The sequence below is a fragment of the Pinus tabuliformis genome, chromosome J (assembly GCF_031772625.1).
Source record: "Pinus tabuliformis cultivar Carrire ecotype Pingquan chromosome J, CPIR1, whole genome shotgun sequence".
NCBI lineage: Eukaryota > Viridiplantae > Streptophyta > Pinopsida > Pinales > Pinaceae > Pinus > Pinus tabuliformis.
The window spans coordinates 1,414,785,182-1,414,857,270 of record NC_142295.1 but is presented as its reverse complement, the minus strand read 5'-3'; the positions used below and the strand labels follow the sequence as shown (position 1 = coordinate 1,414,857,270).

The 72,089-nt window shown below is 42.2% G+C and overlaps 2 pseudogenes; both read left to right on the top strand.

The window, feature by feature from the left end:
• The first annotated feature begins 35,979 nt into the window (after nt 1–35,979).
• On the top strand, nt 35,980–57,372 carry LOC149232650 (putative protein phosphatase 2C 11 pseudogene; annotated as a pseudogene).
• Nucleotides 57,373–57,409: 37 nt separating this feature from the next.
• LOC149232649 (putative protein phosphatase 2C 11 pseudogene) lies at nt 57,410–62,428 on the top strand (annotated as a pseudogene).
• The last annotated feature ends 9,661 nt before the right edge of the window (nt 62,429–72,089 follow it).

Below are 72,089 nucleotides of genomic sequence, written 5' to 3'. Positions count from 1 at the left end.
ACTACTTCATCCTGGCTACCTGGCTCTCATTCGATGCTGGAGACTTCCAATGATCCGGATTTAAATAGGAACGCAACAAATTACAGAGATAACCATATACACGAAGATGCAGCGGAAATAATACTTCATTTCATTAATGGAAAATACTGAAATATGCTTACAAATAGAAATGGCAATAAACTAGCTAGGGCGATGGTAGCTTATCTCTGAGAAGAGATGTGATGGCTACATGCCTCTGAACTGTGTTACAATGAGGCTCGAAGGCCTATTTATTGTTGAGACACAATGGAAAAACCCTTAACATTCCAAAACCTAACCCTAGGAGATGAAACGCCAAACTGTGGGCCCCGTTTGGGGGTAAGTTGGTACATCAACTTCCCGGGGTCGTAACTTTGGCATATGATCTCCGTTTGACGCGTACAATAGCTCATTAGAAAGATCTATCCGAGCACTATCATTGTTGGAACGGGCAACACGAGGCCATTCCATGGACTCGTGTTGCCCCCGATTCCCCAAAAAACATCGTTTAGGGCCTCAAAACGGCTCCGGAAGTTCAGGACCCGAAAAACTGCTAAAAATAGTAAGTTGTGCTACAATTAAGGAAACTGAAAATGCTGAGAAAGACAATGGTGGGGGTCCAGGTGGACTTGGCAGGTGGCCACCAATATCCACCTGGATCATTCCTCCCCCCTTAGGAAGCAATGGTCCCCATTGCGTTGAGCTCCTCCATGAGATGAGGAAACTTCTGCTGAACTGTTCCCTGGTGAGCCACTTGCCCTGTTGAAGGAGTTGGCCCTCTTTGACAACTCGATACAGTTGGATATTCTGTTGGCGAGTGTTCTTGATCTGTGTGTCCATGATCCGATCAGTTGCAGCTTGTTCCATGCAATCTGGATTTAATTCTGTGGGTTTGAGCTGTTCTGCAATGTCGGATGTGTCTAGCAATGGTGGAAAGTATGGCCGAAGGCGGTCCACATTAAATACTGGGTGCAGGCCAAGGAATGGGGGAATGCTGAGCTCAAATGCATTGTCTCCCATAGCCTTAGTAATGGTGTAAGGACCATATCGGAGTGGTCTCAATTTCCGATAGGCTCCAGTAAGGCGTTCCTTTTGCAAATGCAACCAGACTTTGTCGCCCACCTGAAACTTGTGTGGCACCCGATGTTGATCATGTCGCTGCTTGTACTTGGCATTTGATTTCTCAAGAATGTCATGGACCTGCTGGCGAATATGTTGGATGCGCTCAATGAAGCTGGTGGCCTTATCTGTTTCGGACTGGACATGAGCTGAATTCATGTGAGTAGCTGCAAGTGGCATGGCCACATCAATGGGGCATAGTGGCTGGAATCCCAAACCCACCTGAAAAGGGCTATGGCCAGTGGAGCTGTGAAGAGCTCGGTTGTAGCTGTGCTGAATGTAGGGGAGGCTCTCGTCCCATGTGCGTGGATGCTTTGAGTTATACATGCGCAGAATGTGCACAATCATCCTATTGACAACCTCTGTCTGGCCATCAGTTTGAGGATGGAAGGCTGTGGACTTCGTGAGTTTGGTGTCCAGCATTGACCAGAGACTGGACCAAAAGGTGCTGAGAAACCGACTGTCCCGATCTGAGATGATAGACTGTGGGATCCCAAAGTGCACCCACACTCGTTCAAAGAAGAGTTTAGCAGTGGCTTCTGCTGTGATATTCTTCTTGCAGGCCATCATAATGGCCATCTTCGAGAACCTGTCGACGACCACAAAAACACAGTCATTTCCATGCTTAGTGGAAGGAAGGCCTGACATGTAATCCATGGAGATGGATTCCCAAGGTCGACTAGGGGTAGGCAACGGGGTATAGAGGCCTTGCTTCTTAATGGTCGGTTTGGCAATGGCACAGGCAGTACATGATCGGATGTACTTCCCAACATCCTGTCGAAGATTCGGCCAATAGAAATAGTTTTGCAGTACTGCCACTGTTTTCTCGACCCCGAAATGCCCAGCAGCCCGACTGTAGTGTGCTTCCCAAATCATCTTGGCACGCTCGCTTGAAGGAACACAGAGGTGACTGAGGTGGCATAATAGGGCATCCTGGAGGTGAAAATCTGCAACCTGCCGACCCTCCAAGAGTGTCTGGTATGTGTGGCCGAATTCTGGGTCGCTTTTGTAGAGAAGTGGCCAATCAGAAGTCTCGTGCCCGCAAGAGTTGAGCACGGTGGTTAGCGCCATGATCGGTGGTCGACTGAGGCAATCTGCAACATTATTGGTGCTGCCCTTTTTATACTTGATATTCAAGTGAAACTGTTGCAGGTATGTAGACCACTTCTGATGGCGATCATTCTGCAATTTCCCTTGGGTCTGTATGAACTGCAGAGGTCGGTGGTCTGTGTGGATGACCGTTTCCTTCCCCAAAATGTAATGCTTCCATTGTCGGCAGGCCTGTACAATGGAATACATCTCTTTATCATAAGTGGGGTACTTCCGGACTGTGTCTGAAAGTGTTTCACTGTGATATGCCACTGGATGTCCATGTTGAGTAAGGACTGCCCCAATAGCATAGTCAGAGGCATCTGTCTCGACCTCAAATGGTTGTTGTAAATCTGGTAACGCGAGCACTGGTGCCGTGCAGAGGCGATCCTTCAACTCCCTGAATGCCTTCTGTTGAGATTCAGACCAAAAGAATTTTGCTTTCGCCCCGCCCTTGGTGACTTGACTCAAGGGCCAAGAAATATGAGAAAATCCCAACACAAACCTGCGGTAGAAGTTGGCAAGACCTAGAAAGCTGCGGAGCTCTGTTAGAGTGGTTGGAGAGGGCCAATCCCGAATGACTTGGACCTTGGCTGGATCGACATGCACCCCCTGTTCATCAATGATGTATCCCAGATACTGAACCTCGGTCATGCCAAAAGTGCATTTCTCCAAATTGGCACATAGCTTGTGTTGCCGCAGTGTTTGGAGAACCTGTCGGATGTGGTGGAGGTGCTCTTCCCAACTCTGGCTGAAGATCAGAATGTCATCCAAGTATACTACTACAAAGGAGTTGGTGAATGGCCGCAAGATGTCATCCATTAGCCTCATAAAGGTTGCAGGAGCATTCGTCAATCCGAAAGGCATGACCAACCATTCGAAGAGGCCCTCCTTGGATTTGAAGGCAGTCTTCCACACATCTGAGGGTTCAATTGGTACCTGGTGATATCCTGACTTCAGATCGATCTTGCTGAAATATTTCGCCCCCTTTAGTTGGTCTAGGAGGTCATCAATCCGCGGGATCGGGTACCTATTACGGACAGTGATCTTGTTCAGCGCCCGATAGTCAATACAGAGTCTCCACGTCCCATCCTTCTTCTGTACCAACACTATCGGGCTCCCACAGGGCGAAGAACTCGGACGGATGTGACCTTTCTGCAGGAGCTCCTGAATCTGCCTCTTGATTTCATTGTTCTCCAGAACGGAGCGCCGATAAATTGGTCCATTGGGTAGCGGCGCACCTGGGGTCAGATCGATGGAGTGCTTGACTTGACAGTGCAGAGGAACCCCTGCCGGGGAGGTGAAGATGTCTTCGTACTCCTCCACAATCTTGTCCATCTGTAGCTGCCGTGCAGAGGGACCCCGTTTGGAGGCCGCGGCCACTGTCTTCTTCTTCCCTTGAGGGCGTATCATCAGGAAAACAAATTTCCTGGTTTTGGAAATGATCTTACTGCATTGTTTTGCAGTAATCAAAGAGATGGCGGCAGGTGGTGCTACCTCTGGTATCCTGAACAACTTATTTCCCAATGTAATAATAACAGCACGGGGCCTTGATTCATACACAGCATGTCGCTTCCACAAGTATGGTTGTCCTAGTAATACATCACAAACTTCAAGGGGAGCAATGTCACACAATACCTCATCCGTGAAGGGCTTGATGTTGTATGGAAGGCGACACTGCTGGCTCACGCGAAGATCTCGCCCTTGGTGAAGCCACCCAATGGTGTATGGTTGTGGATGTGCTGTGGTCGGTAAGCCCAACCGCTTCACGACCTCTGCCGAAATGAGGTTCTTTTGACTCCCGCTATCAACAATGAACTGTATCGGGGACCCTTTACCCACATCTGGGAGTGGAAGAGACGCTCCTCCTCCTCTGGATCTTCGGGTTCATTTTTCTGGATCTTTGCAGTAGCAACAGTGGCGCTGGGATCCGCATCAATGATCTGCTTCCCTTTTTCATACCCCTTATCGGGTTCTGACTCAGAGTCGGAACATGCATCTGATTCTGAAACCTTTAGCTCAGCCACCAGTGACTGCTTGGCCCGACACTCACTTGTGTTGTGAGTGGAGCTCTTATGGAACTCGCACCATTTTCCAGTGTCCTTTCTCGGCTTCGCGGCGTTGCTCTTTGCTTGCAGCTTCGGCTGGTTGTCTTGGGCTGTCCCGCCTTGGCTTTGTCCTTTGTTCTGTGGTTTAGGGGCACCTTTCCCCTGCTTTGGATTCGCAGATCCAAAGTCTCGCTTCTTTTGTTTAAACTTCTGCTCGACCTTGACGGCATACCGGTATGCTGCGCCAAGCGAGGGGATGTTTAGGAACTGTATTTCTTCCTGGATGTACTTGTGCAGGCAGCCACGGTATTTGAGTATCAAATGTTGCTCCGAATCCTTGATACCCAACTTTTTGCGAAGGGTATGGAAAAGATTGGTGAACTCCGGCACGTCTTGGTCCCTTCCCTGCCGCAGCGTGGTCCACTTTATGTATTCATCCTCATAGCTTCCGACAGGGTAGTACTGCTCCTTGATGGCATCCCGGAACGAATCCCAGGTGGGTGCGGCTGAAAATAGTGAGCCAGTACTTTCATCCTTCTGCTCGCAGTAGGTTTCCCACCAGTCCTTGACGTGGGGGGCTGCTTTGAGAAGAGCAAAAACAATCTTTTCCCGACTCGAAAATTCATGAACAGAAAAATAACCCTCTAGCAAATTTAACCATTTATCTACGGCATCGGCGTCTATCTGACCCTCGAATATGGGGATTTCAAAATTAACTTGTACCTTAAAGGGTGTGGCATTTCCAGAGGAGCTGCTGGAAGCCGATGCGCCGCTTCTGGGTAGCCGCTGAAGGATCTGCGCAAAGTTGTCCATCATCGCGTTCCGTTGTTGCTCGAGCGCTTCTTCGAGCAAGATTTTGATGGGATCTCCTGCCCCCTCGTCTTTCTTCTCGTCCGCCATGGGAGGCCGTCGGGATTTGCGAGGCTGGTCTTGCAAAGGTTCAACCAGTTCAAGCCCTAACTCCTTATATCCCGACCTTGTTGGGGACATGCAAAGAAAAACAGAGAAAAAGAAAACCGCTCTGATACCACTGATCCGGATTTAAATAGGAACGCAACAAATTACAGAGATAACCATATACACGAAGATGCAGCGGAAATAATACTTCATTTCATTAATGGAAAATACTGAAATATGCTTACAAACAGAAATGGCAATAAACTAGCTAGGGCGATGGTAGCTTATCTCTGAGAAGAGATGTGATGGCTACATGCCTCTGAACTGTGTTACAATGAGGCTCGAAGGCCTATTTATTGTTGAGACACAATGGAAAAACCTTTAACATTCCAAAACCTAACCCTAGGAGATGAAACGCCAAACTGTGGGCTCCGTTTGGGGGTAAGTTGGTACATCAACTTCCCGGGGTCGTAACTTTGGCATATGATCTCCGTTTGACGCGTACAATAGCTCATTAGAAAGATCTATCCGAGCACTATCATTGTTGGAATGGGCAACACGAGTCCATGGACTCGTGTTGCCCCCGGATTCCCCAAAAAACGTCGTTTAGGGCCTCAAAACGGCTCCGGAAGTTCAGGACCCGAAAAACTGCTAAAAATAGTAAGTTGTGCTACAATTAAGGAAACTGAAAATGCTGAGAAATACAATGGTGGGGGTCCAGGTGGACTTGGCAGGTGGCCACCAATATCCACCTGGATCATCCAAACCGCAAGCGCATCCACCTTCTACATTTGCACTAGTTTACAATGGTCTCCTAATGTGTACTCCACCATCGTGCGGGTGTTGCATATAATGCCCATTCCAGCACACCGTATCACTGCTATTCCAATACTGCGCTTTGAAATTTGTACAGGAATTCATCCACGACTATTACTCCATCATATGTTGGCAATTCCACTGCCTCTGTCATCACATAACATAGTGATCTAATCATCATGTTGCAATTTAGCATTGTCACTTCATGCAGCCGATTTTTCCATCGTTCTACTTCTTCGTTTGAATCTAAAGTACCGGAACTATCACACTCCCATGAGATTCTCCCATTTGCAGTCGAGTTCACCCAATCCTGGTCTTTTGCCGTTATCTGATAAATACAATCGATCTCGTCATGGTGCACTGGTTCGGTGTAGCATGCTCCTTCGACTAGATCTAGCGGAACTACTATGTGAAGGGACTGTTACACAAAAATATCGTCACCATGATTATTTGCAGTCAGTATGGGTCTATCATCACTTGTACTATCCTCCTAAGCAAGTCTCAGACCTCAGCTCTTCAAATCAAGCTTTGGAAATGAGAGAAAGACATTAAAAATCAATGTAACTCTGGTTCCGCACTTTCTCTCATGGTCACCTGTGGTCCCGCACCTTCTGTGTACAAAAACTGCGGACCTGCCCGCTCTGTCCCTAACGGTGTAGGTGCGTACCCCTGTGAAAGTCAAAAGGCGCAAGTTTTATCTTAAAAAACTCACTTTAGGTTAATTCTAGAGGTTTCTAGAAGGAATTTTGACGTGGATTGTTCGCTCTGAGGTGGTTCATGCATCCCAAAAGAGAAGGAGCTAATCCCTTGATGAGAGGAGCTATCCCTTTGAAGAAGGGCTTTATCCCTTTGAAGGAGGACCTAGTAACCTTCCTCCATTGCACTATAAATACAGGCATTGGGCTGGTTGCTAGGGAGGTTAGAAGCTGAACATTTTTGAGGGTAAATGCTGGTGAAATCAAGACTTCCTAGTTGAGCTTAAAAGGAGAGATCACACATCCTTTTGGCTTCATTGGGGAGTGAGTGAAACTTGTCAAAGTAGAGGAGACTTCTTGCTGGACCCTGGGAGGAGCTTGTATAGCGTCAAGGCAAAGGTTGTAAAGTTCTTCTTCTTTTGAATTAATACAATCAAACTCATTTTTCTCAACAAGTATCTTATGTTATTTGTTACATGGACTCCTTGAATTTCATGTTAAATATGTTTTATGCAATTGGCTTTCAGGTGCTATTTAATTTGTTTGCCTTGTTTGTGTTTGCAGATTCGCGAAAAGGAGCTCACTTGGATCAAAGGAGCGAGGGCATCCACAAGCTTGCGTTGGACCTAAGGTAGGCCCTAAAAACACTTGTTTGCTATTTGTTTATCAAAGCATATTTAGAGAAAGATAGTGTCTGGTTGGTTTGCTTGTCATTAGGTCTTCTTTAGATTCTAGGAAGGTCTATCTTGTCCTCAAGATCGACTTATTCCGTGCGACAGGGACTTTTTCTCGAATATCATCTTCCACTTCTTCAGGTTAATGACTCCATTCATATCAGTGGTCCAGTCTATTCCTAGCAACATAGGATACGGATTGTTGTCATCAACAATCTCTATTACTTCAAAGTCTATCTGTGTGCTCGCACCTTCGATATCAACTGTTACCCCTTTCAACCTCCCCATGGGAAAAATCTTCTGCTGGTTCACCATTCGTAATTAAATAGGGGACCACTGTAACACAAGCTTGCCCATGCATTCCCATGTCTTCTTTGGTAATACATTCACATCCGAACCCAAGTATAGGATTACCTGATCCATTTCATACTCGCCAATCTACGCTGTCAATCTCATTTCCTTCCCGGTGCGCAATGCATGCTTTCCTAGTTTCCGGACTACACGCGGTTCCCCTGACCCTGCGCACCTAGTTATCAACTCCTGTAGTCCTTTAACTGCCTTATTGTCACGCAACAGTTTCATGCAAGTCTCCAAAAGAGTAGTTAGCATAGAAGGATCCATCCCTATCTCTGGTTGATCCTTAATACCTGAAGTGGAGGCCTCCACAAAACTCTTCTTAGCTTCCATGAACGTCTCCTTTACACATTCCAAGTTGAAATCAGGTTCATTTGTAGGAGCCTTACAAACCCATTTATCTTCCTCGGGCTGCTCCTCCCCTATGGTCGCACCGCTTCTGAGCACCATATTCACATTTGGATCTTCTTCGCATGGTTCAGACCTCATCATTTGAATATTTTGAGTTGGAGTAGGCTGGAGTACTCCTTTTTTGCGCATCTATGCGATCAACGTAGGACAATCTACTGCTTCATGATTGAATTGAGCATAGTATGAAGAAGATATTCTTGTTGGGTTGGTACAATCACGAGTGTAGTGCCCTGGTCCTCCGCAAATGTATCAAATTAACTACTCGTGGCCCCTTCCTAGCCCCATTCCGCCTCATCCTTAACCTTGCCCTTGAAATCCACAACGCGCCATTCCCACCACTAGGTCGAGGACTTGTGTTTCTGTCTGCATTTGATAGGCTGGGGTCCGATCCATCATTAACTCGTAGCTCCGACAAGTATGCTTGTGGTGGTCCACCAACCTACAAAAATTACAAAACAATTGCTGGGGTGTCGTTGTATACTTCTGCAACAAATGAAAATTATCTATTGTGTGCTTTCCTCCTATCTGACAGATTGTGCACCATAGTGCGGGTGCTACACTCAACCCTACTTGTGCCTCCGGTCTCAACAGCAATGGCCCCCCTCCTGCCAAGTAGTTCGCAAACACGGATAGTGGTCCTTGTCGTGGCCCTAGCCTTTACATTTTATGCACCACACTTCCTCCCGTGCCTCCGGCCACAGTGCCCTATTCTGCTTCAAGCTCTACATTTCCAAGCAGAGATTTTGTAGTTGCATGTGGATTTGTTAAACTTCCATCCCTAGATCCTGTATCAGTGTTTCACGTAACCTCATTGCCATTTCCAACACTTCAGCCTATGTTGTGACAGTGCCATCCTCAGGTGTGGTGTTAGATATGCCACAAACCATATGCGATGCTACGTATCTGTGAGCGTCATGTTAGCCTTGCGGATTGTACTCTTCAGCCACTGATCCACATCCCAGGGGGTCTTGCCTGGAAGCATCGCGATATCTTTAAATTCGATGATTGACTGTGTCTCTGATTTCAGCTAGTTAAATTCTATGTTCAGTGTATTTTGGATCTTTGCTATCTCTACATTTGGGTGATCATTAGAGTGCTTGATATACCATGTCAATGCGTGATCCTATAGCACGCTTACCAATGTTGCCTTCTTAATGTCAATGAGTGATTGATTGCTTTGAAACGAAAAAGGGAAATTTTTGTGAAATAACTAGTTGTCTCGTTTTGAGTGCTTTGGAAAGGAAAAGCTATTCTTTTAATTTGTTTAATTGAGAAAGATTTGTGTTTACAAAGTATTTTCATTCTCAAACTCTCTCTTAGTTTAGAAGTTCATAGAAGAGAAAAAGATTGTTTAGATCATCTTAGGTGCATTTTTAGTGATTTTGAGTCGAGTCTTCATACCACGAGTTTCATCTCCGCACCTTTAGACTTAAACAAAAACCACTAAAACTAACGCTTAAAGTAAAATTCACCTATTAACATTTTTATTTCTAGGGCTCTGTTACACCAACTTAGCTTAGGCTAGTGTCTTGGAGTAGGAGAGTAATTAACTCTCCAAGACAGTAAAAATAGACAAGTAGCTGTATCTTGTGGTAGGGAAGAAATCCAATTGTTGCATTTATGCTCTGGGAAAGATCCTCTTAAAGGAGAAGCACGAGATCGTGTCCGAACCAGTGTGGGAATCAATCCTTCCTCATTGGGAACGATGCAAAATATTCACGTATTAAAAACGGTAAACCTCGGATTAACCATTGTCGAGGAACCTGGGGTCACTTGTTGGTAAACCTTGGATTATGTCAAGGAGCCTTCAAGGGGATTGAGCTTGCTACTCTGCCCTTGCGTGCGTATCGGATCGTAGACTATTCCCCCAGGTGTATTTGTCTTAGTTGGTAACCTTAGTGGCCATATTCTTTAGGACTCTTCCTAAGGTGACAGTGGTGGGAAGATCCCACTGTACCTGGACCAGATGTCTGCTAGACTCACTTGGATTTTCTGGGGGTTCACTTCACTCGAGACGGTTAAGTGGAGGAACTTGTGCCAGTCTATTCATTAAGCAGGTTGCCGGGGTAACTGTTCCAACTGCCATTTCTGTATTGAACTCTGCGACGTTGGATTTCATCACCAACTAGTGTTTTCAGTCCGGAAAGTTACTGTTTGTGTGTGTTTGATCTCCTAGATTCTTTAGGCGTGTGATTCAAATTTGTTTGGTTTTTTAGAGACTTTAGGTGCTTTTTATTGAGATTTTACTTTGTTTGCATGTGAAGTAGTTAAAAGTTTTCAACTGTGGCTGAATTACCAAGATAGTCCCGTAGACTTCGAGGCCAGTCTCCTGAGTTTGTAAACGTGGCTGAGTTATTGAGGAAGTCCCGTAGACTTCGGGGCCAACCTCCTGAGGAAATACCAAGCCAGCTCGAAGGCTTGAAAGTCCTCGTAACTCCTAGAGACAGTAGAGTTGGGTCACCTGAGGAAGGAGAATCTTCTTTGATAGTACATCCTGATTTTCAACCGTTAGTAGCAGATTATAATCCACAGTCAATGTCTGTCTCTGAAATCACTGGTAGCTTTTCATCTACTAGTGATATAGGTGAAGAACCCGAAATATCTGAGCCTGAAAGTGAATTTGCTGCTACTACAACATCGGGGTTTGTTTCTCCAACTTCTAGTGGTCCTGGTTCACCTAGGGTAGAAAGAGTAATCACCCAAGATCTTCCTTCTGGACTTATTTCTATTGAAGAACTTGCTCCGGAAGAAGAAGTAGGCATCCATATCCCTGAAAATCAACCTGTTATCGAACTAAGGGAGCGTGAATCAATTTTTTACAGTCCACCTAGGAGTATTTCTTGGTATCTTTCTTTGACTAATTTTCTAGAAAACTCAGGGTTAAGTTTTTCACCACCTCGTGCTCCTTATCGCCCAACACCTAGAGGTTTTTATACTCCCGTCAATATGGCAGGATAGTCATCCATGTTTACTCAATCGCCCGAATCTTTTTTGTACGGCGGTCCTTTTGTTCCCTCCGGGTATCAGTCACTTTCTGGTACTTTTTCAGGAACATCTCCTCAACCCATTGAGCAAGGGTTATTAACTAGAAACAATGGTACTAAGCCGTTGAGCGTAGAAGACGCTCTTATGATGTCAGGTTCTATTCCCAATCCTCAACCTCAAGGTGGCCAGTTACCGCCTGGGGGGCAGCCTCAATTAACGCCTGGGGGGCAACCTCAAGGTACACAATTTGCATCTGGGGGGCAACCTCAAGAACAGTACATACCTATGGGATAGTACGTTCCTCAAGGTCAACCCCAGACTCAATATGTACCCCAAGGTCAACCCAGTATCAATTTATACCTCAAGGTCAACCCTAGTATCAGTATGTGCCTCAAGGTATCAACCCCAAGGTCAATACTCGAACCAAGGTTTCCAACCACCCCAAGGTCAAACGTTTGTTCAAGGAACGGGAAATGTATCTTTCAATTATCAATCCTACCCTCAACCTGGTTATGGTCCTCAGTATTCTCAACCAGTTATGGGTCAGTACCCCGGAATGAATATAGTGTGGGATCCATCGCAAACCCAACAGGTGTTGCAGCCAAGTGTATAGTTGTCATCTCAAACTGGACAACCCTTAGTTTCTGGTACTCCCCAACAACCTGTCCAGTCTAATATTCAAACTTCTGTACCTTCGGTAGTTTCTCAGCCTGGGCCTAGTACACCTCGTACTCCGCCTCAAACGACTGCTACAACTGCCGCAACATCTGTTCAATCTACCCCACCTACTTCTGGAGTATCGACAACTCCGGTTTCTATGTTCCTGTATCTACTCATTAGACATATTTACCACCGTCTGGATCTACGATTCAAATTTCGGTTCAGATGCCTGTAGGACAACCTGGTTTAAGTATGGTTGTCACAAGTCAACCACAATTCACCTATCAACCGTACCAGGGACAGTACCAATTCGGTCCTGCTATGTAGCAGCCAGTCTATCAGTATCAACCATATCCTGGGTACACTTATCAACAACCTCAACAACCCCAGTACGGTCTGGTTAATCCTGGTTTTCCGGGAGGATACAATATCTCGAAAGCAATTCCTATTCCTAGTTATCCTGGATATCCTCCTCCTGGGGCTGGTATAATGACCCAGAGTTTTAGGGACCCTAATCGGCAGTTACCATTTATCGCAACTTTGGACTTACCTAACTTGTCGCGCCTAACGAACGATCCCATTAATTATCTTCCGTTTTGGCCGCCAATGCCGAATAAGTTGCCCAGTGACATTCCCAAGTTCAAAGGTAAATCAGGAGAGGACCCGTCGAACCATGTGATGACTTACCACCTCTGGTGTGTATCTAACTCCATTACAGATGATTCAATCCGTCTTAGACTTTTCCAGCACACTCTAATTGGTCTCGCGGCCAAGTGGTACATTGAGTTACCACGAGGCACTTTTTATAATTTTAGTCAGTTAGCTACCTCGTTTTTAACTCATTTTCAGTTGCCAGTCCGATATGACAATGGCACAGAATTGTTAACTTCGCTAAAACAATCGAAATCCACTTACATTTCAGATCATATTCATGAGTGGAGACGTCGACGTCGTTTAGTGAAGGTATTTATTCCGGATCAAATCTTGGCTGAGTGGTTTGTAAAATCTTTGTTGCCAAAGATCACTGAAGATGTTGCTAAAGCCGGAGTTGTTACTGAGGAGCAAGTCATTGCTCAAGCACAGTACCTTGACTTGGTCTACACTCAGTCGGGTACGTTACACGAAAAAATCCCCGATCTTCCCAAGAAAAATCAAATCGCTGCAGCTCCTTCGGGATCTCATGCCGCCAATGGTATGATTGGCACGGTTAACACTAAAAGTAAGAAGAAGTCTTCCAAGAATTCTTCTCCCATTATAACCTTGCCTGATTCCCCAACAGGAGATTCTTCTGCAGAGATTTCCGCCGATATTCACGTTGTAGAGTCATCTACAGCCAAATCAAAATCCGGTGGGAAGAAGAAAGGAAAGAAGAAGAATAAAACGGATAAAAGTTCAAAGGAGAAACCTGAAAAGGCGGATTCCAATGATGAAAAGCGCAAACCTTGTTATCCTTGTCTCATTTGTGACGATGAACATTTTACAAGAGACTGCCCTCATTGTGCAGAGGTTGCGAAGATTGTCAAAGGTTCCCAAACTCCTGCTGTTTTGAAGGATCCTTTTCCGGCTCAAGACAGTAGGATGATAGGTTCATCCTCGAGTGCCAACGAAGAACCCATACTGATGATGTCTCATGTTAGGATTGCGACTCGATCGCAAGATTATGGTAGTAAGAGTCATGTTGATGGTAAAGAAGTAGAATCTTCTCATTCTAATCCATCAACCTCAGCTCCTGGTTCCGATCCGCTACAGATCGAGAAACCTAATCCAGACTTGGTAATCAAACCTCCCGCCAAGGGTATACTTCGAAAGTCAGCTTTCAATCCACATGTGAGAGCGGCTCATAATTATAACATTGTTGAGGATTTAGCTGTTTCACCCTCAGCAATGTCGGCTTTGGAAGTGCTACAATCATGCCCAGCACAACGTAAATTACTTTTGTCGGCTATAGGAGCTGTTGATGTTCAGGACCCAAACCTAATAATTTTTGATCTAGAAAATAGTACACCGCGTTTGCCTCATCAAATGGCTCTCCAGATTCCAGTGATAGTAAAAAACAGGCCTATTCATCGGACTGTAATTGATGAGGGAGCCTCAACGTGTATTATGTCAATACAATGTTGGAGATCGCTTGGTTCTCCTTCGCTAAATCAATCCCCGACAATTCTAAAGGCCTTTGATGGCCGTGGGTTTCATCCTTTTGGAATTCTACAGGATTTGCCTATAGGGGTTGAAGGAAAAACCGTTAGTCTAGATGTGGAGGTGGTTGATGCCCCTCTAGACTACAACCTTCTCTTGGGTCGAGGTTGGTCTTACGCTATGACAGCGGTCGTTTCATCGGTCTTTCAAGTAATAAAGTTCCACATAATGGAAAGATCGTAACAATAGACTAGCTGGCTTACTTTTCATCTGACCCAGCCTCTTCGGAGAGTATTCAGCATGTTGGTAAAACGACTATCCCATATAAGGATGTTGGAGTAGGATTAGTTAAAGATGTCGGTTTACTGGGAAATTTTCCTTTTCCTCCAATCAACGCATCATCTTCATTTGCAACCATTCATATGATTACATCATACACCATTATTTATGATGATCCTTGGATCATCCCTTCTGAATCTGAGATAGACTCATTTGGTAATTCCATGCCTTTGAGTCCATATGAAATTGCCTATGAAGCCGTGCAGTCTTTTGCCGACCCGTGTTCAACCGAAAATGACTTAATGAATGTGGTCTGTGAAGAATCACTTTTCTCGTCAACCTTGGACTTAACTACGTTTTCTGAACTTGTTCACTCTGATGAGCAAATTCATGAAATCCTGTGTGTAGATGATTTACCATGGGAAGATCTTCATCACAGATCTTCGTTTTTACTTGACGATGATCGTTTTGAAAATGATTTCTCATCAATTTTTACAACTCAATATGTCAAGGAACCTCAGAATCCAATGAAACATCCCGATTCAGAGTTAAATTTGGGAAACATCTCTCGAACTATTCCTATTGACATTTCGGTTAAGCCCGGAATTGTTGAGAACATTCATATAGGTGCCTCGTGTACAGATGACGAAATTCAATTATATAAGGCCCTATTTCAAGAATTCCGCGACATGTTTGCCTGGTCATATGAGGAAATGCCAGGAATTGATCCCACCATTATTGTTCATGAAATCAAGACTTACCCGGATGCTAAACTCGTCCGGCAATGTTTGCGTCAGATTCATCCACGAAAAGTTGCTGCAATTAAAGCAGAAGTTGAAAAACTGTTGAAAGCAAGTTTCATTTATCCGATCCCGTTAACGGATTGGGTATCGAATATTGTTCTGGTTAACAAAAAATAGGGAACAATAAGAATATGCATCGATTATAGGGACATTAATCGAGCCTGTCCAAAGGACAATTATCCAACTCCCTATATCGATCAAATCATTGATGATTGTGCCGGCAGCGAAATATTCTCCTTTATGGACGATTTTTCCAGATACAATCAAATCAACATTCTACCTGCCGATCAACCAAAAACGGCGTTCATTTGTCCATGGGGGACATTTGCTTGTTTCTAATTACCTTTTGGGCTTAAGAATGCTAGAGAAACTTTTCAAAGGGTGATGTCTTATGCGTTTCATGACATCAAGCACATTGTGCAACCTTATCTCGATGACTTGCCTGCTCATTCATTACATCGAGCTGATCACCTTGTCCATTTACGAGCAATCTTTATGAGGTGTAGGCATTATCGTATTCGGTTGAACCCACACAAATGTGTCTTCTGTATAGAAACGGGTCAATTGCTGGGGTTTGTAGTTTCGAAAGCTGGCATTCGCATTGATCCCTCAAAGGTCGAAGCTATCATCAAATTGCCTCCTCCTTCAAGTCTTCGCCAACTCCAAAGTTTGCAGGGGAAAGCAAACTTTTTACGACGATTCATTCCTAACTACGCCGAGGTTACAAAGGGTTTTACCCGGTTGTTGAAACAGAATACTCCATTCTATTGGGATGAGATAGCTCAGAAATCTTTTTATGCACTCAAACACGCGTTGACCCATGCACCGTTTTTGCATCCTCCCAACTACAACTAGGATTACTTCTTGTATCTCGCCGCTTCTCATTCCACCATTGGAATGGTATTAGTTCAGGAAGATGAATCAGGAACTGAACATGTGATATATTACCTTAGTCGAACTTTAAATCCAACTGAGCTAAAATACTCACATGTGGAGAAATTGGCATTGGCAGCCGTTCAAGTTGTCCAATGTTTTCGTCACTACATTTTACTACGTAAAACTATGGTAATTTTGGATTGCAACCCTATGATCTACATTTTTACCAAGCAATTGCTAGGGGGCAAGTACTCTAAATGGATCGTTATCCTACAGCAGTTCGACTTGGAATTTGAGAAATCTAAGTCTAAGAAATCTTTAGTTTTTGCGGAGTTAATGTGTGACTTCCCGCGTGCTGACACGGAAACTGTGGCGGAGGAGCCCATTGCGGACGAATCCTTGTTTCTAATCAGCACTTTAGATCCGTGGTATGGGGATATCATCGTTTATCTCCAGACCCAATCCTTTCGGCCAGAAATTTCAAAGTCAGAACGTCGAAAAATTCGATTCCAGTCCCAACAATTTAGGATTATTGGAGATACTCTTTATCGCCGTGGGGTGGATTCTGTTTTTCGACGTTGCTTAACTCACGAGGAAGCTGAAAGGGTTCTAAATGACTGTCACTCTGGAGCGTGTGGCAGTCATATGTCTGGGTTTGCCACAGCCCAAAAGATATTGCATGCTGGCTACTTCTGGCCGTCTTTATTTAAAGATTTTATTATGGCGATCCGAAAATGCCACAACTGCCAGATTTTTGATCGTAAGATGCACACTCCACCTGCTCCTCTCCACCCTATAATTGTCGTTGGTCCTTTTGCCAAATGGGGTATCGATTTTATTACATGTAACCCTCACTCGGCCGGGGGGCATGCGTATATCATCCTTGCGGTAGATTATTTTACTAAGTGGGCCGAGGCGATGCCTACATTCGAGGCAGATGGTAAGACAACTACAATTTTCGTGTTCAATCATATAATTGCTAGGTTTGGTGTCCCACAAGAGATAATCACTGATCATGGGCGTCATTTTCGAAACGTTATGATGACCGAACTTATAGGCCAGCTTGGTTTACGTCATGATAGTTCAACCCCTTATTATCCACAAGCGAATGGTCTGGTTGAGTCCATCAACAAAATTTTAGTTATCATGATCCGACAAATCATTGGGATTCATCGGTCGAATTGGCACAACATGCTATTTTCAGCGCTTTGGGCGTATCGAACTTCAGTAAAAACATCAACAGGGTTCACTCCTTTCCAACTAGTCTATGGTTTGGAAGCCGTGTTACCCATTGAATGCGAAATCCCGTCACTGCAAATGGCCATCGAGTTACTTCCAGCCACTTCCGAAGAGGAAAAGCGTTTGTTATACTTGGCTCAATTAGATGAGAATCGACGTGATGCTGCATTGGCAATCGAGACTCACGCAAAACGAATGAAAGCTCAGTATGATCGAAATGTGACCCCTCGAAATTTTTCAGAAGGAGATCTAGTCTTAGTTTATGATCAAGCTAATGATAAATTAGGCGCTGGAAAATTTGTTCCTATGTGGCATGGTCCCTATGTTGTAAAGCGAAAGCTAGCCAAAGGGGCTTATGAATTGGTAGACTTTGATGGGGATTCTTTGGGTAAACCCAGAAATGGCCTTTACTTGAAGAGGTATTATGCTTAAAAGAATGGGTATGGAGATTTATTTAGGATAGTTTTCTCTTTCTAGCTGGTGTGTTTTAGTTTAAACAGTGTGTTTAGCTTAGAGAGTGTTTTTTCATCATTATTCCTGCTTATCTTGGTTTTACTCTTGATATTACAGATGTCGATGCCTCTCCAAACATACATTGGTTTCGCTGATGGTGCTTGTCGTAATACACAGAATATCTCTTCCGCAGCTTGGGTTATCTATTCGCCCTCTGACGAGTTAGTATCTATGCATGGGGTAAGCCTCGGTCAAACAATGAACAACATTGCCGAGTATAATGCAGTGATTGAGTTATTATCTAAATCTATTTCATTTGGGATTCAGAGTTTGATAGTGAGGTTAGATTCTGAACTCATTGTATTACAGCTTAATAGAGTGTATGCCATTAGAAATCCAGTGTTATTAAGACTATTTTTGAGAGTGTGTCTCTTGGAACGTGAATTTGATTATATTGAATATCAGCATATTCCAAGGTCTTTAAATACATTAGCAGATGCAATTGCTTCTCGAATGTTAAATAGACATTTGCAATAATAATACATGTAAATTTAAAACCATTCCATAACATGATTTACAAGATAAGCCGGTAATAGTGATATATATATAGGAGTGTGTCAAAAATACATCGTCCTCGATCATATGTTGAAAAAACACCTTATGATCGGCAAAAAATGATAAGTACAAAAAACAAAAATGTCATATGTGCCCACAATAGGCGATCTTCCTATCACTAGTGATGATCTCTATAAGAAACCACTGCACGGGCCACCTTGCAAAGGAACCTCCTAAAAGGTCCTGGGACTCCAATCACATAGCGCTGAAGTCGACGAGGAATGTCGTCTATAGTGGTCTCAGGAATATCTCCTGTCAAGCGCTCAAGATGACCCTCCAACTCGGCCAAAACCTCTGCTGATTCGTCTTGTGGGGCTGGCGCGGGTGCAACTGGTTGCCTCCTCTCGTAAGGCCGGAGAGCGGCTAGTCGCTGTGGACCCACATCTACATTTCAAATTTTTACTATCAGTTTTGAGACGATGAAAAAATAACAAAAAATTAAAATAGGAAAAATGTTGAAAAGGATTTTACCTGACTCGTCCCACTGCTCTCCTGGTGGAAGAACGACGTCTGGGTCACCACGAAAATCTATCCCAGCGTAAGGGAAGTCCTGAATGGAAAAGACCTGGTTTTCCAGCCATTGGAAATACTCAGGTTTGAATCGAGCAACCTCTGTCCTCTCGTCCGGGTGACGGGCCATGACTGCAACCCATTGCATCAGTTTGGGCTCTCGAGGAAGACCAACTCCAATAGTAAGGTGTTGTGGGATCAACATAGGAACCCTCTCCAGGCCAAAACTCACAACCAAAGCCCCATAACCAAAGGTCTTTAGTTGTCTGTTTTTGGCCCTGGTCAGTTGGCCTTTCAGATTGGCCAACACGGCATCGCACCAGTTGAAGATGGTGCCTCGAAAGCAATCAAATGCCATACGCATCTGGGATCCGTGGCAATATGTAATGCGGCAGCTCCGCAAAGTCTGGTGACAGTGAACGCAATCACCATGAGCTCCTGACGGGATACGGTCTTTATGTCTATCCCTTTGTCTCTAGCCTGGCTGTTGCAGTACTCTAGCCTGAGGCTATCGACAGACTGGCCACCTAGCCTATCCCCAAGCAGAGCCAAGTCTTTGCCTCTCTTAGGCAAACCAGTCAAGAAATATATGTCCGCCGGCTTGATTTCGAGCTGGTGGCCACCAATGAAGAAGCACTGGTCCTGTATGCTCCATCTGTCAACCAGCCACTGTAAGAAATCCACTTGAGCCCTCATGCCAGGAATAGCCCAGTATTTGTATAATCCGCACGCCCTCAAAGCATCAAGTGAAGGCTGATGATTCCATGCGGCGGCATCCACGTCCTCATGCTCTCGTTCACGCCAATCTAGCATGATGTACTCTCTGCATCAAGCATAAAGACAAATTAAAATGCTAGAAAATATTTTGTGTGGTCCATTTTTGAGAATTTTTGGGTTCAAAACCCTTGCAGCGGGGACTGCACTCTCCAGGTTAGACACAGTGCGTGGGACCACACTTTGTCTACACGGAAGGTGTGGACCCCGAGCTTTTTCCCAATGGAGAAAAAGTCGGGGTCCGCAGGCCCGCAATGGTAAACCTGCGGGCCCCCGCGTGTGGGTTTTGCACCTAAAAACCCTCCCAAAAATGAAATAAAGGACTAAAACAAAAAATTAAACGGTTAAAAATGAAGAGTGGGATGATGTGGATTACTTGGATTAGACGACGTTCGATTCCGACGGTTGGATTTTCCGCAATCTTCACGGGAAGTTTTCTGAGCAAAAGCACTATTTTCTCACCCAAACTCAAACGGTAAAAATGAATTGACAAAGGCCCTTTTTATAAGTTTTTTGAGTAAATAAATTGCAAATTTGTTTATGTTTCACTTTGAAAAGGTATTTTGCGACATTTTTATCTATTTCAAACATGTATGAGTAATGTTTGTGTTCTTGTGCATAATAAAGGACTATTCAGGTGAAATCTATCACTTTCGACGAAAAAAAATGTAGAGTCATCTTTAAGCTCTTTTCTGACTCCTAAAACATGAAAAGATTGCTGAGTGTTTCTTTTAAACTCGTTAAAATGGAATTAAAAGACGATCTACTTATAGCTCTTTTCCAACCATAAAAAACATGAAAATATTGCTGGATTTTTGTCGTTTCAAATTCGATATTGGTTATAAAACGATGTGTCATTGATCGCTTTTTTACTTTTTCGGATCAAGGGCACTAATTACGAAAATTAATCCTTGGTCGTAAAGATCAAGTGGTTCTCTCAAGTATTATTTTATACTTTTTCGGGCTTGGGAGACACAAATTTACGAAAAAGGTCAACCCTGGAGTCTTCTTAAGTTTTTTCAGACTCTCTAAAATTGAAAAATGTCGAGTTTCTCCTATACTGGACTCGTTAAAATTTCACAGTAAAGGACCTGTTCAATTACAAACAGGAACGAACCACTCCTTCTTAGGGTTCGAATTTAAACTAAGTTGGACTCATCCGAAGGATGAGCTTATAATCAAGCAAATGTTATCCTCCTCAAGATTGTAAAAAATAAAGAGGTACTTGCCAGAAATGGTGGGGGAAAAGAGAGAAAAATGAGCCTGTTTGTCATACTTTGTAACCACTCTTGAACACGACACTTTCATTCACCTGGGTTGGGAAATCCTTTTCCTAACAGTTGATCAAACCACATTGAAAGTCTTCAGCCAGTTTCTGGGTATTAACTTTGGGTCAATTGTCACCAAACCATCTGTTGTGTCGTTATTTGTTCAAGAGGTCACTGCCAATAAGCCATTCATCTGCAAAATATCTGTCATCCATCTTGACCATCCCTGAGTCAGTGCTTGCAACTAAATTTCTTCAACTTGATCTATGATTTCGTGTTGTGGGCTTGCCTATGACGGATCGCTTTCTATCGACATTGACTCATTATCTAGAAAGATGATCTAGGAATCGTCAGTGCCTTGAAGTCTGCATGCCTCAATGGCAGGTTTCTCGCCTTTGACGACAGTCTACATCATTAACTTTCGATCAAAGGATTCCATGAAATGTTCGACATCAAAACATTTATTCGCATCTCATGGATTGTACTAGATACTTTGAGAGCCATTGACATCACTGGTGGTTTCTCTCACACTTGTTAACAGTTTACATCATTGACTGGTAATCAAGTGGTTTCTACCATGTTCGACATCAACACATTCATTCGCATGGATAGAATCGTACTGTTTCGGGAAGTAGAAATGAAGACCCTGGATCTAGTTTCCACAATCTAGGCTGCGAGGAATTTTGTATTCATTATATAATGGACTATTCATAAACAGATGGCTGCGTCCATACTGTGTCCACATGAGTCTATACTTGTGATGTTTTGCAAAATCATTCCTGTATCAGAGCAGTAGTTAGTTTTCTAGTCAGTTTTGATCTGAGCATGGGAATGCCTACCTCAGCGATGATATTATCTCATATATATATCTTGCATTGAATGTTTTTACAGGTTCCAACCGGGTTCTCCACAAGATGATCCTCGAAATGATAAAGTACTTCACTCTTCCTAAATGATAAGAAATCCTCATCTACTACAGACTTCGCACTTTAGGGGGAAATCTGTTACACAAAAATATCGTCACCATGATTATTTGTAGTCAGTATGGGTCTATCATCACTTGTACTATCCTCCTAAGCAAGTCTTAGACCTCAGCTCTTCAAATCAAGCTTTGGAAATGAGAGAAAGACATTAAAAATCAATGTAACTCTGGTTCCGCACTTTCTCTCATGGTCACCTGCGGTCCCGCACCTTCTGTGTACAAAAACTGCGGACCTGCCCGCTCTGTCCCTAACGGTGTAGGTGCGTACCCCTATGAAAGTCAAAAGGCGCAAGTTTTATCTTAAAAAACTCACTTTGGGTTAATTCTAGAGGTTTCTAGAAGGAATTTTGACATGGATTGTTCGCTCTGAGGTGGTTCATGCATCCCAAAAGAGAAGGAGCTAATCCCTTGATGAGAGGAGCTATCCCTTTGAAGAAGGGTTTTATCCCTTTGAAGGAGGACCTAGTAACCTCCCTCCATTGCACTATAAATACAGGCATTGGGCTGGTTGCTAGGGAGGTTAGAAGATGAACATTTTTTAGGGTAAATGCTGGTGAAATCAAGACTTCCTAGTTGAGATTAAAAGGAGAGATCACACATCCTTTTGGCTTCATTGGGGAGTGAGTGAAACTTGTCAAAGTAGAGGAGACTTCTTGTTGGACCCTAGGAGGAGCTTGTACAACGTCAAGGCAAAGGTTGTAAAGTTCTTCTTCTTTTGAATTAATACAATCAAACTCATTTTTCTCAACAAGTATCTTATGTTATTTGTTACATGGACTCCTTGACTTTCATGTTAAATATGTTTTATGCAATTGGCTTTTCAGGTGCTATTTAATTTGTTTGCCTTGTTTGTGTTTGCAGATTCGCGAAAAGGAGCTCACTTGGATCAAAGGAGCGAGGGCATCCACAAGCTTGCGTTGGACCTAAGGTAGGCCCTAAAAACACTTGTTTGCTATTTGTTTATCAAAGCATATTTAGAGAAAGATAGTGTCTGGTTGGTTTGCTTGTCATTAGGTCTTCTTTAGATTCTAGGAAGGTCTATCTTGTACGCAAGATCGACTTATTCCGTGCGACAGGGACTTTTTCTCGAATATCATCTTCCACTTCTTCAGGTTAATGACTCCATTCATATCAGTGGCCCAGTCTATTCCTAGCAACGCAGGATACGGATTGCTGTCATCAACAATCTCTATTACTTCAAAGTCTGTCTGTGTGCTCGCACCTTCGATATCAACTGTTATCCCTTTCAACCTCCCCACGGGAAAAATCTTCTGTTGGTTCACCATTCGTAATTGAATAGGGGACCACTGTAACACAAGATTGCCCATGCATTCCCATGTCTTCTTTGGTAATACATTCACATCCGAACCCAAGTCTAGGATTACCTGATCCATTTCATACTCACAAATCTACGCTGTCAATCTCATTTCCTTCCCGGTGCGCAATGCATGCTTTCCTAGTTTCCGGACTACACGCGGTTCCCCTGACCCTGTCAACCTAGTTATCAACTCCTGTAGTCCTTTAACTGACTTATTGTCACGCAACAGTTTCATGCAAGTATCCAAAAGAGTAGTTAGCATAGAAGGATCCATCCCTATCTCTGGTTGATCCTTACTACCTGAAGTGGAGGCCTCCACAAAACTCTTCTTAGCTTCCATGAACGTCTCCTTTACACATTCCAAGTTGAACTCAGGTTCCTTTGTAGGAGCCTTACGAACCCATTTATCTTCCTCGGGCTGATCCTCCCTTATCGTCGCACCGCTTCTGAGCACCATATTCACATTCGGATCTTCTTCGCATGGTTCAGACCTCATCATTTGAATATTTTGAGTCAGAGTAGGCTGGAGTACTCCTTTCTTGCGCATCTGTGCAATCAACGTAGGAAAATCTACTGCTTCATGATTGAACTGAGCATAGTATGAAGAAGATATTCTTGTTGGGTTGGTACAATCATGGGTGTAGTGCCCTGGTCCTCCGCAAATGTATCAAATTAACTATTAGTGGCCCCTTCCTAGCCCCATTCTGCCTCATCTTAACCTCGCCCTTGAAATCCACAACGCGACATTCCCACCACTAGGTCGAGGGCTCTTGTTTCTGTCTGCATTTGATAGGCTAGGGTCCAATCCATCATTAACTCGTAGCTCCGACAAGTATGCTTGTGGTGGTCCACCAACCTACAGAAATTACAAAACAATTGCTGGGGTGTCGTTGTATACTTCTGCAACAAATGAAAATTATCTATCGTGTGCTTTCCTCCTATCTGACAGATTGTGCACCACAGTGTGGGTGCTACACTCAACCCTGCTTGTGCCTCCGGTCTCAACAGCAATGGCCCCCCTCCTGCCAAGTAGTTCGCAAACACTGATAGTGGTCCTTGTCGTGGCCCTAGCCTTTACATTTTATGCACCACACTTCCTCCCGTGCCTCCGGTTGCAGTGCCCTATTCTGCTTCAAGCTCTACATTTCCAGGCAGAGATTTTGTAGTTGCATGTGGATTTGTTAAACTTCCAGCCCTAGATCCTGTATCAGTGTTTCACGTAACCTCATTGCCATTTCAAACGCTTCAGCCTATGTTGTGACAGTGCCATCCTCAGGTGCGGTGTTAGATATGCCACAAACCATGGGCGATGCTACGCATCTGTGAGCGTCATGTTAGCCTTGCGGATCGTACTCTTCAGCCATTAATCCACATCCCAGGGGGTCTTGCCTAGAATCATTGTGTTACACAATAATTTGTCACTATTGGTCACTGTCCCTGTTACCCCTTTCCGCACTTTGGAGGACTCATTCCGGGACCTGTGAGCAGTGACATAACTTAAAACCACTTGCATTACGTTCCCCTAAGTATGGACTTCATGTGCCCTGAAGACATCTCCTGCAAAATATCCCTGAAAAGTGCCCTTTTTCCATTAGCGCGGGTCCACAATGTACTGCCCGCGCCAATGGGGGAAATCCTCAAAAGAGGGCGCGCCAATTGGCGCTCTGTCTTAGAGTTACACCCGCGCCAACCAAGTTTGGAAAAGATTTTTAACAAACGCGCACCCGGATGTTTTTTCCCTTCAAATCATGAAGTTTTTGAGGATAAAGCTGATCTCTTGGATGTCAAGATTCATCATCTATCCCTTACATCTATCCACAATGGCTTTTTGGGGATAATGCCAATCCATAATGGGTGTCTTGATTCATTGTATCTTCCTCCCCTTCTCCATCTATAAAAGTCTGTCCTCATGCATTTGACAAGCTAGTTTTTGAGTAGTAGTGATAACGCTTGTCTTGAGTGATAGTAAGAGTCTTGGAGCATAGGGAGGTTATGCTGCCGGAAGTCTGAGAGAGAAAGGTCTATTGCAAGACATATGTAGCTGCTCGCCCAGCCAGAGGAGAGATTCAACGTCAGAACTTTGGTTGTATTTTTCTCTGTTGATTATTCATTAATAAACGACTATCATTATGGTTCCGATCTTATTGTTCATGTTTGATCTATATCTTTTCTGACTGATATATAGTTGTATTTAGTGGATTTTATGCTTGTATTCGCTTCGTTCTTTGCATGTGCAGGTATCCATTCGCGGAGATCGTGAGGATCGTGACCTGCCGGAGCAAGGGAATGGGAGTATCAACTCTTCTACAACACTAGCGTTGGACTCCAGGTTGGTTCTGATAATCCACTTTCAATTTGCAACTAGGAACTTGCATGGTAGCGTTGATTGATTGTTGCTAGACCCATTTTGGGCTAGTGGGATCGCCTCTGTCCACAGAGGGGATTTACCTCTCCAACAATTTGGCGACTCCACTGGGGAAGCTATTTGTTGTTTGACTCGTGAACTTTGGACGGAGCCTGAAGTACGGCCAGGTAGCCTTCGAAATGCTATTGCTTTGCATTAGCGAAGTAGATCAACACCACTTCAGTCAATCTCCGGTTTGGTTTACGAATCGAACAGCTTGGAGTTTGTCTTGCACTTTGGTTTTCTCTTGTTTGCTTGCGTAAATAAGCTTTCTGGGTCAGTTTTTAAGTTATTTCTTGCTGCCTAGTCTGCCTGGATACTGTCGATCAGACCCTGAACTGCTTGTTTTTATTTTTAAGCTAGCAAATTTGATTAGCGCGACTTTTTCCCTGACAGTCGCGCCAATTGGCGCCATTTTCCAGTGTACAGCTCGCGCCAATGCTCAATTAGCGCAGTTTTCTTCCTGACAGTCGCGCCAACCCTGTGAACTTGTTCATTTTGCTTGTTTACAGCCTCCCAAGCTTGGGTTTCCTATTTTGTTCAATCATCTGAATGTATCAGAGTCTTTTTTGACTGGTTTTGAGTCTTTTTCTGGCAAATTATTAATTTGATTTCATTTGATCATTACTTGGAGGTTTGTCTCAATCTTTTCACAATTTTTCATCTTTTTTCTTTTGTTTTTGCAAAAAAAATTCCCCCTCATTCGCCAGGGGGGGCTAAATTGTGTATGAGTGTTAATCGCCTTTGAGTGTTTTTAGTTTATGATCTTTGGAACTCTCACCCGTTTTTCTTGGTTTGCACTTGATTGGTTCTTAGATTACATTAGAATCATCGTGTGTTTGAGAATTCTCTTGCATAGATCACACTTGCATAATTAGAATTCTCATTTTCAGGATAGGAATGAAAAGTGTGCATAGATTACATTTGCATACTTTGGGTGTTTGCCAGTTTCTGTTTCGGTCTTCTCTTGATCCAGTCAACTTTTTGGATACTCTTTTGCATCTGTTTGGTGGTTGTTGAAGCTTGTTTTTGGGTTATTGGAGCAATTTAGTTCTTTTTTCTTGATTTCCATATGGCTTCGTTTTCAGCCTAGATCACATGGCTCATTGAGATTTTGGAGTTTTTCTTGGTTTGAAGGATTGCCTTTCTTTTCAAAGACTTGATTGTGTCCATTGAGTGAAATTTGCTTTTTTGCTCTCTGTTATTGTTTCTCAAAATTTACTTAGTGCATTTTGCCAATAAAAGAAAAATGAACAATCTCTTTTGCGTTATATTAGTTAATGGAAATTAAAGTTTTTCGTTGTTGTTAGTGATTAATGACTTTAAAGAAAAGTTTCTTTTATTGCCATTAGCTGCATTAGAGTTATCATTGTTTGTTTTATGATCATTTTGTTCGATTGAAAGATCTCAACTCTCTCGTAGTTAGCATTCATCGAATGAAATGATATATTTTGGCATATAGTTTGCATCTAGGAAATTTTGAGATATTACATACGGTAAGGCCTGAAAATCGAAACCTAATCAAAGATCAACTGTAAAATGAACTGAATGAATCTAACAACGCATTGGAACTTAACACATACATTCTAGAGGTCTAGGCTAGAGACGTGTTCCGGCGTCGTTAAACCTAGCCACTATTGTTTCACATTACGGTTGGGTGATTCCTCCTTTTGTGACTCGGTAGTGGTCTAGCACGGATTTGTGCTCCCACGTACCGTCGAGTATATGTGGAGACCCCACTAGGTTATCATCCTTTATCCATAGGAAGCCGTGTCTGCCGCCTTACAAGCTGTAATGCACTGAACACAACATTCGGGAAGATTGACTGCCGTACGGGAAGTCCTTGGTTTTCATCTGATTGCCAAGGTGTATAAGCAGTTTTACGAATTGTTTGGTAAACCTTTTGCCTAGTTCTCCAGAGTAGTCACTTTTGACCCTTTTCGGACTCCCTAAAAGAAAAGGTTAACCTGAGCATTTGTCACTTCGGGCTCACTAAATATTCGAAGGAGACCAGAGTAATCTTTTTATCCTTTTCTCGACTCTTAAAACATGAAAAGGTCAAGTTCAGTTCCTTTGTCTTAAAAATTATTCGGCCATGATTCACATTTACCCGGTTAGATCTTGTTTGTGTTAGCTTGAGTAGGGTTCTTTCTCGTTTTCAATGGCAACCTTCCCCGAGTCTACCGGCCAAGGTGTTCCCCTGGATGGAAACCCTAGTCCATTTCCTTCTTTTGGAAATGTCGGTGCTCCGTATATGGCAACTTTGTCTTTGCCTGGGTTAACCATCGGTTTGCCCGTATGGTTGTTTTCAACCTCGGTGGTCCCGAGTGTGATGACTCCTGTTCCACCATCTCCTCCACCCAAACAACATCATGTTGATTCCAAGGTGGACCTCTCCCCTTCTTCGCCTATTTCTGCGTCCTCATCTTCTACTTCACCTGGCGAAAGTCTGGATTCAAGTAACCAGGTGGCTAAGAAGAAGAAGAAGAAGAAGACTCCTAAGCGAGAGGTTAAAAGTACAACTCAAGTCGAGCCACCTTCTGCTCCTCCGCAGAAGGTCAAATTTCCTTGTAAGTTGTGCAAGGAGGACCATCTTCTTCGCGATTGTCCTGGCATTCCCAAGGTCTTAGAAGTATGGTCTCGCGATACGGCCCACCCCTCATTGTCCTCTGGAGCTCACGACGATGCTACCCTATCAGCTGGAAATGTTAAGGGAAAAGGGAAGATTCGAATCCCCTGTAGACTTTGTGAAGGCAATCATCCACTTCACCTTTGTCCGCTCATGGATAAAGCCTCTGTTGTCTTGGAAAGTCTTACAGCTCCCTCACCCCAACTTCCCGTTGGTTATCAACATCTCTCTGCAGCCACATATCGTTGCCCTGCTGACAAAGAGATCGACCAAGATTCCTCTCCTGTCCAGCCTCCTCTTCTTGAACCTGGCTCTGCCAAGCCTGTTCCAGACCAACCATTGATCAGAAAGAGTGTCGACTCGAGTTCACCACCCGTCGACCACTCTGTTTCGGAAGAGCATCATTCCCATGTTCTTCTCGTCTCCTCAGATTCTCCTGAGTACGGAAATGACTCTCCTATCCCAGCTGTTCCCGAGAGTCCTGCTTCGGTCCCTTTAGAGCAGGGGGGCAATCATACGATTCCCCCACCAAGTAGTTCAGTCATTTCCTTCGACTGGAGTCGTTTGACCACCTCCCGCCTTCCATCCCATGTGCCTTTCTGGGTTACGGTACACGCCTATAATAAGGTGATACCTGGCACTGTTTTGGATGAGGGTGCATCTGTCAGTCTTATGCCTGCCACTACTTGGCAAGCTTTGGGTTCCCCACAGCTTCTGCCAGTCGCGCCGAATCTGACGGCTTTTGACGGAGGAACTAGTCAACCATTAGGGATCCTTCCAAAGTTCCCTATTACTTTGGGAGGCAAAACCGTCTATATAGACGTATCGGTTACCCAAGGTGCTTTAGATTTCAGTCTTCTCCTTGGCCGTGACTATGTTTATGCCATGGGGGCCCTTGTCTCTTCACTTTTCCGTGTGGTTTGCTTTCCACACGATGGAAGAATTGTGACTATCGATCAATTATCGTTCGTTCGATCTCGGGTCCCTCCTGCGCAGTCGTCATCCCCTCCTGGTTTTCATCCACCAGTTGCATCTACCCCACCACAGATCAACTACGTGGCCACCTATCCTGTGCCTGTATCCAGCGATGCCGCCGTCGTGCACAGTGTCCTGGGGGCATTGGGTCCTGACTTCCGAGATGTTGTCCTTCCACCGGGAGTGGCACTCTTGGAAGCCCCGACTTCCTGTTCATTCTAATGAAGTTCGGTTGGAGCATAGTTCCTTTCCTGTGTCGAGCTCCTTAAAAAATGAAACTAGGTTTGGTCGGAGCATAGTTCATTGTCCTATGTCAAGCTCAAAAAATGAAACAACTCCCTTTCCAAATCGAGTCTTTTGATTAAGATCTCGTAAAATACAAGTCGAGTCTTTCACAGATCTCGAGAGTGAACCTTCATTCCATCCACCTCGTTGAATGCAATGAAGCTTGGGGGGCATGTACCTCAATTTGCGTTATCATGCTGGGGGCACGCGAACTTATAACAAGCATAGTTTTTCGTTTCAAGCTTGTGTAAAAATGAAACCGAATCCAAGCAGAGTTCTCCATGGTTCAAGCTTGTGTAAAAATGAACCCATACCCATTGCCGTTTATCCGCTAAGTTCTGCTAGATGAGCCTTGGTTGTTTCATTCCATCGCCACCATCTCTTTGGCCGATCATATGCTCTCACTTGATTGTTTATCTTTTCCTGAGGAACCGCAGCGATGAGTGGTTTTATTAGCCAGCCTCTTGACCATCATATGTTTTGAGCAGTTCTGCCATTACCGGAACCAGTTGCTACCCGTTATACCACTCGTTCCTCTAGGACAAGTCTCCTTTAAGCTCTTTTCTGACTCGTAAAATATGAAAAGATTGCCGAGTATTTTTTCCCTTTTGACTCGTTAAAAAGAATAAAATGGAGGTCTACTTTCAGCTCTTTTCCGACCGTTTAAAGACGAAAAGATTGTCGAGTTATCCCTCTTGACTCGTTAAACGTAAATAAGAGGTGGTCGTCTTTAAACTCTTTTCCGACTGTGTAAAAACGAAAAGATCGTCGGACCCTTGTCGTTTCAGGTTCATTAACAGTTTCGAAACGACGTGGTTTTGATCGCTTTTTTACTTTTTCAGGTCGAAATCACTACTAATGAAAAGTACTCCTCGATCGTAATGGTCGGGCGGTTCTTTCGAGCATTATTTTATACTTTTTCAGGCTTGAGAGACACAACTCTACGAAAAAGGACACCCTTGGAGTTTCCTTTTCTGTTGTCTTTTCAAACTCTCTAAACATGAAGAGACGCCGAGTTCTTCCTTTGTCAGACTCGTTAAAACTTGATGACATTGGAGTTCGTCAAGATGATGTTACAAGCATATGCTATCCCCATCAAGCTTGTTAAAAATAACTGGGGTACTCGCCAGAAATGGCGGGGAAAAATGGAACCATAATTATTGTCATGTCGGCAGTATGTCGCTCTTGACCATGGCACTTGTCTGCTTTCGTGTCTGGGTGGGGATATCACATCTCATTTTTCACTTGCCTCCGTGGATTTGGGTAATCCTGTTTGACCTCTCATCTGCTCATTGCCTCGTCACCATGACCTTTGATCCATTGATGTCAAATACTGCCAATTCCACTGTCGTGCCGCCAATATGTTCAAGAGAAGTTGACCTCTGTAGAAAAACAACCTCCCTCTGATAGCTCACATAATCCTGATTCACAACATTATCTCTCTGTCTCGTGTCGATGATGTGGGAAACATCATGGCCCACCTTCGATCAAGGTCACTTCATGTCGACTTCAACTCATTATCCAGGAAGTTGATCTAGAGACTCCCTTTTGGTGCCTTGGAGCCTGCATGTCTCAATGGCAGGTTCTTCGTGTTCGACGTGAGGTTTTCATCATTGGCCTCCGATCGAATGATTCTACGGGTGTTCGACGCCATCTCACTAATTGGCACGCCGTAGATTGTACCTATAGTACCTTGAGGGCCATTGTCATTATTGGTGGTACCTCTCGCGTCTGTTAACAGTTTTCATTATTGACTGGTAATCAGACGATGTTCATGCATGTTCGACTTCAGCTCATGTATTCGCATGCTTGAACTTGTACTTTTGTTCGGGTCAAGATGGAGCGCAAGACCCTGGATTTTGTCTGTTGTAATCCAGGCGTGATTTTGTGGATTCTTGTTACATGACTCATTCACTGGATGGCTGCGACCATACCTGAGTCTATTCATCGATCCTAACCGGATGGCTGTGCCCATACCATGGATCTAGATTATTATGTACTTTGTTATGGATGGCTGTGGCCATACCACATATATCATGTACTTGAGCTATCAGTTGTATCTCTCGATGCAGATTCTCCGACGGCAGCTACATGTGTTCTTGTAAAGCATTTCACCCCTCTCTCTCTCTCGGGCCTCATGCTTTAGGGGGCATTTGTTACACAGTAATTTGTCACTATTGGTCACCGTCCTTGTTACCCCTTTCCGCACTTTGGAGGACTCATTCCGGGACCTGTGAGCAGTGACATAACTTAAAACCACTTGCATTATGTTCCCCTAAGTATGGACTTCATGTGCCCTGAAGACATCTCCTGCAAAATATCCCTGAAAAGTGCCCTTTTTCCATTAGCGCGGGTCCACAATGTACTGCCCGCGCCAATGGGGGAAATCCTCAAAAGAGGGCGCGCCAATTGGTGCTCTGTCTTAGAGTTACACCCACTTCAACCAAGTTTGGAAAATATTTTTAACAAACGCGCGCCCGGATGTTTTTTCCCTTCAAATCATGAAGTTTTTAAGGATAAAGCTGATCTCTTGGATGTCTAGATTCATCATCTATCCCTTACATCTATCCACAATGGCTTTTTGGGGATAATGCCAATCCATAATGGGTGTCTTGATTCATCGTATCTTCCTCCCCTTCTCCATCTATAAAAGTCTGTCCTCATGCATTTGACAAGCTAGTTTTTGAGTAGTAGTGATAACGCTTGTCTTGGGTGATAGTAAGAGTCTTGGAGCATAGGGAGGTTATGCTGCCGGAAGTCTGAGAGAGAAAGGTCTATTGCAAGACATAAGTAGCTGCTCGCCCAGCCAGAGGAGAGATTTAACGTCAGAACTTTGGTTGTATTTTTCTCTGTTGATTATTCATTAATAAACGACTATCATTATGGTTTCGATCTTATTGTTCATGTTTAATCTATATCTTTTCTGACTGATATATAGTTGTATTTAGTGGATTTTATGCTTGTATTCGCTTCGTTCTTTGCATGTGCAGGTATCCATTCACGGAGATCGTGAGGATAGTGACCTGCCGGAGCAAGGGAATGGGAGTATCAACTCTTCTACGACACTAGCGTTGGACTCCAGGTTGGTTCTCATAATCCACTTTCAATTTGCAACTAGGAACTTGCATGGTTGCGTTGATTGATTGTTGCTAGACCCATTTTGGGCTAGTGGGATCGCCTCTGTCCGTAGAGGGGATTTACCTCTCCAACACATCGCGATATCTTTAAATTCAATGATTGACTGTGTCTCTGATTTCAGTTGGTTAAATTCTATGTTCAGTGCATTTTGGATCTTTGCTATTTCTACATTTGGGTGATCATTAGAGTGCTTGATATACCATGTCAATGCGTGATCCTATAGCACGCTTACCAATGTAGCCTTCCTAATGTCGCCATCCGTGACCCCTTGCACTTCCCATACTAGTCTTACCACAGACAAAAACTGGTTTGGATCCTCATTCCCTACTCCTCTGAATACAGGTAGCTTGATCGCGTTCGCCATGCTAAACTGCGGGTTTGGTGGAGGTGGAGTGGGTGAAGATGGAGGTGAAGGAGGTGAAGCAGATGATGGCGTAAGTGGAGGTGGTAACTACGGAATGCGCTGCCTTATTAGATTGAACACACTTCTCGCAGAGACTTGAGTGAGCTCTTCCTTGCTCTCTCATGAAGGTGAAATTAAGGGACTATTTACTAATCCCTTGCTACCTTTGTAGATCTTTCCACTTCGCGTCATTCCAAACATTAATGTATTCACATAACCTGCTTTTCACATAACAACATATTAATCCAAGTATTCAAAGATTTAATGTACTTACCTCGTGGTCCCTTGAGAAAATGTCATTCTGCTTTACTATAGCTCACGTTGTGTCTATCGTGAACTTAGTGATAAATCCCCCTATTATCCGGTCGAGCCAATGGTCCACAGCTTGCGCGATCTTATCTTCTAATGCCTCTAGTCTGTGCACTAACTTTGGAGTCCACACTATCGTTTGGTTGAGCTTATACCTTCCCTGGCTGTCGGCTAACCTCGCGATCCACTCATATAGTTCGGAAGGAAAGGATGTGAAGAAGATCTTGTGGATTTCCATATACACATAGTGATCCAACCACCTTTTCTCAGATACCTATGGAGTTGTGTTTTCCTGTGTCACAAACTCATGAAGCTTTTTGTCCAACCACTCTTCAATTTCCTTCTTTGTTGGGTTCCAGTGGCATGAAATCAGACATCCCTTAGGCAGATCCCGGTCCTGGAAATGGAACCATTTTTTGGCTTGTTGGGACTTGACCTAGGTTCTAAAGTGGTTTAGGCAAACAAATCCTAAAACTACTAGCCCTTTTAGAAACAATCCATGGTGCGCAGACTGAGGTCTCACCCGAGGTAGTATGGGAGGGTGTTGGAACCAAGTTTACACACCCTAGGGATGTCTTGATGAAGTCTGGGAAGTTCGCGAACTGAACCTCTGCATTTGCGCTGCTCCGCGTAGCTGTCTTTCCTTTGCAACTTACGCAACTAATTCTACATAGCTCTGTCAAGAGCGTGAATAGGTGCTATCTAGATCCTTATTCCTTATTGTTCTTTTATTATAGATCTTGACTTAATTATGTGGGCCCAATATTCTTATTAATCATTCAACATTCATACTAAGTGTGCGCAATCATAAACTGTAAAGAGATGCATAAATATAACAGAAGCATAGACATAGAATATTCCAAAATCAACTTATCTTTTATTAATTCTCTGTCCAAGTACAATCCCAACTCCACCCTGTGCACTTAGCTGCAGGGGTCCGCACACACAACTGTAGACTCTACCAGGCCTCTGCACACTCAACTGCAGAGCCTCTTACTACTACTACAATGAAAGACCCAGAATTATAGACTCAGAGCTAATTCATCATCCAAAACCCATATGACTTCTCTAAGCTAAGACTTACTTTACCCTTAGAGCCTCACTCTATTTATACAATCCCATGGTCCGCGGACCATGGGTAGGTCGACACACTTTACATTCAATTACATTATCTTAGGGTGGACAACCCTAGACTCTCACTCTCTGCACCCACATTTCATGGGGTCTTTACATTACACTTTTGCTTAAATTCGGGCTTCAAGCCCCAAAAACATACTATGGGGGAATCCGTTGCCCAAAAAAGGCCAAACGTCATCAAGAATCCCTGTCGCAAAGCATTTCAATCTTTAGTGCCATGGCGAAGCTCTATCTCTAAGTACCAATTCATCGGTATAACATACAAAGTATGACAAAACCGCAACCTCATCATCTTTCTTTACATGCGCCAATCATCAAAATTGTCCTTGTGCATACCCCACCATCTCGCAGGTGTAGTGCGCAACACCCAGTCCAAGACCTGGAAGTGATGCTTCTCTGGCACTTCCCTCTCAAATGTATCCAAAAATATATCAACATCATTTAAACCATCATAATAAGGCATATTCCTTACCTCTGAGGATACACAATGCAATGACTTGGTCATCATATTACAGTGTAATGTGGATACTTCATGCATTCGGTTATGCCAATCAATCACATAAAAGAACTGGATCGAATCTATCCTTCCTTTTCCTTCTAGGAATTCGGTGGAACAATCCTCATCTGAATCTGAAGTGCAGGAGCTTTCACGGTCCCATGCGATGCGTCCATCCACTATCGGATTCACCCAATCTTGATCTCACGTTGTTATCTTATAAATCTGGTCCAAGTCATCGTCGCTTTCATAATCGCGGATTGGTTCAGTATAGCGCAGTCCTTCTGTAGGGTCCAAGGGCACTACTACATGGAGCGATTTCTTCTCAGATATCATCTTCCACTTCTTCAAATTGATTACCCCATTCATGTCAGTGGCCCAATCAATTCCAAGGAGCACAGGGTAGGGATTGTTGCCATCCACAATCTCTATCACTTCGAAATCAACCAATGCATTCGTGCCCCCAATATCCACTGTCACTCCCTACAATCTTCCCACGAGAATGATTTTCTGTTGAATTTCCATCCTTAATTGAATCAGAGACCACTGCAGCGCAGGTCTCCCAATCCTTTCCCATGTCTATTTAAGCATTACATTCACATTTGACCCCAGATCCAAGATTACTTGGTCCATCTCATATTCTCTTATCTGCGCAGTGAGTGTTATCTCATGCCCTGTTCTGGCCCTATTCTTACCAATCTTCCTGACTACACGCGGTCCACCAGGAGCGTTTTCTTTCTCGACACACTTAATAATTAGTTCCTACAGTCCTTTCATAGCCTTGTTATCATGCAACAGCTTCTTACAAGTCTCCAAGAAAGTAGTAAGAATGGAAGGATCCATCACTTCAACCGGCTTATCCTCACCTTCTGAGGTAGAGGCCTTAGCAAAGCTTTTCTTTGCTTCCATAATTGTTTCTCGTGCATGCGTTAGATTAAACTCGACCTCCTTTTCTGGCGCTTTGTGAACCCATTCACTTTCTTCAGGATGCTTCCCCTTATCTTCACCAGTCGTCATCCCACTCCACAACACAATATCTACCTTGGGATTCTCTTCACGAGGCTCAACCCTCATCATCTACAGGTTCTGAGTAGGCTACGGAGGCTGTGCCCCTTTTTCATGTATCTTATCTAGCAATACTGGGAAATCTTCAGTTGCGTGGTCAAACTGAGTACAATACCGGCATGACAGGTGTGTCAGATTCAAGAAGTTTCATGTGAAGTGTCTTGGCCCTCCACAGTTGTAACAAATGACCTACCCCTGACCTTTACCAAGTCCTCCTCCACCTCGGCCTCATCCATGCATTGGTATTCACCTTGCACTACCCGAGCAACTTGGTTTGGAGGTTGGGTTTCTACTTGCACCCTATAGGTTGGAGTTCTATCCATCATTAACTTGTAACTATGGCAATTGCACTCATCATGACCCACCAATTCACAGAAGTTGCAAAAGAGTTATTGCGGTGTCTGTACAAACTTCTGCAGCAAGTGGAAATTGTCTGTCGCATGTTTTCTAGCTACTTGATAGATAGCAAACCATAGTACGGGCCTTGTACATGGCCCTGCTAGAGCTTCCAGCCTTAGAGGCATTGGTCCCCCCATTGCAACATAATTTGCGAAGACTGAACATTGATCTTTGTCATGCCCCTGACCTTTGCACTTCAGGCACCAAACTTCTTCGTGCACCTCTAGCCAAGTCATTCTATCCTTCTTCAAACTTTGAATTTCTATGCAAAGGTTCTGCAACTCCGCATGAATTTGCTGAACCCCTAGATTAGCATCTTGCATCGTTGTCTCATGCAATCTCATCACAATTTCTAGGGCTTCCGCCTAGGTCCCATTCTTTTGTTATGATAGCGCAATGCTTAGATGAGGCAGGAGCAAAGCCATAAACCATTCACGGTGCTTCCCATCTAGCAAATTCATGTTAGCTTCGCAGATTGTACACTTCAATCTCTCAACCAGATACCAGGGTGTCTCTCTAGACTTCATCATGATCTCTTTGAATCCCACGATTGATTGCGCTTCAGACTTAGGTCTACTGAATTCCTTATTCAGCGCAGTCTGGTTATCTGCGAATGCAAACATCAGGTTATCAGTGAAGTACTTAATGTACCATGTTAGCACGTGATACTGCAAAGCACTAACCAACGTTGCTTTCTTCATTTGATCATCTGTGATTCCTTTAGCTTCCCATACAGCCTTCGCGACAAACCAAAACAAGTCTAGGTTTTCATTTCCCAAGCCCTTGAACACAGGTAGCTTTACTGAGTTTTCCATACTGAACGGTGGCAAAGGTGGTAGTGGTGTAGGTGAAGGTGTATGCAACAAAGGTGAAGATGGAGGTGGTGTGGGTGCGTGGGGTATTTGTGGGAACCCTTGCTTTATCAACTAAATAACGCTCTACGGAAAAGCGTGTGTTGCTTGCTCATTGTCACTTAGAGGAGGTTCAATTATGGGCTATATTCAGGGCTTGTTTTCTATCTGTTCCTGAATGTCCTTCCACTTCACGTAGCCCAAAACATCAAGGTAGCTACATAACCCACTTTTCAAACAAGAGCATCTTAATCCAAGTATTTAAAGACTTTAAATACTTGCCTTGTGGCCCCTTGAAGAAGCAGCGCTCTGCTTCGCTGTAACTGACCGAGTTATCGACTACAAATTCTGTCATGAACCCTCCTATGAGACGATCTAGCCAATGATCGAAAACACGTGCAGTCTTATATTGAGAGGCTTCTAAATCTCCGCACTAACTCTGGGTTCTAGACTATTGGACCGTCAAGCCTCCACCTTCCTTGTATGTCTGCCAATTTTTCGATCCACTCATATAACTCGACCAGGAAGGAATAGAAGAAGATCACATTGTCATGCGGAAAGAGTCGTTAGTGCGGACACAACCGACCTCCCTAGAAGCAAAAGCTTTCTAGTGACAAACAAGACAAATAAAGCTACCTTTCTCTAAACATGCATTGTAAATATAAGTAATCAGGGGATCTTTAACATACCTTTAGTCCAACGCTTTGTAGTAGTCCAGCCTCACCGATCCGGATGAGCTCCTCCTTCTCTTCGAAACCTGCATTCACTAACAAGCCAAAAGATTAAATAGCACCTGATAAACTCATAAAACAATACATATCTATCATATAGACCAAGGAGTATATGAAACAAACCATGAATAACAATCTGTTGAGAAAAATAAGTTCATTTGCATTAAAAGGTAACAAAAGGAACCATTACAACCTGAGCCTTGGTGTTGTGCAAGTCCCTCCTAGGGTCCAGCAAGAGTTTTCCTTTACTTTGATCAGCTCACCCACTCTCAAATAAGGCTAGGAAAGGATGGGAATCTCTCCTCTCAAGCTTTATAAGGGAGTCCTAATTCCAGCAGCATCTACCCTTAGGAATGTTCAGCTTTCAACCTCCCTCCTTCTGGCCCAATGCCTGTATTTATAGTGCTCTAGAGGAAGTTATTCAGGTCCACTATCAATGGGATAAGCCCCTCTTTGGATGGGATAGCTCCACTCTTGATGGGATAAGTTCCTCTTTGGTAGGGATACATGAACCATCTGGAGGCGCTTCATACACGTCAAACAAGCTTCTAGAAAGCTCTAGAAATGACCACAAGTAATTTTTTTGGAGTGAAACTTGCACCTTTTGACCTTTATAGGAGTACGCACCCATTTCTTTACATACAGAGCGTACAAGTACGCAGGTATTGTGAACTTGGAGTGCGTACACGCAGGTAAGGCTAAGAGAAACTGTGTACCCAGAGATATATAGATTTTTAATGACTTTCTCTCTTTCTTGAAGTTTGACATGGAGAGCAGAGGTATGAGGCTTGCCAAGGAGGATAGTATGACAGTTGATGGAGCCATACTAACTGCAAATAGTCATGGTGACAAATTTTAGTGTAACAGATTGCCCCGTAAAGTGCGAAGCCTGTAGTAGATTAGGGTTTCATATCATCTAGGAAGGGTGAAGTACTTTATCATTTCAAGGATTATCTTGTGGAGAGCCCAGTCGGAACCTGCAAGTATTCAACACAAAATACATATATATGATCATATCATCGCTGAGGTAGGCATTCCCATACTCAGATTGAAAACTTTAACTAATTGACTATCTACTGCTCTGATACAGGAATGATTCTGCAGTACATCATAATCATAGACTTTTGTAGACACAGTATGGACATAGCCATCTGTTTATGATTAGTCTACTGTATAATGAATACAAAACTCCTCGCAGCCTGGATGGTGGAAACTAGATCCAAGGTCTTCATTTCTACTTCCCGAATAGGTACGATTCTATCCATGCGAATAAATGAGTTGATGTCGAACATGGTGGAATCCACTTGATTACCAGTCAATGATGTAAACTATTAACAAGCGTGAGAGAGACCACCAGTGATGTCAATGGTTCTCAAAGTACCCAGTACAATCCATGAGATGTGAATGAATGAGTCGATGTCGAACATTTCACGGAATCCTTCGATCGAAAGTCAATGATGTAAACTGTCGTCAAAGGCGAGAAACCTGCCATTGATGCATGCAGACTTCAAGGTACTGACGATTCCTAGGTCATCTTTCTAGATAATGTGCTGATGTCGATAGAAAGCGACCTGTTGCAGGAAAGCCCACAACACGAAATTATAGATCAAGTTGAAGAAATGTAACTGTAAGGACTGACTCAGGGATGGTCAAAATGGATGACGAGTATTTTGCAGATGAATGTTTATTGCAGAGACCTCTTGAACACATAACGACACGACAGATGGCTTGGTGACATTTGACCCAAAGTTAATACCTTGCTAAAGACTTTCAATGTGGTTTGATCAACTGTGAGGCAAAGGATTTCCCAACCCAGGTGAATGAAAGTGTCGTGTTCAAGAGTGGTAATAAGGCTTCTTCTGAGACAAAGGATAACAAATGGGCTCATTTTTCTCTCTTTTCCCCCACCATTTCTGGCAAGTACCTCTTTATTTTTTACAAGCTTGAGGAGGATAGCATATGCTTGATTATAAGCTCATCCTTCGGATGAGTTCAACTTAGTTTTGATTTGAACCCTAAGAAGGAGTGGTCCGTTCCTGTTTGTAATCGAACAGGTCCTTTACTGTGAAATTTTAACGAGTCCAGTATAGGAGAAACTCGGCGTTTTTCATTTTTAGAGAGTCTGAAAAAACTAAAGAAGACTCCAGGTTGAACTTTTTCGTAAAGTTGTGTCTCCCAAGCCCGAAAAAGTATAAAATAATACTTGAGGGAACCTCTTAGTCTTGCGACCAAGGAGTACTTTCATGATTAGTGCCTCTGACCTGAAAAGTAAAAAGCGATCAAGGACACGTCGTTTTATTTCCATATCGAGTTTGAAACGACAAAAACCCGGCAATCTTTTCCTGTTTTTACGGTTCGAAAAGAGCTATAAGGGGACCGTCTTTTAATGTCGTTTTAACGAGTGTAAAAGAAATGCTCGGCAATATTTTCATGTTTTAGGAGTCAGAAAAGGGCTTAAAAGATGACTCTGATGTTTTGGTTCGTGAAAAAATGATAATTTTCCCTGAAAGTCCTTTTGTCCTGCACAAAAACGACACATTACTCATACCTGTTTAAGATAAGCAAAAATGCATTGAGAAAAATCCTTCCATGGTGAAAAATAAACAAATTTAGCATTCATTTATCCAAAAAACCTATAAAAAGACCTTTTACCATGCCATTTTTACCATTTTACTGTTGAGGGAGAGAAAAGGGCTTTTGGCAAGAAACTTCCCGTGGACTTTGCGGAGAATCCGACCATCGGAATCGAGTGCCGTCTCTTTCAGGTATTTCACAACATCCTCCTCTTTGTTTTCATCCGTTTAGAATTTCATTTTTAGCCCTACCTTGATTTTTTGAGGGCTTTGGGGTTTTAGGATCCGCCTTTCGGGGTACGCAGGTGCCCCATGGGCGACCTGCGTACCCCGACATTTTCATTAATTGGAAAATGGTCGGAGTACGCAACCTACCTTCAGAACAGCTGTGTACCCACGCTCTGTTTTCTGAACGTGGGGTACGTACTCCGCGCAAAGCAATTTCAAAACCCCAAATCTCAAAACCTAACCATTAATTTTTGATTTAATGAATTCTAATGAATGTTTTCTGGTGTGTAGATTTCCCACCATGCTTGATTGGCATGAAAGAGAACACGAAGATGTCGATTTGGCCGCAATAGATCATCAACCCTCCATTGATGCTTTGAAGGCATGCAGTCTCTACAAATACTGGGCCATACCTGGCATGAGGGCCCAGGTGCGATTCTTAGAATGGATGGTTGAAAGGTGGAACGTCCAGGATCAATGCTTCTACATCGGAGGGCACCAGCTCGAGATAGAGCCCTCAGACATATATTTTCCCACTGGTTTGCCTAATAGGGGCGAGAAACTGACTCTGTCCGGGACTAGGCCGGGTGGCCAATCCCTTGCTAGCCTCCGGCTAGAGTGGTGCAACAATCAGAACCAGGAGAAAGGGATAGAAATCAAATACATATCCCTGCCTGAACTTATAGTAATTGCCTTTACAGTTACCAGACTCTGCGGCGCGGATGGCGATAGATTGCTACCGAGGCACCATTTTCAATTGGTGTGACGCTGTGTTGGCCAATATGAAGGGCCAAATGACTAGGGCAAAGAACGGGCAATTAAAGACCTTTGGGTATGGGCCTCTAGTTGTGAGCTTTGCCCTAGAGAGGGTTTCGATGCTGATCCCACAACATCTCACTGTTCCAGCTGGGCCTCCTCGGGAGCCAAAGTTGATGCGATGGGTTGCGGTGATGGCCCGACATCCTGACGAGGGAGCGGGAGTTGTTCGATTTCCTGTGGGTTACTTTCACTGGTTGGAGGACCAGGTCTTTGCGATCCAGGATTTTCCTTATGCCGGAGTAGATTTTCGCGGTGATCCGGACATGGTTCTTCCACAGGGAGAACAATGGGATGACAGAGGTACTTCATTTTCCACAAGTTTTTAAATTATTTACTTTTTATTTGTTTTTTATATCGTCTCAAAACTGACAGTGACAATTTTCAAAATGCAGATGTAGGTCCACAGCGTCCGGCCAATCTCCGGCCAGTCGAGAGAAGAGTACCAGTTGCACCAACACCGGCCCCATAGGATGCGGCCACAGAGACCTTAGCCGAGCTGGAACAGGACCTAGAGCGTCTCACGTCGGACATACCAGAGACGACTATAGACGATATTCCTATCCGACTTCAGCGCTATGTGGTCGCAGTCCCAGGACCTTTCAGGAGGTTCCTGTGTAGGGTAGTGCGGGCAGTGGTCTCATATAGAGAGCACCACCAGTGATTGGCTAGTCACTTTTTGTAGACACATATGACATTTTTGGTTTTTTTACTTATCATTTTTGCCGATCATAAGGTGTTTTTCAACCTATGATCGAAGACGATGTATATTTTTGACACACTCCTATCTATATATATATCATTATTACCGGCTTATCTTGTTAAACATGTATTATGAAATGTTTTTAAATTTACATTTATGATTATTGCAAATGTCTGTCTAACATTCGAGAAGCAATTGTATTTGCTAATGTATTTAATGACCTTGGAATATGCTGATATTCAATGTAATCAAATTCACGTTCCAAGAGGCGCACTCTCAAAAATAACCTTAATAACACTGGATTTCTAATGGCATATACTCTATTAAGTTGTAATACAACGAGTTCAGAATCTAACCTCACTATCAAACTCCGAATCCCAAATGAAATAGATTCAGATAATAACTCAATCACTGCACTGTATTCCGCAATGTTGTTTGTTGTTTGACCGAGGCTCACCCCATGCATAGAAACTAACTCGTCAGAGGGCGAATAGATAACCCAAGCTGCGGAAGAGATATTCCATGTACTACGACAAGCACCATCAGCAAATCCAATGTAAGTTTGGAGAGGCGTCGACATCTGCAATATCAAGAGTAAAACCAAGATAAGCCAGAATAATGATGAAAAACACACTCTCTAAGCTAAGCACACTGTCTAAACTAACAAACACACCAGCTAGAAAGAAAAACTAACCTAACTAAATCTCCATACCCATCATTTAAGCATAATACCTCTTTAGGTAAAGTCCATTTCTGGGCTTACCCAAAGAGTCCCCATCAAAATCTACCAACTCATAGGCCCCTTTTGCTAGCTTTCGCTTGACAATATAAGGCCCATGCCACATGGGAACAAATTTTCCAGCACCTAATTTATCGTTAGCTTGATCATATAATAGCACTAGGTCTCCTTCTGAAAAATTACGAGGGGTCACGTTGCGATCATACTGAGCTTTCATCCTTTTTGCGTGAGTCTCGATTGCCAATGCAGCGTCACGTCGAGTCTCATCTAATTTAGCTAAGTATAATAGACGCTTCTCCTATTTGGAAGTAGCTGGAAGTAATTCGATAGCCATTTGAAGTGATGGGATTTCGCATTCAATGGGCAACACTGCTTCCAAACCATAAACTAGTTGGAAAGGAGTGAACCCTGTTGATGTTTTCACTGAGGTTCGGTACGCCCAAAGCACTGAAAATAACATGTTGTGCCAATTCGACCGATGAATACCAATGATTCGTCGGATCATGATAACTAGAACTTTGTTGATGGATTCAACCAAACCGTTTGCTTGAGGATAATAAGGAGTAGAACTATCATGACGCAAACCAAGCTGGCTTGTAAGTTCTGTCATCATAATGTTTCAAAAATGGCGCCCATGGTCAGTGATTATTGCTTGTGGGACACCAAACCTAGCAATAATATGATTGAATACGAAAATCGCAGCTGTCTTGCCATCTGCCTCGAATGTAGGCATCGCCTCGGCCCACTTAGTAAAATAATCAACCGCAAGGATGATATACGCATGCCCCCCGGCCGAGTGATGGTTACATGTAATAAAATCGATACCCCATTTTGCAAAAGGACCAACGACAATTATAGGGTGGAGAGGAGCAGGTGGTGCGCGCATCTTGCGATCAAACACTTGACAGTTGTGGCATTTTCGGACAGCAATGATACAATCTTTAAACATGGACGGCCAGAAGTAGCCAGCACGCAACACCTTCTGAGCTGTGGCATACCCAGACATATGACCGCCACACGCTCCAGAATGACAGTCATTCATAACCCTTTCTGCCTCTTCATGAGTTAAACAACGGCAAAAAACCAAATCTGCCCCACGATGATAAAGAGTATCTCCAATAATTTTGTACTGTTGGGACTAGAATCGAATTTTTCGGCGTTCCGACTTTGAAGCTTCGGGCCGAAAGGATTGGGTTTGGAGATAGACAATTATATCCCCATACCACGTATCTAAAGTGCTGATGAGAAACAGAGATTCGTCCGCAATGGGTTCCTCTGCCACAGTTTCCGTATCAGCACGCGAGAAGTCACACATCGATTCCACAAAAACTAAAGATTTCTTAGACTTAGATTTTTCAAACTCCAAGTCAAACTCTTGCAAGATAACAATCCATTTAGAGTACTTGCCCCCTAGCGATTGTTTAGTCAAAATATAGATCATAGGGTTGCAATCCGAAATGACTGTAGTTTTACGGAGAAGAATGTAATGACGAAAACGCTGGACAGCTTGAACAGCTGGCAGGGCCAATTTCTCCACATGCGAATATTTTAGCTCAGTGGGATTTAACGTCCTACTAAGATAATATATCACATGTTCTGTTTTGAATTCATCTTCCTGTACTAAGACCATTCCAACGGTGGAATGAGCGGCGGCGAGGTACAAAAAGTAATCCTGGTTGTAGCTGGGAGGATGCAGCAACGGTGCATGGGTTAACGCGTGCTTTAGCGCATCAAAAGATTTCTGAGCTATCTCATCCCAAGAGAATTGAGCATTTTTTTTCAACAACCAGGTAAAACCCTTGGTAATCTCGGCGTAGTTAGGAATGAATCGGCGTAAAAAGTTTTCTTTCCCTTGCAAACTTTGGAGTTGGCGCAAACTCGAAGGAGGAGGCAAGTTGATGATAGCTTCGACCTTCGAGGGATCGACGCGAATGCCGGATTTTGAAACTACAAATCCCAGCAATCATCCCACTTCGATGCAGAAGACACATTTGTGTGGGTTCAACCGTATACGATAATGCCTACACCTCATAAAAATTGCTCGTAAATGGACAAGGTGATCAGCTCGACGTAAGGAGTGAGCGGGCAAATCATCGAGATACGGTTGCACAATGTGCTTGATGTCATGAAATGCATAAGACATCACCCTTTGAAAAGTGGCTCCGGCATTCTTAAGCCCAAAAGGTAGTTTGCAATAAGCAAACATCCCCCATGGACAAATGAAAGCCGTTTTTGGTTGATCGGCAGGTAGAATATTGATTTGGTTGTAACCGGAAAAACCGTCCATAAAGGAAAATATTTCACTGCCGGCACAATCATCAATTATTTGATCGATATAGGGCGTTGGATAGTTGTCCTTGGGACAAGCACGATTGATATCCCTATAGTCGATACATATTCTTATTGTTCCTTGCTTTTTATTATAACCGGAACAATATTCGATACCCAATCCGTTAACGGGATCAGATAAATGAAACATGCTTTCAACAGCTTCTCAACTTCTGCTTTAATTGCAGCCGCTTTTCGAGGGTGGATCTGACGCAGACGTTGCCAAACGGGTTTAGCGTCCGGGTAAGTCTTGATCTCATGAACAACAATGGAGGGATCAATTCTTGGCATTTCCTCATAGGACCAGACAAACACGTCGCGGAATTCTTGAAATAGGGCCTTGTATGTTTGAATTTCGTCATCTGAACACAAGGCACGTATATGAATGTGTTCAACAATTCCAGGCTTCACTGAAATGTCAATGGGAATAGTGCAAGAAACGTTTCCCAAATTCAGCTCTGAATCAGGATGTTTCATTGGACTCTGAGCTTCTTTGACATATTTAGCTGTAAAGATTGATGAGAAATCGTTTTTGAAATGATCATCCTTAGGTAAAAATGACGATCTATGATGGAGATCGTCCCATGGTAAATCGTTTACACATAGGACTTCACAAAGTTGCTCGTCAGATGACACAACTTCGGGAAATGTTATTAACTCCGAGGATGACGCGAAAAGGGATTCCTCATGGACCACATTCATTTGGTTGATTTGGGTTGAACTTGGGTCGGAAAAAGACTGCACGGCCTCATAAGCAATTTCAAATGGACTCAAAGGCATTGCATCACCGAATGAGTCTATCTCAGATTCAGAGGGGACAATCCAAGGATCATCGTAAATAATAGTGTCTGACGTAATCATATGAATGAATGCTAATGAAGGGTCTGCGTTGATTGGAGGAAAAGGGAAAGTTCCCAGTAAACCGGAATATTTAACTAATCCTACGCCAACATCCTTATAAGGTATAGTCGTTTTACCAACATGCTGGATACTCTCTGAAGAGGCTGGGTCGGATGAAAAATAAGCCAGCTGGTCTATGGTCACGATCTTGCCATTATGTGGAAACTTTATTACTCTGAAGACCGATGAAACGACCGCTGTCATATCGTAAGACCAACTTCGACCCAAAAGAAGGTTGTAGTCTAGAGGGGCATCAACCACCTCCACATCCAGACTAACGGTTTTTCCTTCAACCCCTATAGGCAAATCCTGTAAAATGCCAAACGGATGGAACCCACAGCCATCAAAGGCCTTAAGAATTGTCGGGGATTGGTTCAGTGAAGGAGAACCAAGCGATCTCCAACACTGAATCGACATAATACACGTAGAAGCTCCCTCATCAATTACAGTCCGATGAATAGGCCTGTTTTTGACTATCACTGGAATCTGGAAAGCCATCTGATGAGGGAGACGCGGTGTACTATTTTCTAGATCAAAGATTATCAGGTTCGGGTCCTGAACATCAACAGCTCCTATAGCCGACAAAAGTAATTTTCGTTGTGCTGGGCATGATTGCAGCACTTCTAAAGCCGACATTGCTGAGGGTGAAAAAGCTAAATCCTCAACAATGTTGTAATTCTGGGCCGCTCTCGCATGTGGATTGAAAGCAGACCTTGGAAGTACACCCTTGGCTGGCGATTTTATTACTAAGTCAGGGTTAGGTTTCTCGATCTGTAGTGGATCGGAACCGGGAGCTGAGGTTGATGGATTTGAACGAGAAGATTCTGCTTCTTTCGATCCATCAACAGGACTTTTACTACCACAATCTTGTGATCGAGTCGCAATCCTTACATGAGACATCATCAATATGGGTTCTTCAGTGGCACTTGAGGAAGAACCTATCATCTTACTCCCTGCTTTGGAAATGGATCTTTCAAAACAACAGGAGTTGAGGAACCTTTGACGATTTTCACAACCTTGGCCCGATGGGGGCAATCTCTTGTAAAATGATCTTCTTCACAAATTAGACAAGGATATCAAGGTTTGCGCTTTTCGTCATTGGATTCCGACTTTTCTGTTTTCTCCTTTGGAGTCTTGTCTGGTTTACCCTTCTTCTTACCCTTCTTCTTCCCACCGTTTTTTGATTTAGCCGTAGATGACTCTACAGCGTGAATATCGGCGGAAATTTCAAGAGAAGACTCTCCTGTCGGGGAATCTGGTAAGGTTATAATGGGCGAAGAATTCTTTGAAGATTTCTTCTTGCTTTTAGTATTTACCGAACCAATCATGCCATCAACAACATGAGATCCCGAAGGAGCAGCAGCGATTTGATTTGACTTTGGAAGATCTGGGATCTTTTCATGTAACGTACCTGACTAAGTGTAAACTAAGTCAAGGTACTGCGCTTGAGCAATTACTTGCTCTTCAGTAACGACTCCGGCCTTAGCTACGTCTTCAGTAATCTTCGGTAATAATGATTTAACAAACCATTCAGCTAAGATTTGGTCCGGAATAAAAACTTTCACTAATCGCCATCGCTGTCTCCATTCATGGATATGATCGGAAATATAAGTGGACGTTGACTATTTTAATGAAGTTAATAGCTCCGTGCCATTATCATATCTGACCGGCAACTGAAAATGAGTTAGGAACGAGGTAGCTAACTGACTAAAATTGTAAAAAAAGGCCCGTGGTAACTCAATGTACCACTTGGCCGCGAGACCAATGAGCGTACGCTGGAAAAGAAGTAAGCGGATCGAATCATCCGAGATGGAATTTGAAGCACACCAGAGGTGGTAAGTCATCACATGATTGGACGGATCCTCTCCAGACTTACCTTCGAACTTGGGTATATCACTGGGAAACTTATTTGGCATTGGCGGCGAGAACGGAAGATATTGTATTGGATCGTTCGTTAGGCGCGACAAGTCTGGTAAATCCAAAGTTGCGATAAACGGTAATTGCCGATTAGGATCCCTAAAACTCTGGGTCACAAGACCAGTCCCAAGAGGAGGATATCCAGGATAACTTGGAATAGGAATCGCATTCGGGATATTATATCCTCCTGGAAAACCAGGATTAACCGGACCGTACTGGGGTTGCTGAGGTTGTTGATAAGTGTACCCAGGATATGGTTGATAGTAGTAAACCGGCTATTGGACAGCAGGCCCGTATTGGTACTGTCCCTGGTACGGTTGATAAGCGAATTGTGGTTGACTAGTGACCTTGACTCAAGTATTGACCTTGAGGTTGATAACCTTGAGGTAAATATTGATACTGGGGTTGACCTTGACCTTGAGGTTGATACCCTTGGGGTAAATACTGATACTGAGGTTGACCCTGGGGTACATATTGAGGCTGGGGTTGACCTTGAGGAATGTATTGTACTATGGGTACATACTGTCCTTGAGGTTGCCCCCCAGACACAATTTGTGTACCTTGAGGTTTCCCCCCAGGCGTTAATTGAGGCTGCCCCCCAGGCGGTAATTGACCACCTTGAGGTTGAGAACCGGGAACTGAACCTGACATCATGTAAATGTCTCCTACACCCAACGGTTTATTACCATTGTTTCCAGCTAATAACCCATGTTCAATGGGTTGAGGAGATGCTCCCGCAAAAGTACCAGAAAGTGACTGATACCCGGAAGGAACAGAAGGACCGCCGTACAAGAAAGATTCAGGAGATTGAGTGAACACGGACGACTGACCAGACATATTTACAGGAGTATAAATACCTCCAGGTGGAAAAGGAGTTCGAGGTGGAGAAAAACTTATCCCTGAGTTGTCTAAATAATTGGTTAACGAAAGGTACCAAGTAGTACTTCTAGGAGGACTGTAAAAGATAGATTCACGCTCCCTTAGATCAATAGTAGGTTGATCTTTAAGGATAGATACGCCTAATTCTTCCTCTGGAGCAAGTTCTTCAATAGCTATCAAACCAGCAGGAAGATTTTCGGTGATGACTCTTTCTACCCTAGGTGAATCAGGTGCACTAGAAGTTGGAGTAACAGGTTCAGATATCTCAGGTTCTTCGCCTATATCACTAGTAGATGAAAAACTACCAGCAAGCTCGGAAACTGCAACTGCTTCGGGATTATAACCTGTTTCTAGACCTTGGTAATCTGGATGGACTACCAACGATGATTCTCCTTCTTCAGGTGAACCTACTTTACTGCCACTAGGAGTTACAAGGACCTTTAAACCTTTGTAATGACTCGGGACCTCTTCAGGAGATTTGCCCCGCAATCTACGGGACTTCCTCAACAAATCGGCCACAGTAACAATCTCAGGAGACTTGCCCCGAAGTCTACGGGACTGTCTCGGTAATTCAGCCACAGCTAAAAACTTTTAATTACTACACACACAAACAAAGTAAAATCTCAAAGCAAACCACCTAAAGTCTCTAAAGAACCAAACAAATTTGAATCACACGCCTAAAGAATCTAGGGCGTCAAACCATACACAAACAGTAGCCTTCTGGACCGAAAACACTAGTTGGAGATGAAACCCAACATCGCCGAATTCAGTACAGAAGTGGTGGGCGGAACAGTTACCCCGACAACCTGCTTAATGAATAGACCGGCACAAGTTCCTCCACTTTAACCGTCTCGAATGAAGTGAACCCCCCGGAAAATCCAAGTGAGTCTAGCCGACGTCTACTCCAGGTAGAGTGGGATCTTCCCTCCACCGTCACCTCGGTAGAATCCTAAAGATAATGGTCACTAAGGTTACCAACAGCAACAAATGCACCTGGGGGAACAGTCTACACTCCGACAGCATGCAAGGGCAGAGTATCAAGTTCAATCCCCTTGACGGCTCCTTGACAATAATCCAAGGTTTACCGACAAGTGACCCCTGGCTCCTCGACAATGGTTAATCCGAGGTTTACCGTTTGTAATACGTGCGTGTCTGGTGTCGTTCCCAACGAGGGAGGATTGATCCCCTCACTGGTTCAGACATGAGCTCGTGCTTCTCCTTTAAGAGGAGCTTTCCCAGAGTACAAATGAAACAATTGGATTTATCCTACCACAAGATGAGCTACTTGTTTGGTTTTGCTGTCTTGGAGAGTTAATTACTCTCCTACTCCAAGACACTAGCCTGATCTATATTGGTGTTTCAGAGCCCTAGTAAATAAAAGTTACTAAGTTGATTTTACTTTAAGCGTTAATTTTATGGCTTTTTTAAAGACAAAAAGGTAGTGGAGATGAAACTGATGGTGTGTAGACTCGACCGAAATCCACTAAAAAGATGCACTTAGGATGATTTATACTAATTTTTTCTTTTTCAATGAATTCCCTAGCTAAGAGAGTTGGAGAATGCAAACTTGATATAAACACAACTTTCTTGGCAATGAAAACAAAGAAACAAACTCTTTATCTTTTCAAAACATACGACACATGACCACTAATCACTTCACGAAAATTCCTTTTTCTTTCAAAGACACAAATGCTACCAAAGAAAACTTTCCTTCAAAAGATATTTTTGCATTTTTCCTAATTAATAAAGCATGTAAAACTTACTTTAACAAAAATCAAAGTTAAAAAAGCTATGGCAATCAAATCAACTCAATTTCACTCAAAAGCAAATCTAAGAGAAAAGCACCTAAAAGTAAATCTAACGAGTCAAAAGCTTACTAAAGATGATTCCTGGATGTTTTACTCAGTCAAAATGTAACTAAGGACTAGTTAATGCAGAACCAAAAACTAGTCAAAAACAAAAATCGAAATCTTTTTGTTCTTTTCTCAAGAATAAAATTCAAAGTTCAAACCACAAACTTTTTCGAGATTCGCAAAGAGAAGACACAAAGGCAGGTCTCTCACAAGGGTGAATTCTATGACAGGCCCGACTCCTAAGAGGACTGAACAAAACCAAGGAGATCCAAAGTTGGACAACCTCTAACGCCAAAGTCACTACAGGACCAGTTAAAAATCAAACCCTAAGGCAAAATCCCTATGAATTTCACTAAAACCCTCGACACTGACGAAATAAGCTTAGGTGAAGATTTATGGCAGAAAACTAGTGGATCTGGGCAGAAAAAACAAATTAAAAACAAAATCTAAAAGGCAAAAAGAAGAAAATTGAAATTTTCTTAGTTTTGACAGGGTACGCAGGCGACCTGTTTGCACAGGTGCGGGTACGCTCTGTGCACAAAGCGACAGTGCGTACAGGTACGCACTGAGCTCCACTCAGAGGCTGCGTACTTCTAGCAAAACAAAGAAAAACTAAAATCTAATTTAACCCTAAGCTAGCCCACCTAAACACACAGTCAGACAGCCAAAAACCAGAAAACAAACAACTTTTCTCAAATCAAAAGTTGATACAAAGGAAAAAACATTCACATCAATGGATTCCCCAGCGGAGTCGCCATTTTGTCATGCGGAAAGAGTCGTTAGTGCGGACACAACTGACCTCCCTAGAAGCAAAAGCTTTCTAGTGACAAACAAGACAAATAAAGCTACCTTTCTCTAAACATGCATTGCAAATACAAGTAATCAGGGGATCTTTAACATACCTTTAGTCCAACGCTTTGTAGTAGTCCAGCCTTGCCGATCCGAATGAGCTCCTCCTTCTCTTCGAAACCTGCATTCACTAACAAGCCAAAAGATTAAATAACACCTGATAAACTCATAAAACAATACATATCTATCATATAGACCAAGGAGTATATGAAACAAACCATGAATAACAATCTGTTGAGAAAAATAAGTTCATTTGCATTAAAAGGTAACAAAAGGAACCATTACAACCTGAGCCTTGGTGTTGTGCAAGTCCCTCCTAGGGTCCAGCAAGAGTTTTCCTTTACTTTGATCAGCTCACCCACTCTCAAATAAGGCTAGGAAAGGATGGGAATCTCTCCTCTCAAGCTTTATAAGGGAGTCCTAATTCCAGCAGCATCTACCCTTAAGAATGTTCAGCTTTCAACCTCCCTCCTTCTGGCCCAATGCCTGTATTTATAGTGCTCTAGAGGAAGTTATTCAGGTCCACCATCAATGGGATAAGCCCCTCTTTGGATGGGATAGCTCCCCTCTTGATGGGATAAGTTCCTCTTTGGTAGGGATACATGAACCATCTGGAGGCACTTCATACACATCAAACAAGCTTCTAGAAAGCTTTAGAAATGACCACAAGTAACTTTTTTGGAGTGAAACTTGCGCCTTTTGACCTTTACAGGAGTACGCACCCATTGCTTTACATACAGAGCGTACAAGTCCGCAGGTATTGTGAACTTGGAGTGCGTACACGCAGGTAAGGCTAAGAGAAACTGCGTACCCAGAGATATATAGATTTTTAATTACTTTCTCTCTTTCTTGAAGTTTGACATAGAGAGCAGACGTATGAGGCTTGCCAAGGAGGATAGTATGACAGTTGATGGAGCCATACTAACTGCAAATAGTCATGGTGACAAATTTTAGTGTAACACACATGTATCTCTGTGTATAGGTATCTGTCCAACCATTGTTCTTTTGTCAATCACAAATTCTTGTTCTCTTTCTTAGTTGTAATCTAGTGATGCGACATGACACATCTCTTTATGCAGATCCCGATCCCAGCAACAAAAGCATTTGTTGGCTTGATGGACCCTGACCCATGTTCAACATTAATTAGCTAAGAAAATCCCTACACTATTGGCCCTTTCAGCATCAATCTGTGGAACACGGACTGAAGTCTCACTCGAAGCAATATGGGGGGATGCAGGAACCAAGTTTCTGCACCTTGAGAGGGTATTGATGTCAATATATACCCTAACCCTTCCTTTGTGTAGATCGATAGGCCCTTTAGGGCTTATCGATATACTTCTCTTATTCGGCTTCGAGACTGTCGTGAAGGTCTACAATCATCCTTCGTGTACCCTAAATAGGAAATTCAAACACTTACACACCTCTGTGACTACTCTTACTACTGTACTTACCCAGATTAGCTTAAGTGGTGGATAAATTCAACATGCATTATGATTATCTTGGCGTAAATAGATATTCTTACTTGCGTTCTTATAACAAAGTAAAACACATAGGTTCACACATCAATAGAGCATTAAATCGTAAACCCAATATTCAACATAATATAATCACATACATTCATAACATAAGTAAAATAGCTCATACACAGGTATTTGCATAATAATTCTCTTTATTGATGTTTAGATCTCCTTTACAGAGTCTGACTACCCTTTGCACACAGCTACAGGGGTCTACACACTTAGCTCCAGACTTCTACCCTAGGCCTCTGTGCACTCAGCTTCAGAGCCTCTTTCCTATTCTAAGAATCTTTGCTCTTAGATTTTATAGATCCATTACATTCATCAATTGCCAAAAACTACCAAGAACTGCCTTAGACTCTTCTAAGACTCACTTTTATACATTCCAATGGTCCGTGGACCAAGGGTGGATCTCATAAAGCTTACAAAAGTTACCTAAACTAAGGGCGGAAACCCTTGGAAACTCTTTACATCTTAACGCTCCGCGACCAAAAAATGCGAATACTTTACATTTTTTTATACAAAACTTGGGCCTTTAGCCCCAAAATTGACCCTAAGGGACCTGTTCCCAACATTTGGATTAGAACAAATTTATAAATCAAGGATAGGGGAAAAACCTTTAACAAATAATCAAGATGAAAATTACATAAAAAAGGAAGAAAGCAAAAAAAGGAGGATTACTAAATAATACAAACAAGGAAAAAACAAGAAACATGATAGAAAAACCTAGACAAAGACAAAGAAAAAACTAAGAAGAAAGCGTGAGAATCCATAGCTACTAATTTTCCATCCCTCATCCCTATTAATATTACTAGAATACCTCTCAATTTCAATGGCTTCCCTAAACTTATGGTGATGAAAATGAGAAATCTTCGTGATAACCTTAGCCTCATCAATGCATATATGATGCTTGGTCTTCTCTCCATGTTCCGCCAAAACTGAAGATTTGGTCCTCCTGTGCTTGATATCAACAACGTGTTCCTTAATCTTCTGGTTAATAGATCGATATGTTTCACCAATGTGTTAGGTTCCACAAGAACACAGGATGATATAAACACATTTCTTATCGATAAGGTTCACATGGTGTTTAACAGATTTTAGGGAAGGAATACCATTAGAAGTTCCCTAAAATCTATTAAAGACCATGTGAACCCTATGGATATGAAATGTGTTTATATCATCCTGTGTTCTTGTGGAACCTCATACATTGGTGAAATGGGTCGATCTATTAACCAGAGGATTAAGGAACACGCTACTGATATCAAGCATGGGAGGACCAGATCTTCAGCTTTGGCGGAACATGTAGAGAAGACCAAGCATCATATATGCATTGAGGAGGCTAAGGTTATCACGAAGATTTCTCATTTTCATCACCATAAGTTTAGGGAAGCCATTGAAATTGAGAGGTCTTCCAGTAATATTAATAGGGATGAGGGATGGAAAATTAGTAGTTGTTGGATTCCCACCCTTTCTTCTTAGTTTTTTCTCTATCTTTGTCTGGGTTTTTTGTCTCGTTTCTTGTTTTTTCCCTGTTTGTATTATTTACTAATCCTCCTTTTTTTCATTCTTCCTCTTTTATGTAATTTTCATCTTGATTCTTTGTTAAAGGTTTTTTCCCCTATCCTTGATTTATAAATTTGTTCTAATCCATATCATTTATTTTTATTCTTATTTCTCTTAGTTAAATCATAAGTCATATTTTTCTTTAATTTATACATATTATCCATTTAATTTATAGCTAAAATATTAGATTCTCATATTTAATCCTTTATAATTAGGTAGAAAAGAATATCCTTATTTATTTATTATTTACTTTTTTATTTTTTATTTTTTTGATATATTTTTAATAATATAAAATTAATTATTTTTATTACTGCTTTATCCTAGATATTTCTTCTAGGATTAATGTTTATTATTTCCCCAAATTAAGAATTTGTTATAATCCTAGTTATTTTTTAATATCTTTTTCCAAGTAAGATCCAAAATTAATTTTGTGAACTTAACTTATATATAGTTTAAATTATTTAGTTATAAATAATGATGTATTTGGTAAAATATTTTAAATAAATAAATAAAAATTATTAAGTATAATAAAAATTATTTAAATCATACAAAATATTTCCCTTTTCCTCCGCAAGTTAAATATAGTCGTTTTCTTCTAATAGTTAGGATGGCATGTCTTCCTATTTAACCTACATCCTAGATTTGTTTCTTCATCTTGTCCTGAAGATGAACTACACTGGTTAGTTCAAAACGTGTCGACCAAAATCTTCAATGTGATTTCTTCCAAATTTTTTTTATATATTGAATATATGGATCACAAAAGCTTGAATTCGAATATAATTAAAACCTTCTTATATATGATATCATATATTTTTATCTTATTATCTCTTTCTTTCCTTCACACACACATATATATATTAACAAAAATATGTTTTTATCTTATTATCTCTTATATACATGTATATTAACAAAAATCACCTTAAACCAACCAAATAACTAAAACCTTCTTATATATCTATTGTAGCGGCTACAACCACCCTCCAAAATTTTGCCTTAGCTTATTTTTCGAGCCTCCCTACCAAACTTACACAACACTTTGTCTTGCTTCATCAAGTACTCAAGTTTGAGTGCTTTCCTCGCACAAAGGTAGCCTGTTGAACACAGTTGATCCATTCTCCTCACATGCTGCTTACCTAGATTTGGTCTAGCTGCAGGCTGAGCAGCTTCCCCCCCTGAAAATTGTGCATTCCTAGAGGGAAACTAGCAGTTCCCTCCAAGAATTGCACAATCCTCTCTTATAGCCTATTGGTCTTCTGGATTTCGTAATCCTACCATCCAACCCTCCTAGTAGGAATTGTGCAATTCTTCTCACAAACAGGGAGTTCAGCCCAAGGCTTGCACAAATCTGGGTAGCAGTCAGCTATTGGGCCTGTTATCACTCAAGAAAAAATATTTTAAATTCTGGACATCAACTTTTTAAAATTTGTCAAAGAGTTGGTGTCAGCTTTAGGTCTAGTCTTTTCATCTGGTTTTAGAGTCTAAACAGTTTGGATAAAAGTCTCGTTAGTAAGTCAAAAGGAGTCAATTCTCTGTTTTAGTCTATCGTTGGCCTCATATCCAGTGCATTTTTATGAGTATCCTGTATCATGTTCCATTCTTCATACACATATTTTCAAGAGCGCTTGGTATGGGAATGCAAATTTTTGCCATCTTGGCAAAAGGTAGCAATAGTAAAGCTCCGTTTCTTCTTCTGTTACTTTTCATTGGTCACACAGTTGGGATGCTTATTGCTTTGTTTTAGACCGAGAAGGTGGATATAGCTTCTTCAACTCACTGGCCCAATTGCTCCTGAATGACGTAACTCAAAGTGGGCCACGTGAGCAATTATTTACGCTGCCTCTACTTAAACAAGTGCCAAATCTCAGAAACATCTTATCAGGTATCCTGAATTTGAAAGTCACTAAGAAAAAGGAACTTGATGAAACTATCTATCAGAAGGCGGTTCTAAAATATCTTCATACACAAGTTTTGAAGAGTGAGGCCTACACAAATGGTGATTTATGTGGAAGTCTTCGAAGAGCATTTTACAGGATGGATGAGATGATGCGTGGGAAAAGGGGCTGGAGGAAATTAGCTATACTTGGGGATAAGTTCAACAAATTCACTGACTTATTAGGGCATTTGAACAGGGACCACATGTTGATTTTTCTGGGCCAACTTCTAGAAGCGCGGCAGGTGTTGCACTTTTTCAAAATAATCAGCTTATTGTGGCAAATGTTGGTGATTCCCGTTGTGTCCTCTCAAGAAAGGGTCAGGCATACAACTTGTCACGAGATCACAAGCCAGAGCTTGAGATCGAAAGGGATCAAATTCTTTGAGCTAGAGGATTCATTCATGCCGAACGTATCAACAGAAGCTTAAATTTAGTGCGCTCTATTAGAGATATGGAATTCAAACAAAACAAATTTCTCCCTACTGAAAAACAGATTGTAATTGAAAATCTAGATATAAATGTTGTGGAGCTATGTGAGGATGATGAGTTCATTTCGTTGCTGGTTGTTTTGAAAGTGCGCTACAGGGATAGAATTACCATACTACAAGGAAACCATAAAAGCAGGCTCAAGCATCAATCCAGTTTTAAATACGAGCACTCCTCTTTTGCTGCCGCCTGTTCCTACTCAGGCGATCAATCAAGTAGACTACAGCTTCTCTACACCAAAAAATAGTGGGTTGTTAGAATTTATGTTTCAAGCAGCTCAAACAATGGGTCAGGTTAAGTTTCATTCCTCCTCAAGTTCCTTGATTGACTTGCAGGGGGTCTCCAAAAGCAGTATCAGTAACCCACTGGGCAATGGGTTTCCTATGCAGATCAAGATAAAGCGTGGTGATAACAGTGACCCAACTACTCCCTTGGATGGTCATACTTTCTCCATGTTTAGCGAAAGCACTCCTCCTTTGGGGACTAGTCCATGGGATGATTCGTCGTCCGCACAGTCACCAATTAGAAAGGCCATGAAGTCAGAAGAGCCAAATGAGGGGTATATTTCTAATGGTAGCTGTGGAGATGAAAACGTTTCTTCAAATGTTGGATTTAACAGCAGATGTATTGCCGGATACAGATTGGAATGCTCAAATTTCTGGAATAGAGAAAGACCAATCCCTTCTTAATGATGCCCTGAATACAATGTTCAATGATGATTTGGACATGGGTGTTCAATAGATGCCATCTGAAACTTCACCTTCCAATCAAACATGGGGACCTGGTTCCTGCCCTTGGAGTAATATGCCTAGTGTTTGTTAAGCAGCAAATCTTCATTGACTGTTCAAGTAGATCCCTTTGGAGGGCCAACTACCAATCGTGCTTTGATGAGCACAGGGAATTAAGATATGGATACAACAGAGAAAATAGAGGCCTCTAAACAGAAAAAGGAGCAAGGAAATTCTCTGCTCAGTTGTTGGAAAGTAGTAATGCACAACTTGGAGAAAGCTACACCATGATGGGTTTTACGGAAGACATTAATGCTGGTTTGGGCCCAGGCATGGATTGTTCGCATGGAACTTATCAGAAACCTGAGACCTATAATCTATTTGAGGGAACATATACAAAGAGGCCTGCCATTTTAGAATAGCTTGGAGTTGTAGGATTATTTACTGAACCTTTATAAGCATTAGAACTTACTAGGCAAACAAAAGAAATGGGAGTGCCTCCCTTTGTGGATAGTATACAGGATCATAGAGGAGCTCATCTTGTTACAGAGCATTCTAGCAACCAGCAAGTACCGTTAAGGAACTCAAAGAGGTCCTTGCATCTAGAAGAATTGTGAAAGTCTGTCGCAATCCAATAGCATCTGGTGAGCAGCCTTCTATTGTGCAAGTTTTTTTTGAAGAATGACACATCTCCATTCAGTTTTGATAACTTCAAGGCAATTGAAAGGGATATGTAAAGTTAAATGAGGCTCAAGTCAGTCGGATTTTGATGTTAAGCTGTGTTTTGTGATTACACAGCAGTTTTGTAGCGCGCTACGAAACTGCTGGTAAGTACGCATAATACACAGCAATTTCGTAGCGTGCTACGAAACTGCTGAAGCTGCATAATTAATGATCAGTCAACCAAATTTTGAAGGACTTTTCAATCAGCATTAAAAAGTTTTTGTCAGCACACATGTACATGGGAAAGGCTTACAACACATGAAGGACGTGGCACTCCAATGGATTGATTTACTAATTCAAGAAAATCAACATGTTTAATTACTTCCGAATATCTTTAAGGAAACCAAAAGCATAAAAACAGGGGCAGTTTCCTGTTTCTCAGCAGAGATAACGGGATACGACATTAAGGACAAGCAAAGAGTTTTAAACATCCATCAAGGCTAAAGCTGAAGGAAACCACTTGGCAGAGAATGAATCTTGATTGTAATAAATTCTATGTTCAGCATGATGTAGAATTAGAATCCTAATTGTTTTAGGTTCCTAGAGCTGTTAGTAAGTAGTAAGTTGCTTTTAATAGTTAGTTTAATATGTCAATAGGTGTCATGATAAGGAGAATTAAAGTTCCCCTCATGCTTGAGGAGGAATCTTAGTTAGGTAGAAGAGCTCTATATATAGCAGAAAGAGCAATGTAATAGGGGTTGGAAATTTATAAGTAAAAGCTCTGATATTTGGCTTATGTAAAGACTCTGTTTTTTTTGGTAATACAGTACTGGCTTATGCTTCTCAAAAATCATAAAGAGTTCAATGTAATGAGTTTCTTTTGTTGTATTTTCATGTTATCTACAGTGTTATGAGTATCTGATTACTTAGAAATCGCTTACAGTGCTCTAATTTCCTTCATATACTCATAAACTACCTTCTATGTGTTTGGTGTGTTGAAATCTGAATGCCTTGACTTCTATGCAAAGCCAACCCTGTTGTTAATACTAAATCATATATGACTCCATAACCCCAATGGATACTTGTTAGTTGTGTTTACACCATTTTCATTTCTTAGTTGTTTCACAAGAGTTAGCCATCTTGATCATAATAAAAAACCTTTAATCCTTTGAGAGAGCCCTCTCAGGTTGGGGAGGCTAAACCTCAACCTAAAGCAGGTTTGAAACAGTTACGTGAAGTCTTCCTGGTTTGCAACCTTCCAGGGCCTAATTTTGAGATAACATTTTGGTGCGTCTGCCGGGAGTCAGAAGATTAATCATTCCCAAAATCAAGAAGCTGAACTTCTGAAGGTAACAGGAGCTCAGAAATCTTTCGAGGTTGCAAAACTACCTTGGCGACTCCATTGTTGAAGAATTCAAAATTCATAGATTCATGGTGATTCCACTAGAGTTATGAAGGACTCAGATGATACCATTCTTATTTCAAGGTATGCATGCATAAATTTTTCAGGAATTCATGGTTTCCCAAATCATTTTCCCAAGGATGCATATTTTCTAAGGAATGGTCCAAAATTCAACGGAGAAGATTTGAGTTTAACTTTGAAGCATATATCAGATTTTTGTGATTTTACCGAGCTTCTTAGAGTTAAACATGAGGATGTTTGCATTATGTTGTTCTATGATTCATTTCAAGGGAAATGTAAACAATGGATTGAAAGCTTTCCTACTAAATCTATTAAGTCATTTGAAGACTTTTGGTTTATGTTTTTGGAGGAATGGATAGATAGATCAGATGTGGTGGAAAAATCTCCTTCAATTCAAAATTTCAAACAATGGAATGATGATCATATTAATGAAGAAATAGATGAAAATTTTTCTTTGTCCTTGTCTTCATTTTTAAAATCATTTGAGTGCAAGATAGAAGATAAGATGAAATTTTTGGATGAATTTGCTAAAGACATTGAGAAAGATATTGAACGTTTACAAGGTCAAATTCAATCATATAGTCTTCATGGTTATGATCATTCTTTTCAAAAGATTTCTATGGCAGCACATAAGGAGAGGGTGTTGCTTCCTTTCTCTTTCGTGATTGAGGAAGAGTACACTGTTATTGAAGATCAGTTTGCACAACCAGAAAGTTACGAGAACCATCAAGCTGATCATGTATTCTGGGATCATATAACTGACTACATGGAAGAGTTTTACTCTCCAGTGTTTCCGTTTTTCTATGAAGATTAGAGGGAATTTCAGTGGTAGTGGTCATCACAATATCATAGTGGCTCTGAACTCCGATGCAGTCAAAAAACTCAAATATCAGATAAGACAAATGATTGGATGCATTGGAAATTTCACATTGGTTGAGCTGAAAGAAGTTTGAAATTGATAGGGTAGGTAGGTAGGAAAATGTAAATAAGCTCAAGGTTGACTGAGCATTTTTCAGCAGATGCATATTTCTTTCTCCTACAGTGATCATCAAGCTTAAGCCTAAGGTGAAGGCCCAAGAGGTTTGAAGGGGATGCTTGTCAAGCAAATCCATGTTTCTTATAAAGAGGACAAAGCACTGGACCTGCATGTTCTTAGTGTACCACAGGGGCACACTATCCCAAGTGGAGCCACCTATTATCACTCAAGAAAAAATATTTTAAATTCTGGACATCAATTTTTTAAAATTTGTCAAAGAGTTGGTGTCAGTTTTGGGTCTAGTCTTTTCATCTGGTTTTAGAGTCTAAACAGTTTGGATAAGAGTCTTGTTAGTAAGTCAAAAGGAGTCAATTCTCTGTTTTAGTCTATCGTTGGCCTCATATCCAGTGCATTTTTATGAGTATCCTGTATTGTGTTCCATTCTGCATACACATATTTTCAAGAGCGCTTGGTATGGGAATGCAAATTTTTGCCATCTTGGCAAAAGGTAGCAATTGTAAAGCTCTGTTTCTTCTTCTGTTACTTTTCATTGGTCACACAGTTGGGATGCTTATTGCTTTGTTTTAGACTGAGAAGGTGGATATAGCTTCTTTAATTCAGTGGCCCAATTTCTCCTGAATGACATAACTCAAAGTGGGCCACATGAGCAATTATTTATGCTGCCTCTACTTAAACAAGTGCCAAATCTCAGAAACATCTTATTAGGTATCCTGAATTTGAAAGTCACTAAGAAAAAGGAACTTGATGAAACTATCTATTAGAAGGCGGTTCTAAAATATCTTCATACACAAGTTTTGAAGAGTGAGGCCTACACAAATGTTGATTTATGTGGAAGTCTTCGAAGAGCATTTTACAGGATGGATGAGATGATGCGTGGGAAAAGGGGCTAGAGGAAATTAGCTATACTTGGGGATAAGTTCAAAAAATTCACTAACTTATTAGGGCATTTGAACAGGGACCACATGTTGATTTTTCTGGGCCAACTTCTAGAAGCGCGGTAGGTGTTGCACTTTTTCAAAATAATCAGCTTATTGTGGAAAATGCTGGTGATTCTCGTTGTGTCCTCTCAAGAAAGGGTCAGGCATACAACTTGTCACGAGATCACAAGCCAGAGCTTGAGATCGAAAGGGATCGAATTCTTTGAGCTGGAGGATTCATTCATGCTGAACGTATCAATGGAAGCTTAAATTTAGTGCGCTCTATTGGAGATATGGAATTCAAACAAAACAAATTTCTCCCTGCTGAAAAACAGATTGTAATTGCAAATCCAGATATAAATGTTGTGGAGCTATGTGAGGATGATGAGTTCATTTCGTTGCTGGTTGCTTTGAAAGTGCACTACAGGGATAGAATTACCATACTACAAGGAAACCATAAAAGCAAGCTCAAGCATCAATCTAGTTTTAAATACGAGCACTCCTCTTTTGCTACCGCCCGTTCCTACTCAGGCGATCAATCAAGTAGACTACAGCTTCTCTACGCCAAAAAATAGTGGGTTGTTAGAATTTATGTTTCAAGCAGCTCAAACAATGGGTGGGGTTAAGTTTCATTCCTCCTCAAGTTCCTCAATTGACTTGTAGGGGGGCTCCAAAAGCAGTATCAGTAACCCACTGGGCAATGGGTTTCCTATGCAGATCAAGATAAAGCGTGGCGATAACAGTGACCCAACTACTCCCTTGGATGGTCATACTTTCTCCATGTTTAGCGAAAGCACTCCTCCTTTGGGGACTAGTCCATGGGATGATTCGTCGTCCGCATAGTCACCAATTGGAAAGGTCATGAAGTCAGAAGAGCCAAATGAGGGGTATATTTCTAATGGTAGCTGTGGAGATGAAAACGTTTCTTCAAATGTTGGATTTAACAGCAGATGTATTGCCAGATACAGATTGGAATGCTCAAATCTCTGGAATAGAGAAAGAACAATCCCTTCTTAATGATGCCCTGACTACCATGTTCAATGATGATTTGGACATGGGTGTTCAACAGATGCCATCCGAAACTTCACCTTCCAATAAAACATGGGGACCTGGTTCCTGCCCTTGGAGTAATATGCCTAGTGTTTGTTAAGCAACAAATCTTCATTGACTGTTTAAGTAGATCCCTTTGGAGGGCCAACTACCAATCGTGCTTTGATGAGCACAGGGAATTAAGATATGGATACAACAAAGAAAATAGAGGCCTATAAACAGAAAAAGGAGCAAGTAAATTCTCTGCTCAGTTGTTGGAAAGTAGTAATGCACAACTTGGAGAAAGCTACACCATGATGGGTTTTACGGAAGACATTAATGCTGGTTTGGGACCAGGCATGGATTGTTCGCATGGAACTTATCAGAAACTTGAGACCTATAATCTATTTGAGGGAACATATACAAAGAGGCTTGCCATTTTAGAACAGCCTGGAGTTGTAGGATTATTTATTGAACCTTTACAAGCATTAGAACTTACTAGGAAAACAAAAGAAATGGGAGTGCCTCCCTCTGTGGATAGTATACAGGATCATAGAGGAGTTCATCTTGTTACAGAGCATTCTATCAACCAGCAAGTACCGTTAAGGAACTCAAAGAGGTCCTTGCATCTAGAAGAATTGTGAAAGTCCGTCGCAATCCAATAGCATCTGGTGAGCAACCTTCTATTGTGCAAGTTTTTTTTGAAGAATGATGCATCTCCATTCAGTTTTGATAACTTCAAGGAAATTGAAAGGGATATGTCAAGTTAAATGAGGCTCAAGTCAGTCGGATTTTGATGTTAAGATGTGTTTTGTGATTACACAACAATTTTGTAGCGTGCTACGAAACTGCTGAAGCTGCATAATTAATGATCAGTCAACCAAATTTTGAAGGACTTTTCAATCAGCATTAAAAAGTTTTTGTCAGCACACATGTACATGGGAAAGGCTTACAACACACGAAGGATGTGGCACTCCAATGGATTGATTGACTAATTCAAGAAGATCAACATGGTTAATTACTTCTGAATATCTTTAAGGAAACCAAAAGCATAAAAACAGGGGTAGTTTCCTGTTTCTCAGCAGAGATAAAGGGATACGACATTAAGGACCAGCAAAGAGCTTTAAACATCCATCAAGGCTAAAGTTGAAGGAAACCACTTGGCAGAGAATGAATCTTGATTGTAATAAATGCTATGTTCAGCATGATGTAGAATTAGAATCCTAATTGTTTTAGGTTCCTAGAGCTGTCAGTAAGTGTTATCGGGAAAACTAGTGTCTATGCAGAGCTGCTAGTCCCACTAAGGCTGGTAGCTACCTTAGAAACAAACAAACTAAAAACTACTTTTGTTTTCCTTTATGAGAAATAGATAAGAGAGGAATAAGGAGACCAACCTCTGTCTTGTGCTTGGTTCCTTACTCGATTCCTCTCCCTTCTGATAGTTCTTCGCTACTCGCTTCCTTGTCTACCCAGCTTCAAAGAGCACCTGTAGAATCAAATCAGCATAACACTATCCAAGAACATAGATCTATTATCATAAACAATATAGGACCAGATATATATTGACCACACAAATGCATATAACATCAATCATACAAGAATGTGGAGGAAAACTTGAATAGCTTTATTGATAATCAAGAAAGAGCAAAGAGGATTACAACCAATTGTTCTGACCCAGCATCATCCTCTCAACAAGAAAGCCCTTCTTCACCTCATGAAAAGCTTAGATCACCCAACACTATGATATTGCACCAAGAAACCAACAACACTTCCTTACAAGATACAAAATTCCAACCTCTGGATCTCTGGGATGAGGGATCCATATATAGATGTTTGCAAGGGGAATGAGTCAGCTTTTGAGATTTGATTAGTGTCCTCTTTCTAATAGTTCTTGATTCCACTTGGAGACTGATGATCTCTTACTCATCCCTGGGCGAATGCAGAGAGGCAAGTGTCACAGGAGAAGTTTCTAGAAGATTCCATGCTCCTCCACCTTGCGGATTGACCCTACCATTTGTCCACTCTCACCCATCGCACCCCATAGAATGGCTTTTCAAAATGCATCACACCTACTGTGTGTAGGTAGGTGGGATGCAACGCACTTTGACCCCTGAGCAGGTGAAATGGTGCAGTTTTGACCAGTTCTGAGTAGTTTTTCATGGAGAACTTCTAGGAGATGCTGTAATCAGTTTACCTTGTTCATTTAGGGGTTGGAACAACACTTTTAGGGACTTAGGAACCCTTGGTTTATGGACATTTGTGATTGGGGTTGCAGTGCAAAAAAATGTCTATAACAGTTCCCCCTAAAGCATGAGGTTGTTAATCTTTTGATGTTGGGTGAAATGCTTTATCATGAGGATCTGAAGTTTTTTCAAGCTAGAAGGAGACCTGTAATAGGATACAATACAATACATTATCTTCATAATATTTTCATGATCTAGCTGAGGCGGGCATTCCCATGCTCACCTTTATAAATTCATTTTCATGTACATAGGACAAACAATCGTCTGAGTGTAGACTGATGATTCTGGTAGAGCCATCATCCCTTAGATTGGATGATTATCTGTGCAGCAATGATGTACATTTGATGTTTTTATTTTCCTGAATATATATCGCAGCCCGGATGGATGAAACTAGATCCGGGGTCTTCAATATCATTCGATCTTCACTCAAAGTACAAGTCAATCCATGTGAGAGATTTTTCTGGAGTCGAACATGGAAAGACATCGCCTGATTACCAGCCAGTGATGTAAGTTGTTAACGGGCGCGAGAGGAATCACCGATAATGATGATGACCCTCAAGGTACTACAGTACAACTCACGTGCTGTGAATAAGGGACTTGGCATCGAACACCATGCAAAATCTTTCGGTCGAAGGCCATTGATGTAAACCTGTCGCCGGAAGTGAGAAACTTGCCATTGAGGCATGCAAGCTTCAAAGTAATGAAAGGGTTGTTCCTAGATCAACTTCTTAGATAATGAGCTGATGTCGACAAGAAGCGATCCGTCATAGGAGGGCCTTAGTGAATCCCACATCAATGACATGGAACGGAGCAAATGATTTTAATGGAGGTGAAAACGATCTGGTGATATAAGGTTCAGGGTGGCGGTCATGAAAGAATGGAGCGTAAATGTATTGCAGTGGGTGAGACACAGGTGAATTCTTTGAGCGACTTCTCTTGAACATATCGGCGACACTAACATGATGGATTGGTAGAATTAACCCCAAATATGGATGGTGTGACGGAACCATGGTGATTTGACCAGTGAATGGAACAACCCAACCTGACTCAGATGTGGAGTGAAAGTGTCATGTTCAAGAGCGACTTGCTACCAACAAAGTTTCTTCAAGTTTTCTTCCCAATTTTTCCCTAGTCATCGCTGACCAGTACCTCTTTATTTTTGTCAAGCTTGAGGAGGATAACATATGCTTGTTCTATAATTTTCCCTTCGGACAAACCCATCGCTATGTTTTAATGAGCCTAGCGATAGTGAAACTCGTTCTTGTCTGTTATGGACAAGTTTGTCGCTATTAGGTTTTAACGAGTTTAACGACAAAGATAACTCGGTCCTTTTCAATTTTAGAGAGTCTGAAAAGGGACGTAAAGGAAACTCCAAAAACCCTTTTTCGTCATCTAATCCCTTAAGTCCGAAAAAGTATAAAACAATACAAAAGGGATGAATTTTCGGTACTTTTAACGAGCCGAACAAAACAAGCGCTCGATCTTTTTGTGTAATAATCCCTCAGGTACAAAAAGATTAAAATCTAAAGGAGGGATAGCACTTCCAGTCACTTTAACGAGCTGGATAGGCCAATGGCTCAGCAATCTTTTCATATTTTATGAGTCAGTTGAAAAGAGCTTAAAGGAGACTCGTTTTTTGAGGAATGAGTGATAGATTCGGGTAGCAGCTGATTCCAGGTAAGGTTTGGAATTTTCCAATCACGGCAGTGTCACAAGGATGGCTAATAGGATCACTCTCCGCAGCTGTTCCTCAAAAAGGGTAAACAATCAAGTGGAGGTGAATGATCAGCCAATACAGAGTGGAGGTGATGATGAGAACACGACCAAGGCTTCAAAGGCTGATGATAATACATTCACGATGGTTATTTACCGAAAACTGGTTAATTTTTTAATGAGCTTAAACATTGGGGAAACACTTGCTCATTGCTTATGTTTATTTTTTAACGAGCTTGAATTCCGTGTTAAAACTGCTTGATCCAGTCGTATAATAAGGATGTCTCATCTAAGATGCCATTTTTATGGAGCTTGCACCTTACAAAGCTTTGCTCCGGATCCTTTCTTTATGCAAGTTAGGAAACGACCAATCCTACGAGTTTAAAGGGTTAGAGGACCTATAAATTTAAAAAATAAATGGTCGCTCTTTGCTTGCATGCCAAAAGGTTTGCATGCCCCCAGGTATAGCGAAAAATTTCCAGGTTACCAAAGATTGTTCCATCTGTGTCACAGACAAAACACTTCCTCGGCGATGTCTACCGAAATAGACAAAGGTGAGTGGCGCAAACACCTCCACTCACATAACTTTGACGAGGGAACTTTATTCCAGCCTAATCCCATTTTCGTAAACGGACGAGTGTGTTAGACTAGTCATATATCCTCCGCAGAAACCTACCCTATACCCAAGGTTTTCCTATCGAAATAGGCCAGGGTGCATGCCCCCTGGGTTTCAGTCACATCCTCCAAATCACTCACGCTCATCAGGAGGATGGACTGGGGATTGATGAGACATTCCTTGCGTGAAAAGACCATTCAGGGTTGGTATATGACTATTTTCTATGTGTGAGTCGGGGAATGAAAGCTGGTCTACGAGCTTGACCACTCTTCCTTCGTGCGGAAAACACATTACTCTAAAGAGTGAGGAGACAATGGCTCCCATGCAATAAATATAGTCTCGTCCAAGGAGTAGATTATAATCCAGGGGTCCTTGGACTACCATTACGTTCATGTGAACGATTTTCCTTCTCAACGTTATCGACACATTGGGAAGGATCCCTAACAGTCGACTGGTTCCTTTGTCAAAGCCTGTTAGATTTCTCATCTCAGGCAAAAGCGATGGCAAACCAAGCGCTTTCCAAGCAGTTGAGGAAAGGATACTCACAGAAGCCCCTTCATCCATGATGGTACCGGCCATGACCATTCTATATATTTGAGCAATGATTCGAAATGGTACACTAGTCGGTAAACGGGGTCTGCCTAGTAGATTCCAGTCAAAGGAAACAACTAAGTTGCTTGGAGGTGGGACCGAATAGATGGCTGGATATGACTCTGACGAACTTCCTTCCTGCGGTAAAGGAATGGGTAGACTGCCCCCATGTTCATCGAAGTCTGTGCTTACGAAGAGAATTTGAACGGTGTCGTTCTGGTTCTCCTTGGTGACTGTATCATCTGAAGATTGATCCTCTGAAGGCAAGACCGGGTCAACTGCTGCCTCGACCTTTTGACTTTCATCTGGTGTGGATTCAGATGGTTTATCTTCAATGATAGACGCTTCGGCCGACCACAAGGGCGTGTCAATCAGATTTTCAACTAGTGACGGACTCGGCAAGAGTTTCTTATATCCAGGAGGAAGCCGTAATGGTGAAACCGGATGGTCGTCCAAAACTCTTTTAGCTTCATCTAAGAAGGGACAACGGTGGACGGTGTGATCGCCTTCACACAATTTACAAGGAAATTTATATTTTCCTTTTTGTTCAGGGGTTCACTTTCACTAGTTGACGATGTACTTCCAACATGATCATCAGAGGTTGATGACACCGGATTGTGCAAATGAGGAGACCAGTCCCTTAAGATCCGAGGGATGCAAGGACAATCTCGATGATAGTGGTCTCCTTTGCAAATGACACATGGTGATTTAGGCCTGGTCGGTGCAGTGTATGGATTTTCGCTAGACGATGCTTGGTTATCCCTTCTCACCTTTGGCTCCTTCTTCTTCTTCTCTTTCTTCTTCTTCTCCTTCTTCTTCTCAGTTACTTGATTTTGGGCTTTACCAGCTTCATCAAGCGAAGAGGAAGGAGGAGAGGAAGAATTGGACGAAGTAGAGGGTTGGGGGGTAACTCTGGTATCGTTTAGTTGTTGACTTGATTGTTCAGGAATCACGATGTTCTGAACGACAGAAGTTGAGAAGAGCCATACGGGCAAGCCAATTGTCAATCCTGGAAGAGACAATGTGGCCATATGGGGTGCACCAACATCTCCCCAAGAGGAGAAGGGACTAGGATTTCCTCCAAGGGGAACTCCTTGGTTGGTGGACTCCATTTTTCTCAACCTAAGACCAACGTAGGAAAGGTGATGTTTATTCCGATTAAAATAAATTTTAGACGCTTTGACACAACTTGTTTTTTCAATTTTTAAGAGTCGAGAAAAAACAAAAGATGACTCTAGTCGCCTTCGATTTTTAATGAGCCTGAAGTGACAAGTGATTAGATGGACCTTTTCCGTTAAGGAGTCTGAAAAGGAACGAAAGGGATTGCTCTGGAAATCTAGACAGAGGGATTACCAAACCAATCGTAAAACTGCAGAATACTTTTTATGGTACGGCAGTCAATCTTCCTGAATGCTGTGTTCAGTGCATTGTGATCGATAGGGTGGCAAACACGGCTTCCTATGGATAAAGGATAAAGCATATTGTGGTCTCCCAAAATATACTCAACGGTACGTGGGAGCACAAGTCCGTACTGGCACTTTTCGTCTCAAAGTGGAGGAATCACCCAACCAACAGTGAAAACAACAGTTACCAAGCTTTACGACGCCGGAATACGTCTCTAGCCTAGACTTCTAGATGTTGTGCGTTAGGTTCCAAAGCATTTTTAGATTCATTAAATTTATTTTATATTTGATCTTGCTTAAGAAATTTTCCTTTCAGGTTCACCGCATGATGTAGATGTACAATTCCTAAAATGCAATCTAAGATGATAAACAATCATTTAATCTTCTTTTTGCAATTAAAATCCTAGCTACTAAGGAAAGAGAGATGGAGTTCTTTCAACAAAGAGCAGAGAGCACACACTATATGCACTTGTCCTAAATCAAACCAACAAACAGTCTAAATGCAAATGCACATGCGTGTATTTTTTTTCAGCCTTCTTAATGTGTGAATGATAAAAAGAAAGCTAAGTGCAAATCTGAATTATTTTTTAAAGCGACTATTACTAACAAGCTTCTTTTCAAAACAAGATGAGGACAATGACGACACTTTGTTGTTTGGAATTGAAAACTTGCTTTCAACACTTGAAAAACTACCAATTCAAATCAAATACAAGAGTAACAGTGTAATCGACTATCAAGAACAATCGGATTCTCTTCTATGACTGAAAATGACACTTGCGACACTTCCTAATCAAGAAATGACAGTTCAGTTACGCTACTTCTTTGTAAAAGAGAACTGAAAATGACTCAAAATACATAAAAACATTTACAGTTCTTTGCACAATGGAGGTGGAATAACGACAAGGAAGGGGGTTTCAATAGAGGTGTACTGACTACAGGCAGCAAAACTCCTGAATAGAGATGAAAAGAATGAACACAGAAGCCAAAATCTAAGAGCAGAGGAGGTCTGATCAGCGCACCTGTAGCACAGGGAAACTGAAATGCAGCGCACCTACTACACTCAGGAAGTGCGATGCATTCAGGTTTCACAGAAGACACAGTTGGATGGACTAGGGACGAGACTTTAGCTGGGTTTCGGGTCACTGTTTGCAGCTCAGTTCAGGGATTTAGGCCGAGCAAGTGGTAATCAGTAAATAAATCACAGGGGTAGATCCAAAGAGGTTATGAGAGCCACCACAAGGGCAATTAGAGAGCTTGTAAATCAATTGTTTAATTTACAAACAAAACCCGGAGATAGAATAAAGCAACATTGATCTACTTTGCACTTGCATAGCAAATGTGGTTCGAAGGCTAACTGCTTGACTTCAGGCTCCGTCTGTAAGTTTATAAAGTAAACAAATGTAGATAAACAAACAATCCATTTGCTCCCCAGTGGAGTCGCCATTTTGTTATCGGGAAAACTAGTGTCTATGCAGAACTGCTAGTCCCACTAAGGCTGGTAGCTACCTTAGAAACAAACAGACTAAAAACTACTTTCGTTTTCCTTTATGAGAAATAGATAAGAGAGGAATAAGGAGACCAACCTCTGTCTTGCGCTTGGTTCCTTGCTCGATTCCTCTCCCTTCTGATAGATCTTCGCTACCTGCTTCATTGTCTACCCAGCTTCAAATAGCACCTGTAGAATCAAAGCAACATAACACTATCCAAGAACATAGATCTATTATCATAAACAATATAGGACCAGATATATATTGGCCACAGAAATGCATATAACATCAATCATACAAGAATGTGGAGGAAAACTTGAATAGCTTTATTGATAATCAAGAAAGAGAAAAGAGGATTACAACCAATTGTTCTAACCCAGCATCATCCTCTCATCAAGAAATCCCTTCTTCACCTCATGAAAAGCTTAGATCACCCAACACTATGATATTGCACCAAGAAACCAACAGCACTTCCTTACAAGATACAAAATTCCATCCTCTGGATCTCTGGGATGAGGGATCCATATATAGATATTTGCAAGGGGAATGAGTCGGCTTTTGAGATTTGATTAGTGTCCTCTCTCTGGTAGTTCTTGATTCCACTTGGAGACTGATGATCTCTTACTCATCCCTGGGCGAATGCAGAGAGGCAGGTGTCACAGGAGAAGTTTCTGGAAGATTCCATGCTCCTCCACCTTGCGGATTGACACTGCCATTTGTCCACTCTCGCCCATCGCACCCCATAGAAGGGATTTTCAACATGCATCACACCTACTGTGTGTAGGCAGGTGGGATGCAACGCATTTTGACCATGGAGCAGGTGAAATGGTCCAGTTTTGACCAGTTCTGAATAATTTTTCATGGAGAACTTCTGGGAGATGTTGTAATCAGTTGACCTTGTTCAATTAGGGGTTGGAACAACACTTTTAGGGACTTGGGAACCCTTGGTTTATGGACATTTGTGATTGGGGTTGTAGTGCCCAAAAATGTATATAACAGTAAGTAGTAAGTTTCTTTTAATAGTTAGTTTAATATGTCAATAGGTGTCATGATAAGGAGAATTCGAGTTCCCCTCATGCTTGAGGAGGAATCTCAGTTAGGTAGAAGAGCTCTATATATAGGAGAAAGAGCAATGTAATAGGGGTTGGAAATTT